Consider the following 72,089-nt stretch of genomic DNA (forward strand, 5'->3'; position numbering starts at 1 on the left):
GTTCAGATATCTATAGCTTGATATAAGGAAAAACCTACAACAACTATGTTTTAGGTTCAAAAATATTGTTTAAATTATTTTCATAGGTTCCGACCAATTTTAGTCTTTACAAGACTATATTGCTTATCTTTAGAAGATCAACTGTAACACCCCAAATTTCTTTGTTTTGAGTTCTAAAAGTGCTTATAAATATTTAGAAATACTTTAGAAATATTCTAGAGATTTTTAGAAATTTTTAGAGTATTTTTATAAAATTTTCAGAGGTCATTTAGCATTTTTACCAAAAGAAATAAAGTTGTGGTAAAAAGTTGTCAAGCTAAGTTTCGACCCTGGAACCACTTAGTAAGCAAATTCTTAAGAATATTTAGGATGACCAAGTGCCCCAACAGGGGTGTGCTGAAAGAAAAGAGAGCAGAATAATTTTATGTAGAAATAAATACGTCCCTAGGCATAAATAGAAGAACTTAAGTGAAATAATGGGATTATCTCGACCTAATCTTTCCTCTCCCTCCCGTGCGCCGACTCCTCCTTGGCCTGGGCGAAAAAAAAATAATAGAAGCTTAGGGCTTCCTATGGTGGCCGGCTAGGACGAGCTTCAAGGGAGCTTTTGATATTTTTCGACTCGTCTCTACGAGAGGAACGCGTGGACGTGAGCAAACCGCGAGGATCTCAAGTTTCATCGGAATCCTAGAGGGGTTTCGCGTTAGTAAGTTCAAGATAACACTGTAAGTACCGCTCACCTGCAATAAGAGGTGGTTTTCGTTGATTTCTCGTCGTAGAAACATTATATGTGCAGATTTCTTTTGTGTTCTATGCATGATTGTGTGTTACCTAGTTGATTCCACTCGTAGATGCATATGGAAGAATACCCAATCAGTATTGTGGGCTTAGGAGAAGTATAAGAAAGATAAAGAAAAGAAAGAAAAGGCCAAGGCCTTAAGTAGATCCCAAAGTCAAGACTTTAGGGATTCTAGCACACGAGGTGCTTGTTAAAATGCCAAGACATTTAAAGAAGAAGTAATTAAGATATTTTACTTTGAAAGGCCAGTACCCGACTTCCAAGGTTGTCGTAAATAAATCCAGGTGTCCAATTCCAAGGTCTTGGTCCTGGTAGACCAAGGTCTGCTCTTTTAGGATTGGTGACTCGCTACCCCAACCTATTAAGAAACGCGCATAAGATGGTACTTACGCCTTAGGGATCCCAAGTGAAGCTATTTATTTTCAAGTATATGCTTTAGCAAAGTTTTCAAGTTTAAAGAATTTCCAAGTTTCAAGTTAAGTTAAGAAAAAGCGAGTTTAAGGAAGTTAAATGCTTGTATATGTTTAATGAAGTTAAATGCTTGTATATGTTTAAGAAAGTTAAATGCTTGTATATGCATGTTTTCTTGAGTTAAACCTGTTTTAGTTCCTCTATTAGTACGAAAGTATTTATGCATGCTTACATGTACCATCAGTGTAAGTAGTAGTAAAGATTCTGGCATGAAAAGTATTTTAAAAAAAACATGCTTGAACATCTCGAGATTTTTGTGAGCTAGGTAGTACTTACTAAGCCTTATTGCTTACTAGTTGCATTTCCTCTTACTGTAGACAAAGGAAAAGGAAAACAACTTTGAAGGAAGGCGACAAGGGGATGCGTGATGGTGTGTGTGATGCTTGGACTATGGAAAGCCTTGGGAATTTGCTAAGAACATATTAAGATTTCTTTTTCTTTAAATTACTACAAATATTTAGGGAGTTTACTTTCTATTCATTGTTAAGAAGATTTTATAAATTGTTAACTTTGCATATGTTGGATATTGTTTAGTATTTCTGTTGTTGGTAATGAAATAGATTAGTTTTAGTTAATGTTTGTTAGATATGATGACTCCATGTCTTTTAAAGAATATGCATGAGATTCTAAAGTAATAAAATGAAGAAATGCTTAATTAGTTTTTGAGATTGATACTTTTAGCACGTGAGGTATGCTAATTGATGCATTGTATGTGGATTCATTTTAGAGAGTAAAAGAAATTCATTTAATTATTGACAAGTAAAGTAGTGCTTCAGTTAAAGAAGAAGTAAAAGTGTAAGAAAGTAACCCCACTCTTAGAAAGCATTAGGGTGGGCATTACAGGTTGGTATCAGAGCGGTTCCCATTCTCCAGCATCACACACGTCAGCATCAATCTTGCCGCCTTCAAGTAAGAATGTATTTATATTTCTTTCATGCTTTTCCTTTAGTGCTTGCAGAATAGAGAAATGTTTAGAAGTACCTGCTCATATGTGTTTAAAGTCAAGAATCATGCTTAAGTAAGATATATCTAGAAAGTATAGTGATGATTTCAAGTTTTCCCTCTGCATGACTAGATGGCAAGAAGAGGACGTCCCCGTACCACTCGTACTGAGAACCGAGCTCAGGAGAACGAGGAGCTTAGGAGAACGAGGAGCCCAGAACAACTGAGACCAATCTTTTTGAAGTTGTTGCTCAACTCCAGAGACAAGTAGCAGAGTAGCAACAAGTGATTGTCAATCTGATGACTAATCAGTAACCAGTCCCTACCACTCCCCCAACTGTAAACGTGGAGACTCCAGTGGTGACTGAGGTCCCACTAGCTTCCCCGGAAGTCATCACAATAGTTAAAAGACAAGAAGCATACCTTATCCAGTGGCAGAAGCTGAAATCGGAAAGCTTCTCGGGCACGACTGAGCCCTGGGATGCCCAGGCTTGGTTCAAGGCGCTAGAGAGCACAATGGAGCTTCTTGATTGTCCAGAAGTCGAGAAGGTCAAGTGTGCCTCATTCTTCCTGTCTGGAGATGCTGGGCTGACTTTGAGACAGAGTTCTACGAAGAATTCTTCCATCTATGGGTCACCAATAAACACTATGAAGAATTTATAGAATTCAGACAAGGTGACTTGCCAGTGGAAGAAGCAGTCAAAAGGTTCAATAGGCTAGCTCGTCTCTGCCCAGAGCTAGTAAGTACAGAGAGGGAATGAGTTAGACTTATGCTCTGAATGCTGAGACCAGAGATAGCACTTAATGTGAGTAGTGGAACTCATCGACCGCAGACTGGTGAAGAGCTGGTCAGTAGTACATTAATCGCTGAGCACTATCTGAACATCATCAAGGTACAACAAACGCAACTCAAGCTAGTTAAGATAGAAGACAAGACAGTAGGGGGTTAGAAACCCCAGTCAAGTAACCAGAACTGGAAGGGCAAGAGCAATAAGCAGAAGTAGTGGCCAGGCAGTCAGAGGGAGGTTCAGAGAGCAAGCAAGTCAAGTACCCTCCCTGTCCTAAATGTGGGAGAACACACCCAAGGACGTGTCTTTTGGGTGTCACAGGATGCTATACTTGTGGGAAAGAAGGACATAGGTCCAAGGACTGCCCTAACAAGTACAAAGCATCCCAGCAGCAGACGGTGCAGTACGATGGCAAGCCTCAGCTACACTACATGTCTGCAACTTTGGATGGACCCCAGCTCAATCAAGGAAGGTTGGAAGCCCCACCAGTTTTAGCCAGTGCCAGAGTATTCTCCCTCACTAAGGAGGAAGCTGCTAGTGCCTCCACGGTCGTAACAGGTCAAGTAGTTATTTTTCAGCATTTAGCTACTGCACTATTTGATACTGGGGTGACCTATTCTTTTATATCAGTACCCTTTACCAAAGAATTCCAGGGGTCTACAGAGAGCATGAACTCCAAGTTCTTGACGACCCTACCTTTTGGGGAAGTCATGGATTCCAACCAGTGGCTCCGGGCTGTACCAATCAGAATTTCAGACCGAGAGCTATATGTTGACCTAGTAGTACTTGCTATGCAAGACTATGATGTCATCCTGGGTATGGATTTTCTAAGCAAGTAAAATACTGTCGTAGAGTGTTGTAAGAGAAATGTAACATTCAGTCCAGAGGGTGAAGTCCCATTTGAGTTCATTGGAGCACCAAAGAGGAGGACCAAGAAGTTCCTATCTTCTTTAACAGCTCACCAGATGTTAGCTAAAGCGTGTGCTGGGTTCCTTGCATACATAGTGAATGCAGAAGAACAAAAAGAACTCAAGAAGGAGGAGGTTCGGGTGGTCTGTGAATATCCCGAAGTATTTCCAGAAGATCTACCTGGGCTACCTCCCCTACGAGAAGTTGAATTTGAAATTGAATTGGTACCTGGTACCGGTCCAATTTCCAAGGCGCCCTATAGAATGTCCCCGGCAGAGCTAAAAGAATTACAGGAACAACTCCAGGAGCTTCTAGACAAAGGCTTCATCCGCCCTAGTCATTCACCCTGGGGAGCTCTAGTGTTGTTCGTTAAGAAGAAGGATGGATCTATACGGATGTGCATAGATTATAGAGCGCTGAACAAAGTAACAATTAAGAACAAGTACCCTCTTCCCAGAATAAATGATCTCTTTGACCAGTTGAGAGGGGCCACAGTTTTCTCGAAGATAGACTTGCACTTTGGATACCATCAGTTGAAAGTGAAAGAAAGTGATATACCCAGAATAGCTTTCAGAACCAGATATGGTCACTATGAGTTCGTAGTCATGTCTTTTAGTGTGACTAATGCTCCTGCGGTCTTCATGGACCTAATGAACAGAGTGTTCAGAGAATATCTTGACAAATTTGTCATCATGTTTATCGACGACATTCTGATCTATTCAAGAACCCCAGAGGAGCATAACACTCACTTGAGAATAGTCCTGCAGACCCTACAACAAAAATAGCTTTATGTCAAATTCTCAAAGTGCAAGTTCTGGTTAGATCAAGTGGAATTTCTAGGTCACATCATTTCCAGAGAAGGTATCCAAGTGGACCCTGCCAAAATAGAGGCAGTCAACAACTGGTGTAGGCCCAAGAATGCCAGTGAGATCAGAAGCTTCCTTGGGTTAGCTGGGTATTATAGAAAATTCATGGAGGACTTTTCTAGGATAGCCTCTCCACTAACAGCCCTAACTAGGAAGAATATGAAGTTTGAATGGTCAGACATGTTAGAGTGTATACTAAAAGCCTAGCTTTTGTATAAACATTTATTTAGAAATAAAAGAATCACATTGGTCAAAAGTCTACATTTATGTTAAGTGTAGTTGTTCAATTAATTTATATCATAGATAACATGGTGTGTGGTATCACACACAGAAGATCATGTTATCGGTTCTTTATAAATTATAAACAGTTACTCACGACTAAGATGGAAAGGAAAAAACCGTTGGAATAGTCGTAGTGTAATTAGGTATTAGTTTATCTTGACTAATAAATTACACTAGTACACTCTAAGTCTATTGAGTAGGATCAATTAAGGCAAGTTCTTTTTATACTGACTTAATAAAAGAACGAGTCCTTAGTTATTATGGAAGTGTGTGCTCTTAATCCTAATATAATAACAAGCACATATATTTAATATTTATTTCTTTGACTTATCAAAGGGTGAGATTTAGCTCGATAAATCAATAAGCCCGATAAGTTGGGAAATGATATTACTTATAGTGTGTGTTGTTGATTATAGAAATAAAATTGTGTCCTAGTTATCTAGGTTGAGAATGTCCCCAAGAGGAACTCATAAGGATTGTCATGTTAAACCCTGTAGGTGGACTTAGTTCGACATGACGATGAGGTTGAGTGGTACTATTCTTGGACTAAGATATTAATTAAGTGAGTTGTCAATAACTCATTTAATTAGTGGACATTCAACATCTTAAACACAGGGAGACTAACATACTCATAATAAGAAGGAGCCCAAAACATAATTTGGGATTTGTGTGGTAGTTCAATAATAATTCTTTAGTGGTATAAATTATTATTGATGAAATTAAGTTGTGTGTTCGGGGTGAACACGGGAAGCTTAATTTCATCAGGAGACCAAAACCAATTTCTCTTCTCGGTCCTTATCGTAGCCTCTTGTATATAGATATTTATACCCACCACATACCCACTCCTTACCCAACCCAAGGGGGCCGGCCAAGCTAGCTTGGAACCCAAGCTAGGGCAGGCCAAGACCAAGTGGTTGAGCCAAGTTAGTGGTCGGCCAATGTTTGGAGTCCAAGCATGATGTGGCCGGCCACATCACATAAAAAAAGGATTTTTATTTTAAATTTTTTTCTTATGTGGATTCCATGATTTTAAAAGAGAGTTTAAAATTTAAATATTTCCTTTTATAGCTTTCCACAAAGGATTAAGAAAAGATTTGATATCTTTCCTTATTTATATATTGATAGGAAGATTTTAATTTTGATAAAACATTCCTTTTGTAACCATGTTCATGTTTTTAAAAGAGAGTTTAAAATTTAAATCTTTCCTTTTATAGCTTTCTACAAAGGATTAAGAAAAAATTTGATATCTTTCCTTATTTGTAGATTGATAGGAAGATTTTAATTTTGATAAAACTTTTCTTTTTTAACCATGTTCATGATTTTAAAAGAGAGTTTTAAAATTAAATATTTCCTTTTAAAAGTTTCTAAAAAAGATTAAGAAAAGATTTGATATCTTTCCTTATTTGTAGATTGAAAGGAGATTTTAATTTTAGAGAAAACTTTCCTTTTTGGAAATCATCCACATGTTTAAAAGAAAGATTTTAATTTATAAAATTTCCTTTTATAACCCACCATGAAGGGAAAAGTTATTAGAGAATTTTTTTTATAAATTTCCGGAAACAAATTAGGAAGTTTTAATTCTTGTGTGAATTAAACTTTCCTTGATTGGAGATTTATAGTGGCCGACCATATGGTTTGAGAAAAGGAAATTGATTTTAAATCAATTAAATTTTCTTTTTCATGGCAAAAGAATTAAGGAAGTTTTTATTTAAATTTCCTTATTTGCCAAGACCAAGGAATACAAAAGAGGGGGTAGAGATGCCTTCATGGACAACAACTCTATTCTATTTTTCCTCCCTCTCTTCCTTGATTGTGGCCGGCCCTAGAGGTTCTCCCTCTCCTCTTCCCTTCTTCTTTAGTGGCCGGTTTCATCCTTCTCTTGGAGCTTTTGATGGTGGCCAGTTCTAGCTGGGAGAAGAAGGAGAGAAATGAGGCTTTGTTTCTTGCATCCCTTGGAGCTTGGTGGTGGTGGCCGAAATTCTACATCCTTGGAGGATTCATGGTTTGGCCGAAACTTGCAAGGAAGAAGGAGAAGGGCTTGGGTGGTTCTCATCTCGGTAGATCGTTGCCCACATAATGTCCGAGATAAGAAGAGGAATATGGTAGAAGATCAAGAGGTCGTTGCATACAAAGGAAGGTATAACTAGTAATTATTTTCCGCATCATACTAGTTTTCTTTTGTATGAATTCCAAACACAAGAGACATTAGATTCTAGATTTCTGGATTAGATATTCAAAGTTGTGTTTCTTTTCTTTTATTTTTCAAATTTGTGATTCGATTGTTCTTTTTGGTTAAACCTAATTTTATTTTAGGAAATTAAATATTGAATTTCTATTAAAAGCTTTGTCGAGGCAGTGGTGGATGATCTTATACCCAAGAAGGCCAAGTGCCTCGCCATGTTTGACCTGGGAGCTGATTTTAGAAATAAATATTTAATTGAATTTATAACATAAGTTGATTTGGATAAATAGTGTTAAGTTCCGCTTGCGATCCAAATCTAAACCATTAAGAACAGATAAGTTAAATTTGGAATCAATAATGTTAAGTTCCGTTTGCGATTCCTAATTTAACTTTTAAAGAACACAATGGGTTGTTTAGGAAAGGTTCGACACTTGTACAAAATTTTTTTACAGTGGAATCGGTACGATCTTCCTATGACCAACCAACAATTGGTATCAGAGCTAGGGTTTGCCTCTGTGTGTTTGGTTTTCAAATTAATTATGCACATGTTATATATAAATTAGGCAGGATAATGGTAGGATATGCTAACTTTTTAGTTGTAGGTTCCAACTATTATGGCATATAGAATTGTGTGTGATTGGACCCTTGGACATGTCAAGGGCATTATTTTGTATGTGCATGATTGTATGTAACTAATATAGCAGGAGATGTATTAGCCCAAGGATTTTAGAATTTTATTTTCAATCTAGATTACATGTACATTCCCTCGTGGAATATAGGATCGATATGTGTAAAATTCTATTTTTGTCGCGGATCGGATGCTTGCAAGGCATGGTACTTTTGGAGTACCAAAAGCGCAGCGAATAAGAAGCAAGATGGATGCAACAACTAGACCCGATGGCGGTGGCTAAAGATGACAACAGCTAGGGTTGAAGCACACGAAGAACAGTGATGGAAGAAGCTATAATAGTTAGAAAATTAATTTCCATATTTATTGCTTTATTTACTGTGATATGTGTGTGCATGTGATATATGCTAGCATAGGTTAAAATTCCTCACCTTAAATAACTAAGTGGGAGAAGGATTTTTAAATAAATTCCACGGTCTCCATTACTAGTTTGTAAGTGATGCAACAAGCTTGTGTGTTGACTCTGAGTGCCTCCCTCCACAACGGATGAGTTTGTTGCGGATCACTAGCTCAAACTTCCTTTATGGATGGTTATAGGAAATTATTTAGGAGTGTGTGATCTTCTCCAACTGAAGGGGCACAATCCTATTTAATGGACTAAGTATCAAGTAATGATATACACTTAGACACATTCAATAGTATCCTCCCCAACGGAGTCACTGCTATTGTTTTGCGGGACCAAAGGAATACTAACTATTAATTTTATTTGTCATAAAGTTAGGATGACAAGATAATAAATTAATGGGTAAGACCCTCCTCTTATGAATGTTTGAATTTGTATACGTCCATACTAACGTGGCATGCATAATTTCCGATGTTTGAGGTGTTGGTGAATTTAAATAATATTATTTGAGGAATCAATATTATTTTAAATTCAAACGTTTTGACCAAATATTTGATCAAAGACAGATCAACTATTAATTTTATTCGTCATAAAGTAAGGTTGACGAGATAATAAAATTAATGGATAAAATCTCCTCTTTGATTTTGTATACGTCACTATCGTGGCATACAAAATTCACGGGGATTTTAAGGAGTTGGTCTTGACCAAATATTTTTTGTGATTCTTAGGATTTCAAATGTTAGTCAATCCCCTATCTGTTATACTATAGAATAGACTTAGTGGTCCCAATTATATTGATTCGAAATAAGACTTGGACATTAAGGTGGTCTGTCTTCTCAGAACTGAGAACAATAAAGGTGTTTTTTTTCCATTAGTTATTACATGTTTAGTGGTGTTATCTATCGGTACCTGGTGTGTAGATACGGAAACCACTGATCATGTCTGCAATTCATTGCAGGGGCTCTAGGAAACCCGATAACTATATGAAGGAAAAATCACTGTCTACATGGGCACTACTACAAAAGTAGTAGCTGTTGCAGTGGGAGATGTATATCCTAAGATAGGAATAAAATATGGATTTTCAGAAATTGTCTTTACGTACTAAGTTTAAGAAGAACCTGATTTCGGTTTCTAAACTATTAAAGAATAGATATTATGTCTATTTTGATAACAAAGTTGTTATCAAGAAAATAGGAAAGATATCTGTTCTGGTACATTGTTTAGAAATTTGTAAATCCAATAACTCCCACGATGCAACAAATGGAAATTAATAACACATCTTCTAACTATAAGAGAAAGCAACCTTCGGAAATAAACCAATTATATCTTTGACATCTAAGGCTAGGTTATATTAACTTGAGTAGGATTCATTGGTAGCTGATGAACTTTTGGGTTCATTAGTAGTGGAAATCTTTCCAACCTGCGAGTCTTACTTGGAAGAAAAAATAACCAAGAAGCTTTTAAATCTAAGGGGTATGGAGCCAAAGATATGTTGGAATTGGTTCATTCTAATTTGTGTGGACCTTTGACTATCCAGGTAAGAGGTTGTTTCGAATATTTTATCTCTTTTAGATGACTATTCAAGATATAGATACATTTACTTGATGCGCCACAAGTCTAAGTGCTTTGATTAGTTCAAATAGTACGAGGCTGATGCGGAGAAACGTCAAAGTAAAAGTATCAAGACACTACGGTGAGATCATAGTGACGAGTACCTCTTAGGAGAGTTTAGGAGTCGTTTATCAGAAGTCGGGATTCAATCCCAACTGACTGCACCTGGTACACCCCAATAGAATGGTGTAGAAGAAAGAAGGTATATGACTCTTATGGAAATGATTAGATCAATGATGAGTTATTTAGAAAATTACCAAATTCGTTTTAAGGATATACTCTGGAAATGGAAGTGAACGTAGTACCTTCTAAATCAGAACTCTCTACTCCCATAGAATTGCAGAATAGGCGTAAGCCTAATCTGAAGCATATTCAGATTTGGGGTAGGCCAGCACTTGTGCTTAACAGAGACACTGAGAAGTTGGACAGGAGTTCACTTGTTTGTGGGTTATCCTAGAGGAATTAAAGGAGGTTTATAGTCCTAAAAATAGAAGGTCATTATTAGCACCAATGCCCAGTTTTTAGAAGAGGATTATGAACCACAAGCCCATAAGTAAATTTATTCTTAAAGAAAGGACACGTCTATCTAGTGCCAACTGTACAAGATGAAATATCACAAGAAACTGCAACACATGTCACAAATGATGCACAATTGCAGACAATGTCTCATCGTAGTGGGAGGGTTGTTAGGCAACCTGAAAAGATTCATGTTTTGGGAGAGTCTTTTTGACTTGATCCCTAGTGAACATGAACCTGATCCCCGGACATATGACGAAGCGTTCCAAGATAAAGATGTAGCATCTTCGCAAAGAGCAATGAATAAAGAATTAGAATATATGTATTATAATAAAGTCTGGGAGCTTGAAAAATCACCAAATGGTGTAAAAGTCATTATGTCTACAATAGAAAATGAAGGACAGATGGGAAGGTGTAAACTTTCAAAGCAAGGCTTGTTGAAAAAGGGAAACCTTTTACCGGTAGCCATGCTTAAAGTTTATCCGGATTCCTTTATCTATTGTTGCTCATATGGATTATGAGATTTGGCAAGTGGATGTCAAGACAGTTTTCCTTAACGGAAGTCTTGAAGAAGACATCCATATAAAGCAACCAGAAAGGTTCATTGCAAAGAGCAAAGAGCATCTTGTGTGCAAGATCAATCAGTCTATGGACTGAAGCAAAGCTTCAAGGTCTTGGAACATCCAGTTTAATAAAGTAAACCAGTCATATGAATTTATTCAGCGTCCGGATGAGTCTTGTAAAGTGTGATGGAAGCGTGGTGGTATTTCTTGTACTATATGTAGATAATATTTTTGGTAGTTGGAAACAATATCAAAGTGTTGTCGGAAGTAGGGTATGGTTGTCCAAGTAATCCGATATGAAGGACTTGGGAGAATGCGCACATATTCTCGAGATCAAAGATTACAAGAAAAGAATGTTGTGCTTATCCTGAGCTTCATATACGATCCTAGCTCGTTTTAGCATGCAGAACTCCAAGAAAGGTTTCTTACCTTTTAGGCATGGAGTAGCTTTATCTAAAGAGATGTCTCCGAAGACATCAAAGGAGATAGAGGACATGAAGGCAGCCTAATGTATGCAATGCTGTGTACGAGACCGGATATCTGCTTTGCCATGAGCATAGTTAGCAGATATCAAAATAACCCTGGACAAGGACATTGGACTGTGGTAAAGCATATATAGAAGTACCTTAGAGGCACTAGAGATTATATGCTAGCTTACAAGGCAGATAATTTGCTCCCTGTGCGTTACACGGATTTTGACTTCCAATCGGAAAGGGACAATAGTAAGTCGACCTCGGGGTTTTGTGTTTACTTTAGGAGGTAAAGTCATAACTATGGAAGAGTGATAAGCATAGGTGCTTTTTCAGACTCCACTATAGAAGCTGAGTATATGGCAGCCTCTGAGGCAGCCATAGAAGCTGTATGGCTCAAATACTTCAAGATAGACTTAGATATGATTTCTGGTTTGCCCAAAATTATTTGGTGCAGTAGCAAACTCGAAGAAACCATATGTTCATAAGGCAAGTAAACACAATAGAGCACAAGTACCACCCAATACGAGAAATCGTATAAACAAGGAGAAATTGTTGCCACCTAGATTACATCAGATGATAACCTGAGAGATCCTTTCACTAAGGCCCTTAAGGCTAGAGCTTTTAATGGGCATGTTGAAGGTTTGGGGATCAGATGTATGACAACAGATATGACGTCTTAGTCTTTTAGTATAAGTGGGAGATTATTAGAGTGTATACTAAAAGCCTAGCTTTTGTATAAATATTTATTTAGAAATAAAAGAATCTCACATTGGTCAAAAGTCTACATTTATATTAAGTGTAGTTATTTGATTAATTTATATCGTAGATAACATGGTGTGTGGTGTCACACACAGAAGATCATGTTATCGGTTCTTTATAAATTATAAACAGTTACTCACGACTAAGATGGAAAGGAAAAAACCGTTGGAATAGTCGTAGTGTAATTAGGTATTAGTTTATCTTGACTAATAAATTACACTAGTACACTCTAAGTCTATTGAGTAGGATCAATTAAGGCAAGTTCTTTTTATACTGACTTAATAAAAGAACGAGTCCTTAGTTATTATGGAAGTGTGTGCTCTTAATCCTAATATAATAACAAGCACATATATTTAATATTTATTTCTTTGACTTATCAAAGGGTGAGATTTAGCTCGATAAATCAATAAGCCCGATAAGTTGGGAAATGATATTACTTATAGTGTGTGTTGTTGATTATAGAAATAAAATTGTGTCCTAGTTATCTAGGTTGAGAATGTCCCCAAGAGGAACTCATAAGGATTGTCATGTTAAACCCTGTAGGTGGACTTAGTTCGACATGACGATGAGGTTGAGTGGTACTATTCTTGGACTAAGATATTAATTAAGTGAGTTGTCAATAACTCATTTAATTAGTGGACATTCAACATCTTAAACACAGGGAGACTAACATACTCATAATAAGAAGGAGCCCAAAACATAATTTGGGATTTGTGTGGTAGTTCAATAATAATTCTTTAGTGGTATAAATTATTATTGATGAAATTAAGTTGTGTGTTCGGGGTGAACACGGGAAGCTTAATTTCATCAGGAGACCAAAACCAATTTCTCTTCTCGGTCCTTATCGTAGCCTCTTGTATATAGAGATTTATACCCACCACATACCCACTCCTTACCCAGCCCAAGGGGGCCGGCCAAGCTAGCTTGGAACCCAAGCTAGGGCCAACCAAGATCAAGTGGTTGAGCCAAGTTAGTGGTCGGCCAATGCTTGGAGTCCAAGCATGATGTGGCCGACCACATCACATAAAAAAAGGATTTTTATTTTAAAATTTTTTCTTATGTGGATTCCATGATTTTAAAAGAGAGTTTAAAATTTAAATATTTCCTTTTATAGCTTTATACAAAGGATTAAGAAAAGATTTGATATCTTTCCTTATTTATAGATTGATAGGAAGATTTTAATTTTGATAAAATTTTCCTTTTGTAACCATGTTCATGTTTTTAAAAGAGAGTTTAAAATTTAAATCTTTCCTTTTATAGCTTTCTACAAAGGATTAAGAAAAAATTTGATATCTTTCCTTATTTGTAGATTGATAGGAAGATTTTAATTTTGATAAAACTTTCCTTTTTTAACCATGTTCATGATTTTAAAAGAGAGTTTTAAAATTAAATATTTCCTTTTATAAGTTTCTACAAAAGATTAAGAAAAGATTTGATATCTTTCCTTATTTGTAGATTAAAAGGAGATTTTAATTTTAGAGAAAACTTTCCTTTTTGGAAATCATCCACATGTTTAAAAGAAAGATTTTAATTTATAAAATTTCCTTTTATAACCCACCATGAAGGGAAAAGTTATTAGAGAATTTTTTTTTATAAATTTCCAGAAACAAATTAGGAAGTTTTAATTCTTGTGTGAATTAAACTTTCCTTGATTGGAGATTTATAGTGACCGACCATATGGTTTGAGAAAAGGAAATTGATTTTAAATCAATTAAATTTTCTTTTTCGTGGCAAAGGAATTAAGGAAGTTTTTATTTAAATTTCCTTATTTGCCAAGACCAAGAAATATAAAAGAGGGGGTAGAGGTGCCTTCATGGACAACAACTCTATTCTATTTTTTCTCCCTCTCTTCCTTGGTTGTGGCCGGCCCTAGAGGTTCTCCCTCTCCTCTTCCCTTCTTCTTTAGTGGCCGGTTTCATCCTTCTCTTAGAGCTTTTGATGGTGGCTGGTTCTAGCTAGGAGAAGAAGGAGAGAAAGGAGGCTTTGTTTCTTGCATCCCTTGGAGCTTGGTGGTGGTGGCCGAAATTCTACATCCTTGGAGGATTCATGGTTTGGCCAAAACTTGCAAGGAAGAAGGAGAAGGGCTTGGGTGGTTCTCATCTCGGTAGATCGTTGCCCACACAACGTCCGAGATAAGAAGAGAAATACGGTAGAAGATCAAGAGGTCGTTGCATACAAAGGAAGGTATAACTAGTAATTATTTTCCGCATCATACTAGTTTTTTTTTGTATGAATTCCAAACACAAGAGGCATTAGATTCTAGATTTTCGGATTAGATATTCGAAGTTGTGTTTCTTTTCTTTTATTTTTCAAATTTGTGATTCGATTGTTCTTTTTGGTTAAACATAATGTTATTTTAGGAAATTAAATATTGAATTTCTATTAAAAGCTTTGTCGAGGCAGTGGTGGATGATCCTATACCCAAGAAGGCCAAGTGTCTCACCATGTTTGACCTGGGAGCCGATTTTATAAATAAATATTTAATTGAATTTGTAACATAGGTTGATTTGGATCAATAGTGTTAAGTTCCGCTTGCAATCCAAATCTAAACCATTAAGAACAGATAAGTTAAATTTGGAATCAATAATGTTAAGTTCCGTTTGCGATTCCTAATTTAACTTTTAAAGAACACAATAGGTTGTTTAGGAAAGGTTCGACACTTGTACAAAATTTTTATACAGTGGAACCAGTACAATCTTCTTAGGACCAACCAACAAGACAAATGTGAGCAAAGTTTTCTAGAGCTGAAGAAAAGACTGACCAGTGCCCCCATTCTGACTGTCCTGAGAGTGACAAGAGTTTTGATATATACAGTGATTCTTCCAAGATGGGCCTTGGGGCTGTACTCATGCAAGAGGGGAAGGTTATAGCTTATGCTTCCAGACAATTCAAGGACTATGAGAAGAACTACCCCACTCATGATCTTGAGCTGGCAGCTGTGGTCTTTGCACTAAAACTCTAGCGACATTATTTGTATGGAGTTCAGTGCAGAATCTTCACAGACCATCAGAGTTTGAAGTATTTACTTACCCAGAAAGATTTAAACATGAGACAGCGTAGGTGGCTGGAGTTGGTTAAAGATTATGAACCGGTACAATCTTCCTAGGACCAACCAACAAGACGAATGAGAGATATACAGTGATTCTTCCAAGATGGGCCTTGGGGCTGTACTCATGCAAGAGGGGAAGGTTATAGCTTATGCTTCCAGACAATTCAAGGACTATGAGAAGAACTACCCCACTCATGATCTTGAGCTGGCAGCTGTGGTCTTTGCACTAAAACTCTAGCGACATTATTTGTATGAAGTTCAGTACAGAATCTTCACAGACCATCAGAGTTTGAAGTATTTATTTACCCAGAAAGATTTAAACATGAGATAGCGTAGGTGGCTGGAGTTGGTTAAAGATTATGATTGTGAAATCATCTACCACCCAGGTAAAGCTAACAAAGTGGCGGATGCACTAAGACAAAAATCCAGTGCACCCCTGATGTCCTTGCCGTCATTAGCATTGCCACTGCAGAAGGCATTGTCAGACTTTAGAGTTGAAGTTATTTATGGGCAACTTTCTGCATTAGAGTCAACCCTGCTTGAGGATATACAGAGAAAGTAAAGTGAGGATCCAGATATCCAAAAGATCAAGCAAGGGATACAAAAAGAAGAAAATTCAGAGTTTCGAGTCTCAAACAGTGGAACCCTCTATCTGGGAAGCCGCCTTTGTGTCCCCAATGATGAGGAACTGAGAAATAAGATTCTAGACGAGCCTCATAGTAAACGTTACTCCAAGCATCCTGGTTCCACCAAGATGTATCAAGATTTGAAACAGAGATTCTGGTGGTCTGGACTCAAGAGAGATGTTGCTAAATATGTCAGTACCTACCTGACATGCCAGAGAGTCAAAGCGGAGCACCAGAAACCAGGAGGAGTCCTACAACCCCTTCCAATACCGGAGTGGAAGTGGGAAGAAATATCCATGGACTTTATAACGGGTCTTCCAAGAACCACTAATGGATATGATGCAATATGGGTGATAGTTGACAGATTGACCAAGTCTGCCCATTTTCTTGCCATCAAAATGTCCTACTCTATAGAGCAGTTGGCACAGCTATATGTTAAGGAAGTGATCAGACTTCATGGAGTTCCGAGATCTATCGTTTCTGATAGAGATGGGCGCTTCACCTCTCATTTTTGGGAGTGTGTTCAGAATGCACTAGGCACCAAACTCAAGTTCAGCATAGCCTTCCATCCTCAGACTGATGGACAGACAGAGTGAGTAAATTAGATTTTAGAAGATATGCTCAGGGCTCGTGCATTAGATTTCAAGGGCAGTTGGTGCAAATATTTGTACTTAGCTGAATTTGCCTACAACAATAGCTATCAAACCACTATTAAGATGGCACTGTATGAAGCATTGAATGGTAGGAAGTGCAGATCACCCATCTGCTGGCAAGAAGCAGGTGAAAGGAAAGAAATGGAAGTAGAGTTGGGCATTCAGACTGAGATGATAGATGAGACCACTCAGGATATCCAGAAGATCAAACAGAGAATTAAGACTGCCAAGAGTAGGCAGAAAAGCTATGCTGACACACGCCGTAGGCCACTTGAATTCCGAGTAGGGGATTCAGTCTTTCTCAAGGTCGCTCCAATGAAGGGAGTGATGAGATTTGGCAAAAAGGGCAAGTTAAGTCCTCGCTACGTAGGACCCTACCTGATTACAGAGAAGATTGGGAATGTAGCTTACAAACTGGACTTACCACAAGACATGTTAGCAATACAAAATGTATTTCATGTCTCCACGCTAAAGAAGTGCGTCCACGATCCCAGCCAAGTGATTCAGCCTCAGTTGGTACAGATCCAGGAGGATCTTAGCTATGAGAGCATATCTACACAAATAGTGGACAGAGAAGTTAAGAGACTAAGAAACAAAGAAGTACCACTAGTGAAGGTCATTTGGCAAAATCAGAAGCATGAAGAAGCTACTTGGGAGAGTGAGGACAGTATGAGACAAAAATATCCAGAATTATTCTAAATTCGAGGACGAACTTTTTATAAGGTATGGGGAATTGTAACACCCCAAATTTCTTTGTTTTGAGTTCTAAAAGTGCTTATAAATATTTAGAAATGCTTTAAAAATATTCTAGAGATTTTTAGAAAATTTTAGAGTATTTTTATAGAATTTTCGAAGGTCATTTGGTATTTTTACCAAAAAGAAAAAAAGTTGCGGCAAAAAGTTGTCAAGCCAAGGTTCGACCCCGGAACCCCTTAGTAAGCAAAGTCTTAAGAATGTTTAGGATGACCAGGTGCCCCAGTAGGGGTGTGCTGAAAGAAAAGAGAGCAGAGTAATTTTATGTAGAAATAAATACGTCCCTAGGCATAAATAGAAGAACTTAAGTGAAATAATGGGATTATCTCGACCTAATCTTTCCTCTCCCTCCCATGCGCCGACTCCTCCTTGGCCTGGGCGTAAAAAAACAATAGAAGCGTAGGGCTTCCTGTGGTGGCCGGCTAGGATGAGCTTCGAGGGAACTTTTGATATTTTTTGACTCATCTCGACGAGAGGAACGCGTGGACGTGAGCAAACCACGAGGATATCAAGTTTCACCAGAATCCTAGAGGGGTTTCACGTAAGTAAGTTCAAGATAACACTGTAAGTACCGCTCACCTGCAGTAAGAGGTGGTTTTCGTTGATTTCTCGTCATAGAAACATTATATGTGCAGATTTCTTTTGTGTTCTATGCATGATTGTGTGTTACCTAGTTGATTTCACTCGTAGATGCATATGGAAGAATACCCAATCAGTATTGTGGGCTTAGGAGAAGTATAAGAAAGATAAAGAAAAGAAGAAAAGGCCAAGGCCTTAAGTAGATCCCAAAGTCAAGACTTTAGGGATTCTGGCACACGAGGTACTTGTTAAAATGCCAAGACATTTAAAGAAGAAGTAATTAAGATATTTTACTTTGAAAGGCCAGTACCCGACTTCCAAGGTTATCGTAAATAAATCCAGGTGTCCAATTCCAAGGTCTTGGTCCTGGTAGACCAAGGTCTGCTCTTTTAGGATTGGTGACTCGCTACCCCAACCTATTATGAAACGCGCATATGATGGTACTTACGCCTTAGGGATCCCAAGTGAAGCTATTTATTTTCAAGTATATGCTTTAGCAAAGTTTTCAAGTTTGAAGAATTTCTAAGTTTCAAGTTAAGTTAAGAAAAAGCGAGTTTAAGGAAGTTAAATGCTTGTATATGTTTAAGGAAGTTAAATGCTTGTATATGTTTCAGAAAGTTAAATGCTTGTATATGCATGTTTTCTTGACTTAAACTTGTTTTAGTTCGTCTATTAGTACAAAAGTATTTATGCATGTTTACATGTACCATCAGTGTAAGTAGTAGTAAAGATTCTGGCATGAAAAGTATTTTTAAAAAAAACATGCTTGAACATCTCGAGATTTTTGTGAGCTAGGTAGTACTTACTAAGCCTTATTGCTTACTAGTTGCATTTCCTCTTACTGTAGACAAAGGAAAAGGAAAACAACTTTGAAGGAAGGCGACAAGGGGATGCGTGATGGTGTGTGTGATGCTTGGACTATGGAAAGCCTTGGGAATTTGCTAAGAACATATTAAGATTTCTTTTTCTTTAAATTACTACGAATATTTAGAGAGTTTACTTTCTATTCATTATCAAGAAAATTTTATAAATTGTTAACTTTGCATATGTTGGATATTGTTTAATATTTCTGTTGCTGGTAATGAAATAGATTAGTTTTAGTTAATGTTTGTTAGATATGATGATTCCATGTCTTTTAAAGAATATGCATGAGATTCTAAAGTAATAAAATGAAGAAATGCTTAATTAGTTTTTGAGATTGATACTTTTAACACGTGAGGTATGCTAAATGATGCATTAATGTATGTGGATTCATTTTAGAGAGTAAAAGAAATTCATTTAATTATTGTCAAGTAGAGTAGTGCTTCAGTTAAAGAAGAAGTAAAAGTGTAAGAAAGTAACCCCGCTCTTAGAAAGCATTTAGGATGGGCGTTACATCAACAACAATTTTATAGATTCAATACAATTTTACAAAAAAAGTTTACAATTATATTGACTAGGAAAAATCAATTTCTCCAGCATTTTCAAGTATCTTAGTTGATTCCTTATAGTAAGATAGCTGAAGTGTTCCTCCTTGGTATGCCTCTTTCTTCTTATCCTTTTTGTTGGGACACTTCAGAGCTGGGGGGGGGGAGGGGGGGGGGGGAATAACTCGTTGTGCTCGTTTGCTTGCTTTGCATATGTTGATTTGCAGCGGATATAATTAAAGCCAAGCTCTCCAATGCTAACAAGTAGATTTACTTGATATCCGTCTCAAGAAGAGGTAACTAATCCAAGGATCCACACACGACACACTCTCCACTATGAAAACAACTCCTTAGAACAACCGGAGGCTGAGAAGCCTCGTACAACACAAGAACAAGGATACAACTCTAAACAAGAAATGTAAAAATACAACTCGAAACCTCTTCTTACTTGATCTCTTGTTTCTTGTGGATGTCTCTGAACCAATTGGAAAGTGCTACAACACTTGTCTTCCAAAGCTCAAGATCCGGTAAAAATGTATGGAGAAGAATTGTGTAAGCGCTACTGATAAAAGTGCTCGAAAACCCTTTTCTAGGGTTACCGTTGGAGCCTTAATCGATTAAGAATCCCATTTATCGATTACCACGTCAGCAACCTGCATAAATGACTATATTTTCAACCTTAATCAACTACTCTAGTTGATTAGGCATTGCTGAATTAATTAGCCAGATCGATTCAGCAACCCTCAGTTTTATCGCGAGAAACCCCGTAAGTGATTAAGCCTTCCTGCTAAATTGCTTACCGAACCCTTTGTACCTTTCACGAAATCCAGCTTAACTGATCACCCTGATCACTTAAGCTTCGAACAGATCCTTTTGTTTGACGTAGAAGGCACCGTAAGTGATTGCCCTAATCGCTTATGGTATCCTAATCGATTACACCAATCGATTAGGAGGCTTTTCTCACGATTCCAAGCTTAAGCGATTACCTTAGTAACTTAAGCTATGGTAATTGACTAGGTTAGTCAATTACCAAACCCTAACTTCCCAATCGAAGTCTAGGATTCCTTTACCCAATATCCGGTCAAGCTTGACCTGTTAGAACTTCTTCATCAAGTGTCCGATCAATCCTTTGACCCACCTAGACTTGTCTCCGTGTTCTAAGTATCCGATCAATCCTTTAACCTACTTGGACTTCTAATTACTAAGTATCCGGTCAACCTTAACCCACTTGGACTTACAATCTTGTGCCAAGTGTACGATCAGTCTTGACCCACTTGGACTTACCAATCACAAGGTGTCTGATCAACCATTAACACACCTGGATTTCCACATGCATAGTTTCACTCACTAGGACTTTTTCAATACCTAGATTCACTCATTAGGACTTTCACCTGGCTTCACTCACCAGGATTTTCCTTCTACCTAGCTTTACTCATTAGGACTTTTTACCTGGCTTCACTTCCCAGGATTTTCCAACTGCCTAACTTCATTCACTAGGACTTCTCATCTACTTAGCTTCACTCACTAGGGCTTTTCACCTGGCTTCACTCATCAAGATTTTTCAACTGCCTAGTTTCAATCACTAAAACTTTTTATCTACCTACCTTCACTCACTAGGGCTTTTCACCTGTCTTCATTCACCAAAACTTTCCACACCAAATGTCCGATCAACACGGATCCACTTAGATTTCTTCTTCTGCCAACCTTTCCGTTGGACTTGCCCTTGTCTAACTTCTAATTAGGACTTCCCAATCAAGTATCTGGTCAACATTGACCTACTTGACTCTTCTTCATATCAAACTGGTCAAAACTTGACCAATCTTCTCATAACGGACAATTGTACCTGCAATCTCCATATATTGTCAAACATCAAAAGTCAAACATGAAGACTCAAGCTTGAGCCAACTCAAGCTTAGTCAAACTGGTCAACCTTGATCTAAGAAAATTGCACCAACAATCTCCCCCTTTTTGATGTTTGACAATATGTTTAAGTTAGGCTAATCTCATATCCTCAACTTCTTCTTCATTCCAAAGTATGAATGAGAGTTTCCTTTATTCTCCCCCTTTCCAAGAGGGTAGCCTCCCCCTTTGTGTAATGAAGGTTTCCTAACTTAAACCTTACATTCTTCCCCTTTGACACATATCAAAAACTCTCCCCCTAAAGAGTTACCTACATGTTTTTCATAACCTCACTTGTTGTTCACAACATCACATTGAAGGTTCTATACCCTTCATTGTGCCCAAATGCCCATCCAAGAGCATACATAACAATGAAGGTTTAAAAACCTTCCATTTGGTTGATAAAAAAAATCATATCTTTAAGGAGTAGCTCCCTCTCAAAATATGCTCCAAACTTCTGTCATTACACCAATAATGACTTGGAGTTTCTAACCTTTAGGAAACCCAAAATTTTAAAGTGTCAAGGTTCAATAATCAAATTGAATGCAAACTTCATCCTAAACTTCAACTGAATCTCTCTTAACCATTACAATCTTATTTCAATCATAAAAACTATCTTTAAATGTTCACAAATGAATTTCTTAGGGTTAAGGATAGTTAACACAACTAAACATGGATTATTTAAATTAAATAAACTTATTTAAGCTAAAATCAGGATCTTAAGTGCTTAAACAAAGCTCTTAATCGCTTAAGACCAGCCATAATTGATTGAAGTTGAGATTCAATCGATTCCTGAGTGTTAATCGATTGTTGTAATCAATTAAAACCTTTAATCGATTTTTGTAATCGATTCCGTAAGCTACTATGCTCATGAGAATTCACTTAATCAATTAGCCTAATTGATTAGAGTTGGTAATCGATTGCTGTAATTGATTAAGATTTCTAATTTCCAAAATTCAATCCTGTCCGAATTTCAGAAATGCTTCAAAAATTCTACAAAATTTTAAAGATCATGAAAATTCTTATAGATATTATTTATGGCATATACTATCATGGAAAAATAGTTTTATAAGAAAATATTTTTGGAGCAATCCCAATGGTACGTGCGCCAATGTGTTTTGGTGTTTAGGCAAAGAGTTTAAGTTAGCTTCACTCTTATTATTTGCTATGTGTATGTGAGTGTGCAGGTTTGCAGGATACACATATGACTCATCTTGATGGCTTCGGGTCCAGTGAAGGATGGAGCATCCGAGGGACCGTGGACAAGGCAGCGAGGACAAGGTCCGAGGGAAGTGACTTCTGTAGGACCGTTGGCCGGCTAGAAGGGTTGGTAAATAACCTGTCAATTAAAAACAGACAACCCTTCCTCGAACGATTAAGCTCAAAAACTCCTTCAGGCGGAGAAGCCTCTTACAGCGTTTAGGCACAGAAAACAGAAGCTTAACAACTAAAGCATACAAGTGTTTGGAAATAGAATGATCGTGATTGTTGAAAAGCTTCTGGACCAAGACTATATTTATAGCCTTGGTCGGGGCGCCTGGAAGGGTTCCGGGCGCCCTGGGGGGATAAAACTTTATCCCCCAACATCCAGAACGCGAAAGACGCGTTCTAGTCAAACTTCAGGTTCCGGGCGCCCCGGGCTGTTCCGGGCACCCCGGACAGTTCCGGACGCCCCGGAGCAAAAGTCAACTCTGGATGACTTTTGCGTCCAAGACCTCTACTCCGTTTCAGTCCCGCCTCGGTTCGGGTCTTCCGCTCCGGATCCGCTTACTTGGGTGATCTCTGCCATCCGGAATAGGGCTCACCCGAACCCATCTTCCGGTCTTCTCGAGCGTGATTCCCTCCCGGCCTCGCCCTCGACTGCCACGTGTTCCTTCTCGCCCACTGTGGTACTCATCCGCAGATTGCCCCTCGTCGCACCCCGGCCGACCTTCGCTTAGCTACGCCTCTTGCTCCCCGAGCAATCTCCGCTCCTTTCATACTGGAACCACTCACAGACTTCCTTCTCGTCCGGGTACTCTTCCCAGCTGTCCCTGGACGCACAACAGGCCGTCCTTCTCCCTAGTCAGTCTTCCGCCGAGTACCTGTGCTCCTAAGCTCCTGCACACTTAGACACAAGGTTAGAAACAACGCAGGACCTAACTTAACTTGTTGATCACACCAAAATAACCTTGGGGTTCCAACAATCTCCCCCTTTTTGGTGTGATCAACCCAAGTTAAGCTAGGGTCAACAATAGATATGAAATTAAACAGTTTATTGCAATAACATGCAACATGATAGAAGAAATTAAATTTCAAACATTCCAAATTTTAATTTTCAATTTTCTACCTCCCCCTAGACTTATACTTTCCTTCTCCCCCTTTGATCACAATAGAAATGGGGAACAACTAAAATCTAAGGGTTGACATTAAAAAAATTTGAAAATATATTTCAATAATTTTCAGGGAAATATTTCTAAGTCAAGACAAATTTCTAAGTCAAGAAATAACCTTTTTTTTTTAAAAAAAAAAAAATTTCAAGTATTCGTCATCAATAATTAAACACTTTCTAAGCCGAAAAATTTATGCAAGAAAATTTTAAGAGAATTGATAACATTAAAAGAAATTTTCTATGCATTTATTTATTTATATATTCTAATGCTTTTATCAGAAAATTTTAAATTTCCATTTTAATTTATCATAATTTCTTAACTTTGAAGAAAGAAATTTTGAGCATGTAGAAATTTGTGCAAATTGTAACATGTCATTTTGAATTCCTAATTTGCAAAGATATTTCGATAATATAAACTTGATAAAGTTTTTCGACAATACTTCTGATTTGCAAACTTCGTTCGACAAAATAGTTTGTAATTTACAAAAGTATTTTGACAACATAAATTTGCAACAATCTGTGGATAATAGATTTACTACTCCGAAAAACTCTTTCGATAATATCTCTAATTTGCAAACTTTGTTTAAAAAAATGTTTCGTATTCCGAACAAATTTTTAGATTCGGAAAAACTTTTCGATAATATTTGTAACTTGAAAAATTTTTTCGGAAAAAATTTTCGAAAAATTACTTTGTGATTTGCAAGAATCTTTCGTCAAAACACTTTGTAATTCGAACAAATTTTTAGATTCGGAAAAAGTTTTCGATAATATTTCTAAGTTGCATAATTCTTTCGTAAAAATATTTTGTAATTTGCAACAATTATTCGACCGAAGATTTTCTAATCCGAAAAGTTCTTTCGATAATTCAAATTTTGGTTCGCAAAAATCTTCAAGTAATTTGATTAATTGAACCAGTTGTTCAGAGGGTAGAGGTCATACCTTACTTACCTCGTCGACCGTTGGTTCTCCCCTTGTTAAATTAATTTCTTCCGAAGATTCTCCCCCTTCATCGATCTCGGGATGTACTTCAGCTGTTGGGGCTGTCTTGGTAATTTCTTCCGTCTCGGATTCTTCTGATGACGGCTCGATGTCTATTGAGGAGACGACTTCAACCGGTTCTTCGTAGAGCATTAAGAACTTTTCTCAAAGTTCTTTCGCGCTTTTGTACTCTCCGACTCTGTCGAAATCTTTAGTTGGTATTGCGCTTAGAATGTGAAACTCTGCCTGAGCATTTGCCATGGGCTCTTCACGTTGCTTCTCATTCCAGAGGCATATGCCGATTTTCTCTCCGTTCGTGTCTTTCGGTGCTTCATAACCTGTTTTCATTATTAGAGAAATACCAATATCAGAGTTAAGAAATACCATCATTTGTTGCTTCCAAGAAGCAAGCTCCCCCTCGAATGCTGGTGGGTAGTCGCTAGCTCCGGCCATTGTTTTGTAGCTTCAGACGGCGGTTAGTCCCTCTGAGGCGTACTCAGCTCTGATACCACTTGTAAAATAAATTAAGCAGATAAATAAAAGAATAAAAGAAAAGACGAGGCACCAGATGTTTACTTGGTTACAACCGATGTGGTTGTTAATCCAAGGAAGATTAAGCTCAAAAACTCCTTCAGGCGGAGAAGCCTCTTACAGCGTTTAAAACAGAAGCTTAACAACCAAAGCATACAAGTGTTTGGAAATAGAATGATCGTGATTGTTGAAAGCTTGGACCAAGGCTATATTTATAGTTTTGGTCGGGGCGCCTGGAAGGTTCCCTCGGGGATAAAACTTATCCCTCATCCGTAACGCGAAAGACGCGTCTAGTCAAACTGTGTTCCGCGCCCGGATAGCCCGGACGCTTCGAGCAAAAGTCAACTCGTTGACTTTGTGTCCGGACCTCGCCTGCTTCGGCCCCGCCTTTGCTCGGGTCTTCCGCCCGGATCCGCTTACTGGGTGATCTCGCCATCCGAATAGGGCTCACCCAACCCATCTTCCGGTCTTCTCGAGCGTGCTTCCTCCCGGCTTCATCCTCGGAATTGCCGCGTGTTCCTTCTCGCCCACCGGGTACTCTAGACTTTGTCCCTCGGTCGCACCCGTGCCGACCTTCGCGCTCTCTTGCCCCCCGAGCAATCTTCCGCTCCGGCCCTCGGAACCATCGCGCGCACTTCCTTCTCGTCTGCCGGTGTACTCTTCCGCAGTGCCTCGTCCCTCGGACGCACAGCGTGCCGTCCTTCTCGCTAGCTGCGTCTTCCGCTCGAGTACCTGTGCTCCTAAGCTCCTGCACACTTAGACACAAGGTTAGAAACAACGCAGGACCTAACTTAACTTGTTGATCACACCAAAACAACCTTGGGGTTCCAACAACTTCAAGGCATACGTAAAGTATGACATTGGGGACAAGCCGCGGGCTTGAATGCATCTGAGGGATGAGAGACAAAGGGAGTAGGCTTGAAGGAAAGAGGTCAAGGCTGCAAAGAAGCGTCAAGTGAGTCATAAGGGTGAGGGTATGAGTGCTGAGTGAAGTGTACTCGGGTACCAGTCGACTGGTGGTTTCATCAGTTAACTGGTGTAGTCGAATGGGCAGTCGACTGGGAGCGAACAGAATGTTTCTGTTCACTCAGCCAATGTAGAGCAGTCGACTGGTACTTTTACTAGTCGACTGGTATAGAGTCGTTGGGATGTAACGATCAAATCTCCACAAGAAGGCAGTCGACTGATGGTTTTGGCAGTCGACTGGTAGGAGGGGTTTTCCAACCTGTGGCCTATATAACCAAGGCTTGGGAGCTTGGTTATAGTTGACGAAATTGGACTTGGTTAAAGTCTAATTAGTAGTCTATCAATGCTCAAGGTTTCCCTTGTGTCCAAGAGGTCTTGGTGAGTTTGTGGCGAGGTTTCTCCACCCACAAGGAGGTTTGAGCTAGCTGAAGTTTCCAGGGAGTCATCCACCGACGGATCGGGATCGTCCATCTTACGGATAGCCGTGGAGTAGGAGTTTTATCTCCGAACCACGTTAAACAATGTGTGTTGGTTTGCTTGCTCTTTCTTGTTTTTGATATTTGTATTTAGCTTTCGTATTTGTGTTTGCATTGTTTGTATTCCGCTACACAACTAATAAATATGTAGGAAGCAATCGATTTAGGGGTGGCGTCTATCCAACCCCCCTTCTAGCCGGCCACCGATCCCCTATAAGTGGTATCAGAGCGAGGTTGCACTTCACCGGACTAATTACTAAGAAGAGCAAATACAAGAAGATGACCGGTGATCCTGTCCGACCGTTGAACCAACGGACGCTGGGCACGGGGCGCTCTCCGACTGCTGACGTGGATCTTCGACTGGAGGCACGAAGCTCCGGCGAACCTGCACAGAAGTCGGGCCCTGAAGGGGTTCCCGGCGGCGACCCTCCGACGCTCAAGTCAGGTAAGCAAGTGGTGGAAAAAGTAGCTCCAAAGGTGTTCAACGCGTACCTTCGGCGAAGTATGCGGCTCTTTATATAAAACGGCGAAAGAGCTCCTGCACGTCCACCGAGGCGCATGCGTGTCCGCAACCCATGCCTTGGTATGTGTCTATCAAAAAGCTTACCTAACGCCATACTGCTACAGTCCAAGTATGTCCTTGATGTGACAATAGAACACCTCGTTGTCAGACTTGGAGTATGGCCTAGCCATAGGACTTGACGGCTGTCAGAAGAGGTTCATGTCCTTCTTTACCCACCACCGGCCGGAACGTCCGTCCAGCCGGCTGGACGAAGAGCGTCGTCCGGACGGCCCTCATCCCCTGCGTCGTCCGGGCGGCACGCCCATCACGTCCCGCCTGTCGTTTGCATTGATATGCTGGGAAGACTTCCGGGCGGGTGCTACGTAAGGACTATTAGCAGTATCACCTTCTCTTAAGCCTTCCGCTCGGCTCTTAGCTATTGTTTCAACTGAGCGTCGGAACCCCGACCCTTGTCAGGGCACCTTTTACTGTTGGATGCTCCTCGGTTAGCCGATCGGTCTATCCTTTTCTTCCGAGTCCGGTCGGCTCATTCTCCTCCAGTGGACCCCCCGACCCTTTAATCTCCACGTGGCGCTGACCTCTTGCAATGGGGTCCCCTGCCTTGACCACCGGATCACTTGCCTTCCCCTCAAGTCTAGTTGAAGGAGGCGAAGTCCGACTGACTGGACTGCCGATCTGATCGAGTGGCGACCTATACCTTAGTCCGCTCGGACAAGCTGAGGTTTGCTCGGCCGTTCGGCGATATCTTGCCCGTGCCTTGGAAATTATGTCGAGGCGTCTGTCAACCACGTGCGTTAACCCGTAACTTGCTGACACGCGGCTACCTTTCTCTTGTCAGGGTATAGCGGTGGCGTCACTTCCGATGGGACAACCGCCGTTTAAAATGAATGGCTAGATGATGACCTCGTTATCGACGACCTGGATCGGACGGCTGAAATTGATGGCGGCCGCCCTTATAAAGTTCCGACTTCCGCTTTCCGCCGCATTTCGGCCTCATCTCCTCCCGACACCTCGCTGCTCCTTTCTTCTCCGGCGACCTTACGTTCCGGCTCTCCGGCGACCCTACAGCTTCTTCCGATCATCTCCCTTGCCCGTAAGGCTTCCTTTTCCTTGCTGCCTCTCCTTTCTTCTCTCTATTAGCTATTTCTTTTATCATCCCGCACTCTTTCCTAGTTTTATTTCTCCTTCCTTCCATCATGCGTCCATCCCTGGCCTTATACCATGACCAGTACCTCACAGCCGACCGGCGGTGCTCCTGGTCTTTGGTATTCGACCATGGAAAGTCGGTTCGACGAGGAGGACGCCTTGCGCCTCACTCGAACCTATGATCTGCCGACCGACCACCACATCATAGTAGCTGACACTACCAACCGGCCACATGAACCGCCGTCCGACACCGTTCTTTTCTTCCTAGACCAATTTTTGGCCGGGCTGCGTTTTCCACCCCACAAGTTCTTCTTACAAGTTTGCAATTATTTTCGCATTCCGCTTGGCCATGTAGTCCCCAACTCCATTAGGCTGTTGAACGGAGTGATAGTCCTTTTTAAACTGAACAACATCCCCCTTGACCCTAAGAATTTTCACTACTTTTTTTATCCCAAGCAAGCCGAGTGGGGTACCTTTATTTTCCAGTCTAGGATAGGTTTCGTCCTTTTTGATAATATGCCGAGCTCCAACAAACATTGGAAGGAGCACTTTTTCTATGTGCGTTTTCTCGAGCCGCCAACTTTCCGTACCAAGTGGCAGACAGCGATGCCGGCGCAACCGGAGCTCGGCAAATTTAGAGGCGATGCGGCATACCTTCATGCGGCCGAGCGGTTGGTGGGTCAGCGCTATCACATTGACAAGCTGCTCCTTCCGGGAGTAATGTATATATTCGGCCTGTCTTCTATCCCAGCCGATCTGCCCTACAGCATGAGTAAGCGATTCCCATCCCTCCTTTTTCTTTTGTTCTAATTGATTTAATCTTTATTTCTGCAGCTGAAGTTATGTGGCGTGCTAAGGTGACCGAGAAGCTCAAATTGAAGGCCGCTCAAATTGAGGCGGTGAAGAACAAGGAAGTCGCCGAGCGGGGCCTTCATCCAACTGATCCGACCGGCGAAGTAGGTGAGGGGACTCAGGATGCCCCTGAAGCCTTAGCAGCTACTACCTCTCACGACGAGGCAGCGGGCGGCACAGAACCTTCTACCCAAGCCGAGGTGGAGGGCCGTTCGGCCGATGACGTTCCCCTGCTCACTCGGAAGCGCAGACGGCCAGAGCCGGCATCTGCATCAACTGCCTTTGATGAGCCACAGCCCGAGCGGGGCGCGGATACTCCGATGTTATCGGGGACCATTTCTCTAGAGAGTACCTCGACCCCACATGGCTCTCCGAGGGCAAGCTATGAGGTGCCGCCGTCCAGCCCTTCAAGAACTCTGCGCCGTATCAGGCGTTTGGGCGAGCTTCCTTCCTCGTCCACCGGTGGGCCATCCGGTAAGGCCGATGCTTCTCAGAGCGAGCCGAGCGGCCCGAATTTAATTAAAACCGTCTTGCGCCTCCCCTCGGAAGAATACATGGCTGCTGCTGATCGGCCAGTGGTCTTCGAGCAGCAGATCACCTTGACGAGCCCTCTTGCAAAACTTGGGAGGATGCTCGGCGCCGAGTAGCCGCGTTGACTCTCGGGCAGCTAGGCGATAGCAACCTACAACAGGCCACCAGGGTATGCTCTTTTTCTTTGTTCGTGAATTTGAATTAAGTTTTTAACTTATTCACGTTTGCTCGCAGAACTGGGTGGAGCAGATTGCCATTAGCAATCGGTTGGCCGAGCTGGAAGATGAATTGAAAAAACTTAAAGCCGCAGGGGACAACCGACGGCGCTCTGGAGAAGGCCAAAAGATTACTGGAAGCCGAAAGGAAACGAGCTTCTGATCTGGCGAGCGAGGTCGCTCGGCTTGAAGCGATGGTCAAACAACGAGATAAGGAGATCAAGACGGCGACCACTCGGAAGCGCCAGGCCATCGATGACATGGACCGAATGAAGGTGGAGATCAGAGGGCTAGAGCAACGCATCAAGGATCTGGATGCCCTTCTGACCACCGAGAAGGAGAGCCGCTCGGCCGATTTGCTGAAATTTGATGAAGACTTAAAGGCTCTCCATGCTGCCAACGATGCCTCCCAGGCCGCGCTCAAAGAGTATCAGGAGGGGGAGTCGGCTCGTTCTGAGGAAGTGAGGAAGGCATTCGTCCGCTCGGATGCCTTTGGGGAGAAATTTACTGACAAGATCTCCCTTACCTTTGAAGAGGCGATCAAGGCGGCTGTGGATCACTTGAAGACCAAGGGCCACCTTCCCGCCGAGCTGACCATCCCCCCAAAGGATCTGGCTACTGTGATGGGCGCCATTCCTGATGCACTTTTTGATTTTGACGCGTGAGTGTTTTTCATCAACTTTTTTGTTCCCCTGTCGTTCGGCCAAACTTGTTTTTTGCTGTAACTTTTTTGGTTTGCCCAGTGCTCGGCATAAATAGATTATCTTTTCCGTTCCTTCAACTTTTGTTTTGGCAAGAAATTTTTCTTTCGTCACATTAAGTGTTCTTTAAAACTCCTCCGCTCGGCTTCACGCTCTAACGTAGACTCAAGCCGCTTGCCTTCAATAACGTCTTTCTCCATGCAATCGGGCAGCCGCTCGGCGCGCGAACGTCACCCGTTCACGTGCTCACATTTTTAATTCTAATTAACCATCTTTTGCTTTGCTCCTTACCTCAAAGGGGTTTTCGCTAGATTTTTGCAATGCGAGCCGCTCGGACGTTTATAGACGCCGGCTCGTCTCTGGATATTTAACATCGGAGCTCGACGGTCTTCCGCTCGAACGTTTATAGACGCCGGCTCGTCTCTCGATATTTAACGTCGGAGCTCGACGGTCTTCGCCGGGACGCTTATAGGACGCGTGCTCGTCTCGATATTTAACCTGAGCTCGACGGTCTTCCGCCGGACGTTTATAGACGCCGGCTCGCCTCTCGATATTTAACGTCGGAGCTCGGCGGTCTTTGCTCGGACGCTTATAGACGCCGGCTTGTCTCGATATTTAACATCCGAGCTCGACGGTCTTCCGCCGGAGCGTTTATCGGCTCGCCTCTCGATATTTAACGCCGGAGTCGACGGTCTTCCGCTCGACGTTTATAAACGCCGGCCCTCGATATTTAACGCCGGAGCTCGACGGTCTTCCGCCGGGGTTTATAGCGCCTCATCTCGATATTTAACGCCGGAGTCGACGGTCTTCCGCCGGACGCTTATAGACGCCGCTCGCCTCGATATTTAACGCCGGAGCTCGACGGTCTTCCGCCCGGACGTCGGCTCGTCTCTCGATATTTAACGCCGGAGCTCGACGGCCTTCAGCTCGGACGTTTATAGACGCTCGTCTCTCGATATTTAACGCCCGAGCTCGACGGTCTTCCGCCGGACGTTTATAGACGCCGCCTCCTCGATATTTAACGCCGAGATCGACGGTCTTCCGCCGGGGTTTATAGACGCCTGCCTCGATATTTAACGCCGGAGCTCGATGGTCTTCCGCCTGGGGGTTTAGCCGGCTCGTCTCTCGATATTTAACGCCGGAGCTCGATGGTCTTCCGCTCGGGGTTTATAGACGCGGCTCGCCTCTCGATATTTAACGCCGGAGCTCGACGGTCTTCCGCCGGGGTTTATAGACGCCGGCGTCTCTCGATATTTAACGCCGGAGCTCGACGGTCTTCCGCCGACGTTTATAGAAGCAGCTCATCTCTCGATATTTAACGCCGGAGCTCGACGGTCTTCCGCCGACGCTTATAGACGCCGCTCGCCTCGATATTTAAGGTCGGAGCTCGACGGTCTTCCGCCGGACGTTTATAGACGCCGCTCATCTCGATATTTAACGTCGAGCTCGATGGTCTTCCGCTCGACGTTTATAGACGCCGCCTCGTCTCTCGATATTTAACGCCGGGTCGACGGTCTTCCGCTCGGACGTTTATAGACGCCGGCTTGTCTCTCGATATTTAACGCCGGATCTCGACGGCCTTCCGCTCGGACGTTTATAGACGGCGCGTCTCTCTATATTTAACGGTCGAGCTCGACGGTCTTCCGCGGACGTTTATAGACGCCGGCTCGCCTCGATATTTAACGCCGGAGCTCGACGGTCTTCCGCCGGGGGTTTATAGCCGGCTCGTCCCTCGATATTTAACGCCGGAGCTCGACGGTCTTCCGCCGGAGCGTTTATAGGCTCGTCTCTCGATATTTAACGTCGGAGCTCGACGGTCTTCCGCTCGGGGGGTTTATAGACGCCGGCTCGTCTCTCGATATTTAACGTCGGAGCTCGACGGTCTTCCGCTCGGGGGGTTTATAGACGCCGGCTCGTCTCTCGATATTTAACGTCGGAGCTCGACGGTCTTCCGCTCGGACGTTTATAGACGCCGGCTCATCTCTCGATATTTAACGTCGGAGCTCGACAGTCTTCCGCTCGGACGTTTATAGACGCCGGCTCGTCTCTCGATATTTAACGTCGGAGCTCGACGGCCTTTTTTAAGGCTAACTTCAATACAGCCGATCGGCAAACCCATTGGCCATCCTTTGAATTAATTTTGCTTCCTGCTGTACAAGGGTATGGGCGACCAAAATATATGCAAAAATAAGTTACATTAGTGCATCTTTCACCCTGCTCGATACGGTTGGAGATGATTTGCGCTCCACGGCCGGTCCAGCTGACGCCCATCTTCATCCTCCAGATAATAAGCGCTCGAGCGGAGCTTATCAATAACCTTGAAGGGGCCCGCCCATGGTGCCTCCAGTTTGCCGACGTCGCCGACCGGCTTGACTTTTTCCCAGACAAGATCGCCAACCTGGAATGATCTGGGGATTACGCGGCGATTGTAGTTTTGCTTCATCCGCTGTCGATACGCCATAAGCCGAACGGACGCCTTGGCCCGCTCCTCATCAACCAAATCCAACTCCATGTTCCTCCGTTCGGCGTTGCCATCATCATAGCTCTGGATCCGAGCGGATTCGACGCCGACTTCAATAGGAATGACTGCCTCGCCGCCATACACCAGGTGGAAAGGCGTGACGCCCGTCCCTTCCTTTGGAGTCGTTCGGATGGCCCATAAGACGCCCGGCACTTCATCCACCCAACTTCCTCCCAAATGGTCGAGCCGAGCGCGCAGGATGCGAAGAATTTCCCGATTGGCTACTTCGGCTTGACCGTTGCTTTGGGGATAGGCCACGGACGTGAAGTGTTACTCGATGTCATAGCTTTTGCACCAGTCCTCGAGCAACTTCCCGGTGAATTGCCGCCCATTGTCGGAAACCAGTCGGCGAGGGATGCCGAACCGACAGATGATGTGTTGCCAGATGAATTTTTTGACCATCTGTTCGGTGATCCTGGCTAGCGGCTCGGCTTCCACCCACTTGGAAAAATAATCGACCGCCACTAGTAGAAATTTCCGCTGCCCGGTCGCCAACGGAAATGGACCAACAATATCCATTCCCCATTGATCGAATGGACACGAAACTGTTGATGCCTTCATTTCCTCTACCGGTCGGTGGTAGAAGTTATGGTACTTCTGGCACGAAAGGCACGTCGACACGGTCCGAGCGGCGTCTGCTTGTAAGGTTGGCCAGAAGTACCCGGCCAGCAGGATCTTCTTAGCTAGCAATCGTCCGCCCGGATGCCCTCCGCACGATCCTTGATGTACTTCTTGGAGGATATAAACCGAGTCCTCAGAGCTCACACATTTCAACAACGGGCGTGAGAAAGCCTTCTTGTAAAGCTGATCGCTGATGAGTGTAAACCGACCGGCTCTCCTCCTTAGCAACTGGGCTTCATTCTCATTGGATGGTGTGGTGCCCGAGCGGAGGAACTCTATGATGGGTGTCCGCCAGTCGCTTGGAAACGTGAGGCCTTCCATCCGGTCAACGTGCGCCACCAACAGTACTTTTTCAATTGACTGCTGAATAGTGACCGGCGTTATTGAGCTCGCGAGTTTGGCTAACTCATCGGCCGCTTGATTTTCTGCTCTGGGTATCTTCTGGACAGTAACTTCTCTAAAATCAGCTTTAAGCCTTTCAAAGGCTTCAGCGTAGAGCTTGAGCCGAGCACTGTTGATTTCGAAGGTACCAGAGAGCTGCTGAGCGGCCAATTGGGAATTCGAATGAAGTGTTACCCGACCGGCTCCCACATGCTGTGCTGCCTGCAAGCCGGCTATGAGGGCCTCATACTCTGCCTCATTGTTTGTAGCTTTGTAGTCCAGTCGGACGGATAGGTACATCTTCTCTTCTTGGGGGGAGAGCAGTAGTATTTCAATCCCGCTTCCGAGCCGAGTGGACGACCCATCCACATATATTCTCCACATAGCTTCCGGCTCCGGCCTTTGCACCTCAGTCACAAAATCAGCCAAGGATTGCGCTTTGATCGCCGAGCGGGGCTGGTATTGGATGTCAAATTCACTTAACTCCGTCGTCCATTTGATGAGCCGCCCGGATGCTTCTGGATTCAATAACACACGCCCAAGCGGGCTATTGGTCTTGACAATGATGGTATGCGCCAGGAAGTATGGCCGAAGTCACCGAGCGGCGAGGACCAAGGCAAAAGCCAGCTTTTCGAGCCCAGTGTAGCGAGATTCGGCATCTTTTAAAATATGACTAAGGAAATACACCGGCTCTTCTCCGCTCGCCCTCACTAGTGCCGAGCCGATTGTCTGCTCAGTCGAGGATAGGTAGATACAAAGCGGCTCACCCGCAACCGGCTTGGCCAATACCGGGAGAGAGTTCAGATATGCCTTTAAGTCTTCGAACGCCCGATCGCATTCTTCATCCCAGTGAAACTTAGTGGCCTTGCGTAAAATTTTGAAGAAAGGGAGGCTCCGGTCGGCAGTTTTGGAGATGAATCGGGACAGAGCAGTTATCCGACCGGTCAAACGTTGCACTCCCCTTGTATTTTTTGGAGGCGGCATGTCTTGTAGAGCTTTCACCTTGCTGGGATTTGCTTCGATTCCCCGCTCGGTCACTATGTATCCCAGAAAACGTCCTCCCTTTGCTCCGAACAGGCACTTCTGGGGATTTAGCTTGACTCCATATTTGCGCATCGTTTGGAAGGTTTCCTCCATGTCTTTGAAGAGATCGGCCGCTCGGACGGTCTTGATGAGAATGTCGTCCACATACACTTCCAGATTTCACCCGATCTGCTCTCTGAATACTTTATTCATCAAGCGCTGATAGGTGGCTCCCGCATTCTTCAATCCGAACGGCATCACATTATAGCAATATGTGCCATCGGCCGTCACGAAGCTGACTTTTTCTTAATCGAGTGGCACTTGATGATAGCCTTGGTAAGCGCCGAGCATACAAATTAATTCGCAGTAGAGTCCACTAGCTGATCTATCCGGGGCAGATAAAAGTCTTTGGGCAGCTTTGTTGAGATCCCAAAATCTATGCATACTCTCCACTTGTTGCCCGGCTTGGAGACTAATACTACGTCACCCACGGAACCGCACTCGATATGACCGCTCGAGCTTCTCCACCTCCGCCTGATGATGGCATTCTCGCTGAAATCTCTTTTCTCTCGCTGATCGCCGAGCGTCCGGTCGGACGTGGAGCTCATGTCTGGCAATACTTGGTGAAATTCGGCAGCTTATGTGTCGACTGCATGAAGACATCATGGTTTCTTCTGAGGCATTGGATCAGCTCCTCTTTCTGCTTCACCTCTAGATCGGACGCAATGAATGTCGTAGCCTCCGATCGGGTGGGGTGTATCTGCACTTCCTCTTTTTCTTCATAAACTAAAGAGGAAGGCTTTTCAGTTATAGCATTCACCTCAATTCGTGGCGATTTCCTAGCAGAACTTGCTTCTGCTCGGACCATTTCAATGTAGCATCGCCGAGCTGCCATCTGGTCTCCCCGTACCTCTCCTACTTTGTCTTCGACGGGGAATTTGATCTTCTGGTGGAAGGTGGAGACGGCTGCTCGGAACTCGCTGAGCGCCGGTCGTCCCAAAATGACGTTGTAGGACGAGGGCGCGTTGACCACCACGAAGTTTGCAGTCCGCATCCTTCTGAGCGGCTCCTCTCCCAGCAAGATAGCTAGCCGGATTTGCCCGACCGGCAGGAATTCATTGCCCGTAAACCCGTAGAGCGGGGTTGTCATGGGCAGCAATTCGGCTCGGTCGATTTGTAGTTGATCGAACGCCCTCTTGAATATGATGTTGACTGAGCTCCCTGTGTCAACAAATACGCGGTGAATAGTGTAATTGGCTATTACCGCTTTGATGAGCAGAGCGTCGTCGTGGGGCACTTCAACTCCTTCCAAGTCCCCGGGCCCGAAACTGATTTCCGGTCCGCTCGCCCGTTCTCGAATCGACTGCATGAATTTGGAGCTGCCGGACACTCGCCTTTCTGGCTCGATTAGAGTCTCCTCCGGTCGGCCTCCAGCAATAATGTTGATCTCGCCTCGGGAAGTATTGCTTCTATTCTCTTCTTCCCGTGCGGACGGCCGAGACCGTTCTCGTGACTTTCGGCGATCCTCTTGCCTTGGAGAGCGGTGCCGATCGGGCGTCTGTTGCTGTTGCCTACCAGTTCGAGTCTGATCTGCTTCACGAGTTCTATGTCTCCTGTCGACTGAGGGAGACCGTCGTCCGGCATTCCAAGGCACGGGATGAGCCACGAAGGGAAGACTTCAACAATCCCTTGTGTTGTGCGTATCCGTCCGGTGGAAGGAACAGAACATCGGGGTCCATTTCTTCTTTGGCTTGGGCTGAGCGGCAGCTACCTCTTGCACGGGATCCGCATGGGGATCGATTGCTTGACCCGGTCCTCGGGCGGGATGAGCGGCGTCGCTTCCGCCGGCAGAGGAGCCCGCTCGGTTGGAGTTTCTTTTTTCCTTGCCGCTTGCGCTTCTTCCACGTTGATGTATTCGTTAGCTCGGTGTAGCATATGATCATAATCTCGGGGCGGCTTTCGGATGAGCGATCGGAAAAAATCTCCATCCACTAGGCCTTGTGTGAAGGCATTCATCATGGTCTCCGAGGTGGCCGTTGGAATATCCATGGCCACTTTGTTGAACCGCTGGATGTAAGCTCGGAGCGATTCACAGGCTTCTTGTTTGATGGCGAACAGACTAACGCTAGTTTTTTGATAGCGCCGACTACTTGCAAAATGATGGAGGAAGGCCGTTCGGAAGTCCTTGAAGCTTGTGATGGATCCGTCCGGCAGCCTCCGAAACCACCGTTGAGCCGATCCCGAGAGAGTGGTAAGAAAAACTCGGCACTTTACTCCATCTGTGTATTGATGGAGAGTAGCTGTGTTATCGAACTTACCCAGATGATCATCTGGGTCGGTTGTCCCATTATACTCGCCAATCATCGGAGGCACATAGTGCTTGGGCAAAGGATCTCGTAGAATAGCCTCTGAAAATTGGCGATTGATCCGCTCGGGAGATGCGTCCGCTCGAGGGGCTTTCCCTTTTCTATCGTCTCGTCTAGGCATTTCGTCCGAAGAAGATCCCCGATCTCTATGAGCTGCTGCGGCTTCAGGGGTGCGGAATAGGGCTCGATGAAATGCAACGGTGGCCGGCGGTGCTTCCGCTCGACCACCAGACACTGACGTTGCTTGCTGCTACGGCCGCTCGGTTGTTGCTTTCTGTTTTTGCTCCACGAGCTTGGCAGCCCTTATCTCGATCAGAGCGTCGAGTTCCTCATTCGAAAGCGTTACCGCGTGTTGTCGTCCAGCCTCGTCCATTGTTTCCGTTCGGATGCAGGAGCATTCCCACAGACGGCGCCAAATTGATCCTGTTCGACCGCTGAACCAACGGACGCTGGGCACGGGGCGCTCTCCGACTGCTGACGTGGATCTTCGACTAGAGGCACGAAGCTCCGGCGAACCTGCACAGAAGTCAGGCCGGGAAGGGGTTCCCGGCGACGACCCTCCGACGCTCAAGTCAGGTAAGCAAGTGGTGGAAAAAGTAGCTCCAAAGGTGTTCAACGCGTACCTCCGGCGAAGTATGCGGCTCTTTATATAGAATAGCGAAAGAGCTCCTACACGTCCACCGAGGTGCATGCGTGTCCGCAGCCCATGCCTTGGTATGTGTCTGTCAGAAAGCTTACCTGACGCCATACTGCTACAGTCCAAGTATGTCGTTGATGTGACAATAGAACACCTCGTTGTCAGACTTGGAGTATGGCCTAGCCATAGGACTTGACGGCTGTCAGAAGAGGTTCCTGTCCTTCTTTACCCACCACCGGCCAGAACGTCTGACCGGCCGGCTGGACGAAGAGCGTCGTCCGGACGGCCCTCATCCCCTGCGCCGTCCGGGCGGCACGCCCATCACGTCCCGCCTGTCGTTTGCATTGATATGCTGGGAAGACTTCCGGGCGGGTACTACGTAAGGACTGTTAGCAGTATCACCTTCTCTTAAGCCTTCCGCTCAGCTCTTAGCTATTGTTTCAACTGAGCGTCGGAACCCCGACCCTTGTCAGGGCACCTTTTACTGTTGGATGCTCCTCAGTTAGCCGATCGGTCTATCCTTTTCTTCCGAGTCTGGTCGGCTCATTCTCCTCCAGTGGACCCCCCCCCCCCCCCCCGGCCCTTTGATCTCCACATGGCGCTGACCTCTTGCAATGGGGTCCCCTACCTTGACCACCGGATCAACCGGCTTGATTGAACCATCGAAGTTTGAAGGCAGAGGCTTATGGGACATCACCTATTGGATGATGAAGATGGAGGTCTTCTTCAACACGGATTGGGATACCATGATGGTGATCAAGGAACCGTTCGAAGTCCCGAAGGACAAGAAAGGGATGAAGCTCTGGACCACGACATTGGACGGAAGAGCAAACCACACAATCGGAGGCAAATTCAAAGGTAATATCAATGTTGATTGAAACTTTACCTTCTAACATAATAAGTTGTGTAGGTAAATACAAGAATGCCCACGAGTTGTGGAGCAAGGTAAAAAAAGTTCTAGGAGAAGAACTTTTGCCTACACATGAAGAGGTAGAGCCCAAGGAGATGGGTTCAATTTCTCAAGGAGAGGAGGTGGAGCAACCGGAAGTTGAGCCATGCTCAACATCCAAGGAGGAGAAGGAAGATAAGGCATCATCTACATCCTCAAGAATTGAAGAAAATTCCAAGACAAGTGAAGAAGAAGAGATCTTGGAAGTGGTCAACCTAGAAAGCACCTCCATCGAAGTGAAGTCAAAGGACCACATAATTTACTTCGGGTGCAATGAGAAAGGACACTACAAGAGTAGGTGTCTAATGGGAAAGAAGAAGGTAACTCCTCAACCCATTCACTTTAATTTGAATGCTAACAAGGGTTGTAGGAATGAAGAGACCCAAGGAAAAAAGAATGCGTCTCAGATGCTTCACATGTGAGGAAGAAGGGACACTACCACACAAAATGCCCCAAGAAGAGGGAGATCAAGAAGCATGCGCATTTAAAGAAGTGGGAGAAGAAGAAGAGGATCTCAAATCAAGGGGGAGCTTCAAGGGTAAGGGAGGTATATCCTAATTTGAAGTTTAATTCAAATTTAAACTCTTCCATGCATGCTAGAAATAACTGTTATTATTTATCCATGCAAAATTTAGGTTTCAAATATCATGATAGAAATATGGGCGTTGTAGATTATAACCCTAAGGCACCTATGCATGATAAACCTAGATAAGCTAGATTCTCATTACCTAAGGAGAAGAAGGTAATGGAGAACCAAGGCATTAATCCCAAGAAGGGGAGACATATGCCTAGGAAGAGTAAATCTAGGAATGTCCAATGTGGACAAGTCAATTCTAGGGTTAGGAACCTAGAAAGGGAAAATCAAGCTTTGAAGGCAAAGCTAGATCATTTGGAGAAAATCCTAGATAGATTCAATGTTGGATCTAAGGGTTTAGATATAGTGTTGGGTAGTCAAAGACCCAACAATGATAGATCGGATCTAGGATACTGATCTAGTGTCTCCAATGCTAAGAAAAAGTCTTATGCTAGGGTTGCATATGACTATAGCAAGGAGATGTCAATAAATGGCAAGGGAAAGCCATTTAAAGGTAAGAAGAAGTTAACCAAGGATAAGGTGTCTAAGGTTAAGAAGGTTAGGTTTGTAGGCCAAGTGTCACCGGAGGTGCATCGATGTGGCCTAGCTATTGTAGATGAGTCACCTACAGAGGTGACTAAGGTTAAGAGCTCTAGGGGGAGCTCTAAGAGTCAAGTTGGGACCCATGACAAATGGATCTCTAGTGGGCACTACTTGGGAGTCTAGGTTGGGTCATGGAATGTGTCAAGTGATTTGGAGATAAACTTGAGTCTCAAACCTAGGGATTTGGCACAATTGAGTTATATTTCATGCAAGGAAATATGACATTGGGGTCATATAACATGATAATTGGTTTTAGATGTATAGATATCATATAAACTAATGCTAGGGATGCATTGTGGGTTAGTATGGGCAAATACGACAAGAACAGTATTTCGGAGCTTCGGGACGTCGGGATCTTGTAGCAGCACTTCCGGGTGTCTTTTGGAGCAGCACGTTGAAGAAAGAAGACTTGGAAATCGTTGTTTCAAGCTGCTGCTCGGAACACCCTTTTAAACAGTGCTCAAGGCGCCTTGAAATCCCTCCGAGGCGCCTCAAACTCAGCGAGTCAGCTGCACGGATCAGCGCAGACTCCTTCTGCGCATATCCTCCTCAAGGCGCCTTCAGGTCAGTCCAAGGCACCTTGAAACCCAGCTCCAAGGTGCCTTCAAGCCATTCTGAGGCACCGCCAACATTTCTGGACAGCTGTCTTCGGCTAGCACCCGAGGCGCCTCCAAGCTCCATGGAGGCGCCTCAGACACTGTTCATCCGAGGTTGAGTTCTGAATTTTGGCCCTGCAAAACATGTTAGTCCACAAATACAAAACACATCCTGTAAAACCAAGTTAGCACAGAAATAATATAATAAATGAAATTGTCGACAGTCATCGGACTGCCCGGGTCTGACTTCAGATTTCCGACCGGAAACCCTAGGTCGACCCGACGCCTACTGTTCCCTCTACGGGGACGCTTCCTCACCTACTCCACTCAGGAGATTTACCTGTTGCTAGTGTGATCCTCCAGATCGACTGGACCTTTGCTCGGTGCTCGATGCTTCCGGACTTTCTGCTGGACTTCCGCTTCCCGGCTGGTCTAGTCTTTCACCTAGTTCGCGACACCAGGACTTTCCACCTAGGGTTACCCCCCTAGGACTTTTTCCTGAAGCACTAGACCCACCAAGACTTTTCGCATAGGGTTACCACCCCCTAGGATTTTCACTTGCCTAACCACAGCTAGGACTTTTCCTGAAACACTTAAACAGACTTGTTAGATCACAACATAACCTTAACTTTGATTCCTTTACCATTATCAAAACTCAGGTTCGATCGTCGGATGCTTCCTGCACCAACAATCTCCCCCTTTTTTATTATGGAAATTGAAATTCAAAGTTAAGTAAAACAAATGCATAAAAAGGTTTAAGTGAGGAAGCTTAAGTATTTAAATTCAAATACAAGCATAACTTAAGCTAACACTTAAACTTTGTGAAGCTCCCCCTTAATACAGGGCTTTCTTTTTGAATCAGACTTTCTTTTACTTTTGAATTTCCCTACTCTCCCCCTTTGCCATTTATCAAAAAGTAAGCCAGTTTAAAACAAGTTTTAACTTTTTAGAAAAATAGATTAGGCTTTGCAAGAAGGTAAAAATGCTTGTGTAACACTTAGCTTATAATTAAATTTTACTGAAAAAACTGTTAGCTAAGTGAGATAGAGGACTTAAGAGGAATATTTTACACCTAAGTTTAAAAGGCTAATATATGGTTGACTTCGAAGGATGACTTTAGCCACTTTTGAAACTTAGTTGTTTTTAAAAAAATACTTAGCTAAATTTTGAAAATCTGTTAGAAGAAAAACTTAGCTAGATTTTAAAGAATTTTTGGAGCCAAATAATTTTTGAAAAGAAATTTGAAGTCTCTTTTTACTTAGCAGAAATCTTTTGAAAGTAATGAGTTAAATTTTGCAAAAATATGCTTTTTAATACTCTTAACTAAGTAAAGAATGAATCTGAGAGGTAACTTAGAAAAATAATTTGGCAAAAATTTATGAAGTTAGATTTCAAGGTTGGCTAAGTTTGAAAAAGTTTGAAAGTTGCTATATGAATCACTTAGCTAAGCCTTTTGCAAACATTGAATTTTGAAAATATAGCTTAAGTTTAAAAAGGTACTTAGCTTAATTTTAAAAAAAAACTTAATTTTTGAAAAAATAGGAGTAAGAACTTGTTAAATTTTAGGACGAAGAGGGAGTAACTAAATATTTAATTTAGGTTATTTATTCAAATTTAGTTGGTCCTTAAGTCCAAGCATGAGTCAAGTTAAATAGATTTTAAGTTATCAAAATTGTTTTGATTAGGTATCAGAGCCCTAAAGTACAAGCATGCTCAATCTTTAAAATCTCTATTTCCTTCACCAACTGTCTAACCTTTAGCTACTTGCTTATTGCCTAGAGGACAACAGCTTTCACTCGGTTAGTCAAGTTAAGTCATTTGGTCTAGTTAGATTTGACTGAGGCTGGATGACTTAAACTGATTATTGTTAATAAAGTATTTAACGTCCAGACTCATAATGATGTACAGATATATAAGCATACTGGAGTCCAGACTGTACCCTATGCATCTCACGCCGTTATATGTTTTTCAAACACAAGCAAGGTATACCTAGGTGTTTGTGAGATGCTCTGGCTTAAATCTAGGGGAACATGATTTATAGGGTAGAGCCTAAACTAAGTCCAACTTTTGAAAATTCTAAGAAAATGGGATCTTGAAATCATTATTTTTCCTAGAATTTTTTAAAAGGAACAGGATGATTAAATAAGAGTTTTGAAGTAAGACAATGAGTTTGAAAATTAACATCTATTCTACCCAATATATTCCTATTTTAATGATGTCAAAAGGCTGATAATCATAATAGATGGAGTAATAGTACAGTCAGACTAGAAAAACAGGAAGGCGTCCAAGATACATGATAATGTCAGACATCAAGATCCTCAGCTGGAGGGTCGTCAGCTAGAGGTGGTGCATGGGGCTGCTCGGGTGCCGGCTGTCCCTGTCGTCGTATCTCGTCCCGGAGGGAGGCGAATCCGGCAACCATCTCGGACCGTAGGGACCGGATGGATCGATGGCTATCCAGTACAACTCGTCGTGTCTGAATGGACTGGAGCTCGAGTCGAGCGAGTTTGTCCTCGACTGTGGATGGAGCTGAAGTCGAGGGTCCGGCTGATGTAGAAGGCCCGGCGGAGGTGGAAGGTGGAGGGTCTCTGAAAAAGTCCTCTGCTAAGAAGTCGGGCCACTCCTCACCCTCGCCAGGTACGTCCTCGGCCTCTGGATCAACAGGAGCAGCGACTGGTGGTGGCCGACCCTTCCAGGCCAGAATCCCCTCGGCAGTGACCTCTGCATTCGCTAACCTAAGACTACGCTGACCTAACTCATCATATATGGTAAGTGGGATGAGTGTCCCTCTAGTAGTATCTATCCTAGAGGCGGAGAAAATCTGGGTCAGAATTTGATAGTAGGGCATGTGGATCACCCCAGACGTGACTGTGCTGGATGCATGAATGATGTTATGAAACATATGCAGGGCGATATCTATATCAAGGCGTTGGCTAAGATCGTACAAAAAGAAGGAGTGTGACGGTCGCATCTTCGAGACATCTCGGGATGCGATGGGCAAAATGCAGGCTGTCAGGACTCTGTACATCACATAGTCCTGAACTCGAAGAAGAGTGGACCTGAACTCAGTCAGTCCAACAGGTCTCTCTTCCCCAAAAAAATGCATGTAGATGTCATCTAAGGTAATGTGAGAATAGGGATCACCGAACGGTAGTTCCCTACTCGGGTAACATAGAAATGTACACTGAGATTCCCTAAGCTCTAAGCTAGTGCGAAGCAGGGAGGGAGTAAATTGAAGATCAGTGCCAGCAACTCTAGTGGAATAGGTGTTATCATCAACCTTTTCAAGGTTGTGATAGAACTGGGCATACAGGTCTTGATTCACTGTAGTGGTGCAGTCAACCACTTTAGCTAGATGATAGTAGTCTATCATCTGGACTGCGGGGAGACAAAATTGGGCAAAGTATTCCCTACCAATATACCTAGGTTTAATGGATTCAAAGGTGAACCTAGCAAAATTTATCCTATGTTGCTCCGAGGGGAATCTAGGATCCGTGGAAGGGGCCCTAGCCGGTGTAGGATCCACAATGCGACGCTTCCTATTTTTGACAATATATATAAAGAATGCATAGTGACTACAAATAAGGACAATAGGAAGGTTTGAGATGTACCTCGGAGGCATTGCTAGGAGTAGAGAGTGAGAAAGGTGGGTTGAAGGCGCCTTTGAGGATGAAATCGCACGAGAATCCCGTGTTTGGCGTCGGCAGGAAAACGAACAGAAATGCTTTTGTTCGTGGCGATAAGTCGGATTGAAGGCGCCTTAGATCGCGATAAGGGCGCCTTGAAGCATCAGATGGAGGCACCTCGGAGGTGATCCAAGGCGCCCTAGGTAAGTCGACGGGAGTTTTCCCGCCGCTTTTTAGGGCACCTCCCTTGTGTGGGAGGCGCCTCTGTTGAGCGCCACTTGTCTTTTTTTTTTGTTATCAGATTAATTTCTGAGGTAATATCACCTTAATTGCATGAGGTTCATTAAATTTTGAAGAATATTAATTAAGTTTTGAAGAATTTAAGTTAATTAAGTTTTAGAAAATATTTTAAGTTAATTTATTTGAAAAAAATAATTTAATTTAATTAATTTGAAAAAATAATTTAAGTTAATTAATTTTGAAAAATAATTTAACTTAATTAATTTGAAAAAATAATTTAACTTAATTAATTTGAAAAAATAATTTAAGTTAATTAATTTGAAAAAATAATTTAAGGTAATTAATTTTGAAAAAATAATTAAAGTTAATTAATTTGAAAAAATAATTTAAGTTAATTAATTTTAAAAAATAATTTAAGTTAAGTAATTTGAAAAAATAATTTAAGTTAATTAATTTGAAAAAAAAATTTAAGTTAATTAATTTTGAAATATAATTTAAGTTAATTACTTTGAAAAAAATAATTTAAGTTAATTAATTTGAAAAAATAATTTAAGTTAATTAATTTTGAAAAATAATTAAAGTTAATTAATTTGAAAAAATAATTTAAGTTAATTAATTTTGAAAAATAATTTAAGTTAATTAGTTTGAAAAAAAATAATTAAAGTTAATTAATAAGAAAAAATAATTTAAGTTAATTAGTTTTAAAAAAATAATTTAAGTTAATTAGTTTGAAAAAATAATTAAAGTTAATTAATTTGAAAAAATAATTAAAGTTAATTAATTTTGAAAAAATAATTTAAGTTAATTAGTTTTAAAAAAATAATTTCAGTTAATTAGTTTTAAAAAAATAATTTAAGTTAATTAGTTTGAAAAAATAATTAAAGTTAATTAATTTGAAAAAATAATTAAAGTTAATTAATTTTGTAAAAATAATTTAAGTTAATTAGTTTGAAAAATAATTAAAGTTAATTAATTTTGAAAGATAATAATTTAATTTAACATCGAATTTCAAATTTAGTTTTGATTTTGGATTTGAGTTTAAAATAGTTACAAATTTAATTTTGAATTTGAATTAATTATGAGTTTAATTTTGAATTAATTTTAATTATGAGTTTAATTTTGAATTAATTTTAATTACGAGTTTAATTTAATTTTAATTACGAATTTAATGTAATTTTAATTATGAATTTAGTTTTGAATTAATTTTAATTGCTTAGTCATCTCACCTTATTTAAATTTTCAATCAGGGAATCCTATAATTTTGTGAGATGAATTAGTTTCAATTCAAGGGTTTTGTTTAACTTTGTGTTAGATTTAAGTTTAGTTTTCGGTTCAACAAGCAGGCGTTCTTTGAATAAACTTCTAGGCTATGGTGAGTCACAAAGACATCATTAAAGTAACCATGCCTTCGAGGTTTTTCAAATAGTCCTACCCATTGATCTTAGTACAAAACCTTGGTCTAACTGGTTAGGATCCATAAAGGGTAACTTCGGTCAGTTTCACTTAGCCAAATGCACCAGGTCGAAGTCATATCTTCCTAGACATGCGATGACTAAGTTTCCCCAACGTACTATCATCCAATACTTCACGAGTACCGTGTGTTAAGTTAAACCTAGCCCATTTTAATCTAACTTTATTTACCCTGCCGGGTAGGTAAAGTTCGGTTACCCTGTCGGGTAGATTTTTAATTTTGAATTAATTTCGAATTGAATTTTGAATTTTGAGTTTTAAATTTAATTTTGAATTTTTAATTGAATTTTTAATTTTTAATTTTTAATTTAATTTCGAATTTTTAATTGAATTTTAATTTTTTTATTTTGAATTTTTAATTTAATTTTGAATCTTTAATCTTTAATTTTTAATTTTTAATTTAATTTTGAATTTTGAATTATGTTTGTTTTATTAATATCGTCTTTCTTTTTGCTCCCCCTGGATCATAGCCTCGATATGGTCTATCGAGGTAGTATATTTAATCCTTCGGAATCCAATATTGACCAAGTCCAACTTGATTAATCAATTTAGACTTGGGGACCCATGCTTAGACTGTTTTTCTATTTGCTCTTTGTACAAGAGATAAATAAGATTTATATTTTTTCTTTGGTTTAAATCCTAGACCAGTTCTATTGTAAACGGTTCTTTGTGTCCCAAGAATTAGGTCAAAATTCTTGGAACCTAAAGAAAACCGTTCTAGTGTTTTCTCCATATCCTTGACTTGAATTTTCAGGCTGGAATTCTCTTCTACAAGTTTTTGGACTTGAGTTGAATTTCCAGTCTGAACTGGTTCAGTCAAAGATTCGGAGTTAGTAACTTCTTTAAGGACTTCTACTTCTTTTAGAAGTGACTTGACTCTAAGGTTTGATTTAGCTAATTTTCGTAACAAATAATTAACTAAATTATTGAGTTGAGAGATACTTACAGAGGGATCGGGCCCTTCGGAAACGGATACGGATCCGTGGCTTCGTTCGGACTCGGCCTCCGACTCGCTCTCACTCTCGGACAGGTTGATTTGGTCCCGAGCCATCAGCGCAAGTAAACTCGTCTGATCGAGTTCGTCGTTGTCGTCTTCTGAGGAAGATTCATCCCATGTCGCCTTTAGGGCCTTCTTCCTTCTCTGCTTCTTTGCTTCCTTTTGGTTAGGGCAGTTGGCCTTGATGTGCCCCTTCTGGTTGCATCCGTAGCAGATCACCTCAAATTTTACCTTAGAATTCGGTTGGGCATCCTTGGATTGGACTGCCTTCTTTAGGTCCCTCTTGTTGAAGCCTTTCTTCTTCTTGTAGAGTCTTTTCACAAGGTTCATGAGTTCAATGGTTAGTTCATTGTCTTCTTCATCTGAGTCGGTTTCTGCTTCCGGCTCCTGTTCGATTCTTCGTCGTGATCTTGATTCGCGAGCTCCACCGGTACCTGCAAGCAAAGCAATTCCTTTCTCAGAAGGTTGTGTATTAGTCTCCTCATGAAGTTTGAATTCTGAAAATAGCTCGTCTAATCTAATTGAAGATAAATCTTTGGAGACTTTGTAGGCGTCTACCATTAATGCCCACAATGTACTCCTAGGAAAAGAGTTGAGTGCATACCTTATGATGTCCCTATTCTCGACCTTTTGACCGATTGCGTGGAGGGAGTTGAGGATGTCTTGTATACGTGCGTGGAGTTGACAAGCCGTCTCATCTTCCTGCATTTTTAGGTTATACAATTTATTAAGCAACAAGTCACGTTTACTTACTTTTGTGTCGGAGGTTCCCTCGTGGAGTTCGATCAGCTTCTCCCAAAGCTCTTTTGCGCTGGATAATGGTCCAACTCTATTGAGTTCCTCCTTGGTCAGTCCGCATTGGAGGGTGCAAGTTGCTCTGGCATCAGCTTCCACCTTCTTGATTAGGGTCGGTTCCCATTTTTCGCAGGGTGTTGGCTTGCCGTCTTCGTCGGATGGCAGTTGTAGTCCGGTCTTGATTATCATCCACGTGTCGAACTATGTCTTGAGGAAGGTTTCCATTCGCCCCTTCCAATATCCGAAGTCTTCTTCGGAGAAAAGTGGGTGGCGAACGGTGCTGAAACCTTCTTGTTGGGCCATTTAAAATCCTGAACGACAAAAACAATAAAACCAGTTCCAAGACTGGGTCTTGGATTAGTAGTGCAGGAGAAAGAAAGGAAAACGAGCTCGAGTGGTATTGTACCAACCTTGAGCAAAACCGATTCGATAAAACAATTAGAATGTAGCTATTAAGCTAATTCTAATTTGACTCCGAAAAATCTGAAAATACCACGAAAAAAAATTACTTTGAATAGTGGTTGCACTGATTCAAAACGACCTCACTCTGATACCAATTGTTGGATTGAGAAGCGCTAGGGGGGCGAATAGCGCTCGTGGCTTTCACACTTTTCGAATTCATAAAACTATCGAGTTATAAAGCAATGAAAATAGTAAAATGCACAAACACACAGAAGACACGAGAAGTTACTTCGTTCGGAGCCTATCTCGACTCCTACTCGAAGGCCCGCGGTCATTGACCGCTTTCCGTGGGCAACAACTATAGTATCGCAAGAAGAATTACAGCTTCGAAGTACAATTAAAGTGAAAGCAACAATAAGACTAGTTATACCGACGACAAGAACAGTATTTCGGAGCTTCGGGTCGTCGGGATCTTGTAGCAGCACTTCCGGGTGTCTTTTGGAGCAACACGTTGAAGAAAGAAGGCTTGGAAATCGTTGTTTCAAGCTACTGCTCGGAACACCCTTTTAAACAGTGCTCAAGGCGCCTTGAAATCCCTCCGAGGTGCCTCAAACTCAGCGAGTCAGCCGCACGGATCAGCGCAGACTCCTTCTGCGCTTATCCTCCTCAAGGCTCCTTCAGGCCAGTCCAAGGCACCTTGAACCCCATCTCCAAGGCGCCTTCAAGCCCTTTTGAGGCGCCTCCAGCATTTCTAGACAGCTATCTTCGGCTAGCACCCGAGGCGCCTCCAAGCTCCATGGAGGCGCCTCGGACACTGTTCATCCGAGGCTAAGTTCTGAATTTTGGCCCTGCAAAACATGTTAGTCCACAAATACAAAACACATCCTGCAAAACCAAGTTAGCACAGAAATAATATAATAAATGAAATTGTCGGCAGTCATCGGACTGCTCGGGTCTGACTTCGGATTTTCGATCGGAAATCCTAGGTCGACCCGATGCCTACTGTTCCCTCTACGGGGAACGCGTCCTCACCTACTCTACTCAGGAGATTTACCTGTTTCCAGTGTGATCCTCTAGATCGACTGGACTTTTACTCGGTGCTCGATGCTTCCGAACTTTCTGCTGGACTTCCGCTTCCCGGCTGGTCCAGTCTTTTACCTGGTTCGCGACACCAGGAATTTCCACCTAGGGTTACCCCCCTAGGACTTTTGCCTGAAGCACTCGACCCACCAAGACTTTCCGCATAGGGTTACCACCCCCTAGGGTCTTCACTTGCCTAATCACAGCTAGGACTTTTCCTGAAACACTTAAACAGACTTGTTACATCACAACATAACCTTAACTTTGATTCCTTTGCCATTATCAAAACTCAGGTTTGATCGTCGGATGCTTCCCACACCAACACTTACTAGGGATAACTTCCCTAATTACCTTTCTAATGACTTTCCTAGGCTTCTTAGAAGCTTTGGTCATACTTGACTCCTCTAGGTCAACTATAGGGATAACTTCCCTTGTGACCTTCCTAGTGACTTTCTTAGGTTTTTTTGAAGCCTTAGTCCATTGGTCTTTAGAAGGTTAATTTTAGGGATGGTATCCCTTGTAACCTTAGTTTGACCCCTAGACCTAGAGTTAGTTTCATAGCTATATAGAACCCTATGGTATGAGCCCACATCCTTCTTGCCTTTGGTTTATTCCCCAAACCTTTATGGCTATTGAATGACTCTTGTCTATCTATCCCTAAATTTTTGTTCTTAGACCCTTTTTCTTCATTTGCCAATTTTTTAAGAGTCCTCTCTAATTTATGAAGTCTTGACCTCAAGACTTGATTTTCTCTCCTTAAGTTCTCAAATTTAGATTTTTCCTTAAATCCTTGGATATTTTTCTTTTTAGGAAAATATTTGAGATCCTTAGAATTTTTACCTATATGATTATCTACCTTCCTTATCTCAGGTAAGGTAGTCTTAGCATGATATGCTACATATTTTTTCTTAATCTTATCATGCTTCTTATTTTCATGATAAATTACATTATAGTGATATAAATTTGAACTAGCAAGCATTTTATCATGATTTAAAGGAATAACTTCAATAAATAATACATTGGGTTTGCTCTTAAGAGTTCCCCCTCGAGTTGAGCTTCCTCCTTTGCTTTTGGCCTGATTCTTCCCCTTGGGATATTGGTTTCGATAATATCCTCTTTGATTGCAAGAGAAATACATAATGTGCTCCTTGCCTTTGCGTACCACGGGACCGACCTTCATAGGCTTCTCCTTAGCCTTTGGTGTCATTTGACCCTTCTTCTTGGTCAATGTGGGATTGATTTTTATTTTTAATAATTGAAATTATTATACCTTCATTGTTTATAGGGTTGATACTTTCTTCTCTATTTGATCCAAATGTAGAGGCTTCTTCTTGATTCGGCATTGATGTTCCACACTCCCCCTCAATCCTAGAGGTGGAGGTCTCTTCATCTTCATCCTCGAAGGTTGAGCATCTCTCAACTTCCGAATCCTCATGCACTTCAAATAAGGAGTACACTCCTTTGCCTTTATCTTAGTGATCTCTTGAGGATGGACCTTCTTCCCTTTCTTCTTCTTCGTATGTTGAGCATCTCTCAACTTCCGGATCCTCTTCTTCTTCCTCTTGATCTCATGAGTTGCCCTCTTTAGATTCTTCTTGATTTGGTGTAGTGGATCTTCATGGATTCTTGCCAATTTGCTCCAAATATCCTTAGCATCTTCATAGTCTCCAATTTGCCTCAAAATGTTGCTTAGCAATATGTTGACCAATAATTTGATCACCTTGTCATTGGTCTTGCCTTTTGGATTTGCTCCTTGCTCCATTTACTTTTCTTGAGAATCTTGCCTTTGCTATTTGTTAGAGTTTGAAAGTCTTCCATTAGAGCAAATATTGCTCTATTTCCATCATCATGAAGAAATTTTTTATCCTTGATTTCCAAGAATCGAAGCTTGTCATTGTGAATGGTGGAGGCACCCATGTGTCGAATCCGAGTCCATCTCGGAATTCCATCTTAAAGTTGACCCTTTGATGAAGTATTTGACTTGATAAATTTGGGCTTCAACTTCTTCTTCCCTTAGCTCGTTTCCCTTCCAGCGATGAGTCCAGTGAAGAGTGGCCTCGCTCTGATATCACTTGTTAGGGCACTTCGGAGCTAGAGGGGAGGTGAATAGCTTGTTGCACTTGTTCGCTTGCTTTGTAGATGTTGATTTGCAGCGGATATAATCAAAGTCAAACTCTCCAATGCTAACAAGTAGATTTACTTAGTATCCACCTCAAGAAGAAGTGACTAATCCAAGGATCCACACATGACACACTCTCTACTATAAAAACAACTCCTTCTTGAAACAACCAGAGGCAAAGAAGCCTCGTACAACGTAAGAACAAGGATACAACTCTAAACAAGAAGTAAATGTAAAAATATAACTCAAAACCTCTTCTTGCTTGATCTCTTGTTGCTTGTGGATGCCTCTGAACCAGTTGGAAAGTGCTACAATACTTGTCTTCCAAATTTCAAGATTCAGCAAAAATGTGTGGAGAAGAATCGTGTAAGCGCTACTGAGAACAATGCTAAAAAAATCCTTTTCTAGGGTTATCGTTGGCGCCTTAATCGATTAAGAATCCCCTTAATTGACTACCACATCAGCAACCTGCATAAACGACTATATGTTCAACCTTAATCGACTACTCTAGTTGATTAGGCATTGCTGAATAGATTAGGCAAATTGATTCAGCAACCCTCTGTTCAATCACAAGAAACCCCGTAAGTGATTAAGCCTTTCTACTTAATCGCTTACCGAACTCTCTGTGCCTTTCATGAAATCTAGCTTAAGCGATCACCCTAATCGCTTAAGCTTTGAACAGATCCTTCTATTTGACGTAGAAGGCACCGTAAGTAATTACCCTAATCGCTTATGATATCCTAATCGAATACACCAATCGATTAGAAGGTCTTTCTCGCGATTCCAAGCTTAAGTGATTACCTTAGTCACTTAAGCTATGGTAATCGACTAGGTTAGTCAATTACCAAACCCTAACTTCCCAACCAAAGTCTAGGATTCCTTTACCCAATATCCAGTCGACCTTGACCTGTTGGAACTTTTTCACCAAGTGTCCGATCAATTCTTTGGCCCACCTAGACTTGTCTCCTTGTGTTAAGTATCTGGTCAATCCTTTGACCTACTTGGACTTCCAATCACTAAGTATCCGGTCAACCTTGACCCACTTGGACTTACAATCTTGCGCCAAGTGTACGATCAATCTTGACCCACTTGGACTTACCAATCACAAGGTGTCCGATTAACCATTAACCCACCTGGATTTCCACATACCTGGCTTCACTGATCAGGACTTTCTCACTGCCTAGCTTTACTCACTAGGACTTTCACCTGGCTACACACACTAGGATTTTCCTTTTGCCTAGTTTCACTCACTAGGAATTTTCACCTAACTTCACTTACCAGGATTTTTCAACTGCCTGACTTCACTCACTAGGATTTCTCATTTACCTAGCTTCACTTACTAGGGCTTTTCACCTGGCTTCACTCATCAAGATTTTTCAACTGCCTAACTTCACTCACTAAAACTTTTCATCTGCCTAGCTTCACTCATTAGGGATTTTCACCCGGCTTCACTCACCAGGACTTTTCACACCAAATGTTCGGTCAACACTGATCCACTTAGATTTTCTTCTTCTGCCAACCTTCCCGTTGGACTTTCCCTTATCTAACTTCCAATTAGGACTTCCCAATCAAGTATCTGATCAACCTTAACCTACTTGACTCTTCTTCATATCAATTGTTCAAACCTTGACCAATCTTCCCATAACGGATAATTGCACATGCAATCTCCATATATTGTCAAACATCAAGACTCAAGCTTAGTCAAACTGGTCAACCTTGACCTAGGGAAATTACACCAACACTTTCATTATCCTTAGTCTTTTGCAAGAAGAGATAAATATTTTACAAATAATAATTAAAGTTCTTGCTAATTCATAAAAAAAGGGAATAGAGTAGGTTTAATGTTATTATAACTATATAAAAAATAATCTCATAGTATTATTGTTTAAATCTTGTACAAGATTATGACGTTTCATAATACAATTTATTCCACAGCTATACCATTCTCCATATTATTTTCTGAACACTACAAGAAAATCCTCATTCAATAACACTTAAACGATAACGATTTTACGCCAAATCATTATTTTTTTGCCTTTTAACAATGGTTTTAACAAAAATCATTGTCTTTTAGCAGTTTTTTTGCTTACGACAACGGTTTTTAAAAATCGTTGTCTATTTATGCTTTTTTAGGGCTACAACAATGATTTTTAAAGGCTACAACAATAATTTTTGAAAACTGTTGTCTATGTGCACTTTATTTAGGATTACGATAACGGTTTTTGAAAACTGTTGTCTATTAAGTGTTATTGAATACCATTATTTTTTTCCTTCGTCGTTTTTTCCCCTTCGCCATTTTTAACCGTAGTATTTTTTCTTTCTCTCTCCTTGAAATTTTTTGTCGCCGCATTCCCCCCCTTTACCTTCTCAATCCCTAAGCATCTCTGTCCAACCTATGATCTCTTCACCTACTTCACATTTTTCTTTCTCCTTTCCTCTCCAAGCCCTAAACCTGCCACCCCTTCTCCTTTCCTCTCCAAGCCCTAGACCCATCGCCCCTTCTTCGTTCCTTTCCAGGTCGCGTCGCCGTCATCCTAGACCACTAGAAACAGGTCGAGAGGGTGAAATAAGTTCATGAAGTTGGGTTAGCGCTCGTGGAGTAGCACAAGTAGCAGAGATGAACAACACTGACCCGTCGCCTGATCCCGAGACTTTCGTCTGTAGGTTCTCGTTTCTCCTTTTGCCTACATCTTCCTCTAATTTGTTGTGTCCCGAAGTCATCCATCTACTCCTTTGATCACCGTAGCTATCAACTGGGGGCGCAGGAGAAAGCAAAGAAGAGGAACACAATCATCTTCCTAGAGACGAGTTCCGGAAAGACGCTTATCGCCGTCATGTTACTTCGTTCCTACGCCTTTGCGATTCCGAAGCCCTCACGGCACATTGCCGTCTTCCTCGTCTCGACTGTCATTTTGGTAACCCAAGTATGTGCTCCTCATATGCTTTCCTTGGCTATTTTTCATTTGGTCCTATCCATCGCAAATGGTATGGCTCTTCAGTGGTCTTGTTTGGGAAGCATTATTATTATTATATCTGATCAACTTACTCTGAATGTTTCCTACCAGACTTTCAATTTCTTCAAGGTATACTTGATGTTTTGCCCCTTGTTTCTAATGATTCTACAGCTCGAAGTGCATTATGGTCTATCCTGCAAAGGGTGTTTTGCCTAGCTGAGGAAAATGACGATGGTTCACTGGACCTGCATAGGTTAACACTGCTTCTATTGGACAAACATTTTCTCATCGATGCAATGATTAGAGAAAACAAGGATCTTCCTATAGTAAGATTTTTTTTATTGATATATGTTTCTAATTGGCATATGAAGGAGGACTCACCCTGCTATAAGTTAGGTGATTTGTAAATACAGGAAGACATCTTATCAAGTGCCAATTGCAGTGCTGGTTAGTGAGTTTCCCCATGTTTGGACATATAATGTTTTGATAAATATCAAGCAAAGTTCTATACATCAATTATAACCTCTGGGATTTAATCTATGATTTCTATACTTTAATTTCTCTATATGTAATATTTTATCTTTTAGAAGTTTATTGTTTATGGTAAATTTAGTGAATTAATGGATGCTAGTTTAATTTCAACAGACATTTGAAATATTGTATTATGAGATATTGGATATTTCCTCTTCCTAAATTACAAGGTTTGAAAACTCTAAAAGTAGCATTCCACCATGCCACAAAAGAGGAGGTTGGGTTGATCTTTCTATTCTTTATATATTCTTGTTTTGTGAAATTTTCTTATAACTTAGATGTTTTATTTTTAGGTGGCAATTCACAGCATTCGACTTCCAAAAAATAGCATTGTGACATGAAGCTAATATTTTCTACATACACTTAGAATTCCTCTCTTATTTAGTTGTTTGACATTTTAACCTTCATCTTACTTTTTATCCATGTAGATTTTTCTTCCTGGTGAGAAGATTGAGAACATTAATGATTAGTACTGTACTTTACGTGCAGAGGAGGTGAGTTTATATTAGGGATATTTTTACATTTATATTAGAATTTACTATTTTTTTAAAAAAAAAAAACCCCGCCCAATTAAACATCAATTATATTTCATTTCTTTTAAGTTCGAAGTTTTTTCTTCTCTTCAGTTTACATACACTAGGTCTGACATTTTATTTTCATTTTCACCGAGTTTGTTAAGGATCCAAAGAATACATTTGATGGTTACTCTACTTATATTTTGTTGTTGTAACATATTAGAAGTGAGTATTTATTCATGTAAATAGATAAGTTACAATCTCTTTCGTCTTCTTTGTGTCAGCATTCTGATATGATTACTCATGTAATAAGTATCCTAAATAATACTTAATATTATCTCCCAAAATATTTTATGATTTTCTGTATCTTTATATCAAATTCATCACACAAGTGTTGCTTCTTAAAAGAGAGCTAAAACAAATAATATATCTTTGTTTTTCATTTCATGAAACTGTATCTAATGGTTGGTCTTTAACAGAAAAAACTGAAATGAAATTAGAAAAAACTATGTATTTTGGGTAATATGGCAAACTAATTAAGTAGCAGTTTGGTAAATCAATAGAAAAAGTATTATTGAAATTAAATACCAACTAACACCGTATTTGACAATTTCAAAACTTTAACGGTGCCCTATGAGAAATTGCCTTGATGATAATACGAGGGACAAGCCGTGTGGTTTGTTGGTCTTTGGCGCGGAAAGCAAAGATTTGTAGGCCATGAAAAGCCATGATTCGACATAAAAAAGATAAAAACATGCTTTCAATAATTATTTAGGCCATTAAAAACAATGGTCTCAAAGGAGTTTTCATTTGACCTTTGCCATCAAAATCATTTAGGCAACAAAACTCCAAACTACCTTTCAATAATGCTCTAAAGGTGATGGATGCAGCCACACTGCATGCCCTCCTGTCAATGCTCATATGCTCGTCCCCTCCCCTTGCTTTTCTCTAATTCTGTGAGATCATTTTAAGCAATCATTGTGCACATGCTCTGCATGAGACGACATTCAATACCCATGTGCTCGACAAATGTCGTCTGTGAGACATTTATTTTTTAATATTATTTTTTATTAAATCATATAGTTAAAATTTTAAAATTATTAAATTAGCATAAGGTAATTTATAAATGATCAAATTATATATCTATTTTAATTTTATTTTTACTTTTATTATTGTTCCTAGTCGATTGATTTTTTTAACAGCAGAATTGCTTTTATTTTTTTAGTCGATTTTAATTGATTCATATTAAAAAATTATTATTTTTAATATATTAAGTTAAATTGATATTTAATAATATTTTTATAATTAGGAGAACTAGACGAACACATAGAAATTAATTTCATGTGATTTCGAGATCTCTAGGTCTATAGTCAATTTTAGCCGAAACCGATTGATGGACCTAGAAACCTTAGAATGATACAAAATCAGTTCATATGCGTTCTTCTAATTCTCTTGATTATAAAAATGCTATCAAATACCAATTTGATCAAATATATTGAGAGTGGTAATTTTTTAAACACGAATGTATCTGAAAAATTAATTCGTGTTCAAAAAATCACTGCTTTTAATATATTTGATCAAATTGATGTTTGATGGTATTTTACAATCAGAAAAATTAGACGAACACATCAAAACTAGTTTCACGTCATTCTGAGGTTTCTAGGTCTATCAACTGATTTTTATCAAAACTCTTTAGTTTTATTAGGCAAAAATCTGTTGATGGACCGAGAGTGCTTAGAATGATGTGAAATTAGATTTTATCAGTTTGTCTAGTTCATATGATTGTATTCATGTTTTTAAACATCAATTTGACTCAATATATTGAGAATAATAATTTTTTTTAACACAAATTAGTTTTTTTTTTGACATATTCATATTTAAAAAATCATTGTTCTCAATATATTTGATCAAATTGATGTTTTATACTATTTTTATAATTAGGAGAACTAGACGAACACATAAAAACTGACTTCGTATCATTTTGAGGTCTCTAGGTCCATCAATTGGTTTTGATCGAAACTAGCTGATGGACCTAAACACCTTGGAATGACATAAAACTAATTCTTACATGTTCATCTAATTCTACTGATTGTAAAAATACTACAAATATAAATTTGACTAAATATATTGAGAGCAGTGATTTTTTAAACATGACTGTGTGCGTAAAACTAATTCTTGTTAAAAAAAATCACTGCTCTTAATATATTTAGTCAAATTGATATTTGAAGGCATAGATATAATCATAAAAACTTAATAAACTCATTGGACATGGTTTTACATCATTTCGATCTCTCTAGGTCCATCAACTTATTTTGCCCGAAACTCTTTAGGTTTATTCGGCTAAAATCGATTGGACCTAGAGTACTCAGAATGACGTGAAACTAGGTCTAGTTCTTATTATATTCATGCTTTCAATCATCAATTTGACTTAATATATTGAGAGCAGTGATTTTTTGAACATAAATATGTCTGAAAATCACTGCTCTCAATATATTGAGTTAAATTGATGTTTGAGGGTATTTGTACAATCAGAAGAACTAGGCGAACATATAGAAACTCGTTTTGTATCATTCTGAGATATCTAGGTCAATTAATCAGTTTTGGCCGAAATCGATCGATGGACTAGAGACCTCGGAGGCTGAAACTTGTTGATAGATCTAAAGGTCTTGGAATGATATGAAATTAGTTCCTATATGTTTGTATAGTTCTTTTGATTGTAAAAATGTTATCAAATATTAATTTGACTAAATATATTAAGAACAGTAATTTTTTAAACACGAGTATGTCCGAAAAACTAATTTTTTGTTCAAAAAATCACTGCTCTTAATATATTAGGTCAAATTAATATTTGAGGGTATCAATATAATCATAATAATTAGCTAAACTCATAGACATAGTTTTACGTCATTTTGAACACTTTAGGTTCATCAATCAATTTTAACCGAATAAACCTAAAGAATTTGTCCAAAATCGGTTGATGGACCTAGAGACCTTGGAATCATGCAAAATCAGTTCTTATATGTTCGTTTAGTTCTCCTAATTATAAAAATACTATTAAAGATTAATTTGACCAAATATATTGAGAGCAGTTATTTTTTAACATGAATTAGTTTTTTAGATATATTCATGTTAAAAGAATCATTACTCTCAATATATTTGGTCAAATTAATATTTAATAATATTTTTAAAATTAGAAGAACTAGATGAACATATAGAAATTGATTTTGTATCATTCCAAGGTCTTTCAATCTATCAGTAGGTTTTGGTCAAAATCGTCTGATGGACCAGAGACATCGGAATGATACAAAATCAGTTCTCATATGTTTGTCTAATTCTCTTAATTATAAAATGCTATCAAATATTAGTTTGACTAAAAATAAAAATGGATACATAATTTAATCATTTATAAACTATCCTACCTAATTTAATGATTTTAAAATTTACTATACATATTTAGTCATTTATAAATTATCCTACTACTTTAATAATTTCGAAATTTTACGTATTCGGTTCGATTAAAAAATGTTCATTTTTCACATGCTAATCATCGTAGATAAAGACAAGGGGAAAAAAATAATTAAAAGGAATCTAATCTCATTCACCAACCAAAGGGCTACATTTATCGTCACAATTAAGTTTATAGTGAAATGTAAACGTGGACAAATCTTGATTGATATTCCTTAGTGCATGCAATTAATATATTCATGAATGTCTAAGTGATGTGACCAGATATATTGTTTTTATATGGTTTTTCAGTCTAAAACTATGTGGTATATTTTATTTATTTAGAATATAATTGAATTCAAATGTTATATAGATTTTTATTTTATCTATTAAAGATAATTTAATATATTAAAAAAGAAGTAAAAAAATAAGAATCTAGAAATTAATAATCAAATATATTATAAAAAAAAAAAAAAGAACACCCTCCAATATTAATTGAGTTATTTTATATTTATTTTACTCATGTCAATGAAAGTCTTCAAGTAATATGGTAGTAGAAAAACTTGAGAAGCCATTTTATACTCTTCTACTATATTAATTTAAACTGATTTATTTTAATTATCAAGATGCATTCAATAAATATTAATATATCATATTTTGGAAATGACTACAATAAATGAATTAACAAATTAATTTCTTGGGGATTTTAACGATCCAGTAACTCAAAATAATATATTCATTTAAATCATGAGACTAGATAAGCCTAACCGAGTACGTATACTTGATGATGATAATGATCCATCTAATTTATGGAGAGAAGTTACTAGTCGTGGCACATGCAATTGACTAATGATGGAACATAAGACAAAATTTTTAAAAAAAATGGATGAGAAAATTAAAAAGCAAGATCAATATATTACAATGTTAAAAATAAAAATTTCTAATCGACTAAATCAGAATCTATTGGATCGATTCGCACGTGAGAGGAGGGTAAATCACGTGGTTTTGAAAAATAATTTTTTTTCGATTTTTAAAATAAAGTGTGCAGTAGAAAATCATAGAAATTAAAAAGAACAAATAAGAAGATAGAAACATGCACGATCGATTTTACTTAGTTCGAAGCTTTCAACGACTCTTACTACAAGACTCAGGTCCTGTAGACCTATCGATGGGTAATCCACTAAAATACCTCTTTCGGTACCTCCGGAAGAGAGAATCGAGTACAAAGAAATTTGAAACACGTGTCACACACTGTACTTGTCCTTTTGCAATTATTAAGTTTACAAATGAAAGCTTACCAAATGCTCTTTCGAAGATGGTTGACTTGAGCTTGGTGTTTGGGCGGCTTCTTAGCGGTAGACGAGCGAAGCAACGTCACAGCAGAGTTATAGCAGGAAGCTAGAGGTTCGAAAGTCCAATTAGAAGTGCAGATGTTTGTATGAGTGAGTTGTTTCATGGCTTGGGCGAGCACTCCCTTTATTGAGTATGGAAGGTGCCTTCAAAGGCCTTGAAGGCGACTCCAATGTAGCAAGTCTGATCTTGAACAACCTGGTCCTTATCTTTTGACGAAATCTAAACTTTATCATGTGGAAGGCTCCTTCTATGTACTGAAGGCGCCTTCTATAAATAGACCCAAAGCACCTTCCAATGCTTGAAGGCGCCTTCCATGAAAGTGCCTTCCATCTCCCGGAAGGCGCCTTGGGTATTGTTCACCCGAGGCTTTTCGTGCTCTTCTTGCCCTGCAAAGAATGTTAGTCTGATAAACCAAATAATAACCTACAAGACAAGTATTAGTACAATAATATTGAGCATTAATTAGATCATGTATTACTGAGACTAGGATCTAGTCAAGGTCTCAGTTTAGGGATCCGAAATAGACCTAAATTGGACTGACGCCTACTGTTCCTTAACCAAGATGCGTCCTCATCGAGTCACTCTCTTTCAGTGACTTACCTTCACTTACCAACTTGTCATCGGTTGACTAGCCTCTTGACCCACCACGTCTTTAAGGCAGTTGTCAGGTCCGCAGACCCAACTGAACTTCTATCGACTGTTAGGTTCCACGGACTCAACTGGACTTTCTGCCAAATATCAGGTCGGCCCGTTGACCTATATGGACTTCACACTAGCTATCTGGTCCCATGGACCTAGCTAGGTTTCAGCCTGGTGTCAGGTCCCCTAGATCTGTCAACTCTTGCACACTTAGTAAAGTACTTCAATCACAACAATACCTAACTTAACTCACTTATCATTCATCAAAACTTGAATTATACCGTTAATGCAAACTGCACCAACAAAATCCTCTTTCAAATTGCAATACTAGTAAGCACATATTATAAGTACTAATCCATAACATTTTATTCCTCCTCGTCCATCTTTATAGGTATGGCTTATTTAATTTTGTATTATCTATTACATACATTTTTAAATTTTTATTCTCTTTTACACTTTTATATAGATGGGATGTTCTGTCTTGATTAAAAATTTATTTGATTCAATAAAAATTATGACAAAAAAAGTGTTCCATAGCATAAATCAAAATATTATAGTAGAGAGACAAACACTAGGATTAAATTGGTGTGGAGTATAAGTACAAATTGTCTTAGAACCAAAAGAGAGTTTAATTATATCTATGATCTTTTACAAAGGTTTGAGAATACACTTAGAGGAATAATAGCTTAGTTTTATCATCTAATGTGATTTTAACCTTTCAGTGAAATATTATTAATTTTTTATATTTATCATGTTATTATAATTTTTTAAAAAATATGAAATATGTTTGCAATTGATAATAAACGAAGACTACTATTGGATGTTTATGGAATGATACTTTATATATTTCGGTAAGATATTCAATCTCTTAAATTATTTTTTATTAAATTTGTATTTTTATTATTTTATTTCACTTATACAAATATATGCACGATATTTGTAAGTGATAAGCACCTAGATTTTGCTTACAATATGATAGTTGAAGATGATTCATAGTAAATAACTTGAGTTTTTATTTTACAAGACTTTGTCAATTCTAAAACTTAATATTTTGAGTGTAATATATAGTTAGTTTTGGATGTAAAAAATTTATCATTTGTATTGTATTTATTAATTTGACTTAAATGATTGTTAGATGAATAAAAAAATATCTATTAATTATATTTTGAAAAAAAAATATTTTAAATGGTTGATGAATTCAATGATAATTTTTAATATCTTTATAAATTATTATAAATGATATTTTTTTTAGTGTTTACATATTAGTTAAGGTGACATTTTAAAATATCTTATAAATTATTATTACTATCAACTTTTATTATCCTTATAAATAAGATACTTATAAATGTTAATATAAATGAGTTTATGTAATATTTAAATTTGTTCTTATTATGGTATTAAAAAGGCATATATAAATATCCTTAAAATATATTTTTTTTATATTTTGGACTATCTTTATTTCCATAAATAAAAATACATTTGAAGTTAGTATTTATATTTTATAATGATATTATAAAATGTTAAGAATGCGAGGAGAATTTATAACAATATGAGTTTATAGGATGTTTTTTTATGATGTCAATAAAACTTTAGTGTCGCTAAAAGTATATTATAAGAGTATTTATGTGTGCCCATCAAGAGTATTATTTATTGATAATCCAGGTATCCAAGCCTTATGACCCGACTTATCTTAGAGATGAATAGTTCTAACTCCATGAAAATTTTTCATGAGCCACTAAGATAAATCTAGAAGCAATCCAATGATCCTAGTGGTTCAAATGTCAAATGTGGGAAGCGATTTTTTTAAGCGATTTTTTTTTTTTTTTTGGCGTTCATTAGATTTTGAACCCTGAGTGCATGGGGTGCCCTAAGATTTACTTACCACTACACCATAGCCCAAAGACTCAAGAGTATTATCTTATAGTAGGAGAAGAATCTAATCTTAGGGCAATAAGTGAATACTTGGAAGAGAACGAATCATTTTCAGGTGTTTTGTGCACCAAAACAAAACCCAATCAAGAAGCTTCATTCTTGCAATATCATTCACTTGTCTTCTATATTTTTTTCACTCCATTACAAAATAATAATTCAATATTGCTGATCTCATCTATGTCTCATAATGTAATGGAATAGTATAGTATTGACAAGAGAGATTTAGCATTTGTGACGGCTCTTGAAATAATGTCTTCATCACCAAAGATGCTTAAATAAAACTAGGGTTATTATTTTGATTCCTTGACTTGATTCTGTTGATATTTATAGGTAGTTTTGATGTAATCAAACAAGTTAAGTTAGGTCATACTGTGTTTAATCTTGTGTCTAAGTGTGCAGGAGCTTAGGAGCATAGGAAGTCGAGCAAAAGATGCAGCTAGCGAAAAGGATGACACGAGAGAGAGCCGACGGGCTTGGTGCGTCTGAGAGACAAGGTGCTGTGGAAGAGTACGCGGACAGATGAGAAGGAGGCGTGCGGCGTTTCCGAGGGACGAGAATCCAGAGCGGAAGGTTGCTCGAGAAGGCCGGAAGTTTGGTTCGGATGAGCCCTATACCAGATGGCCGAAATTACCCAGGCGAGCTGAGTCAGAGCGAAAGTCCTAGACCGAGGTGAGCAAAACCGGAGAAGAGGGATGAAACTAAAAAAATCAACCATGTTGACTTTGTGAGTCCGGGCGCCCGGACCCATTCCGAGCACCCGGAGTCCGGGTGCTCGGAATCCAAATGTTATCATATTCGACGTGGGTTTTGACCGACGTGTCGGGGATAGAATTCTATCCCACTCCAGGTGTCTGGAACCTTTCCAGGCGCTCCGATCAAGGCTATAAATACAGCTTTAATCCAAAAGCTAAGATAGAACAAGCAATTACTGAAACAACACTTGTGTGTTTTCCTTTCTAGTTTAGCTTCTCATTTTCTATACTTATACTGTTGTAAAGAGTCTTTTCCTCCTGAAGGAGAATTTAGTGCTACTATATTCCTTGGATTAATAACCTCCCCGGTTGTAACCAAGTAAATCCTCCGAGCCTCTGCTTTTTCAGTTTATTTAATTGTTTTATGCAAGTATTCTTTAAAGTCTGAGAAAGGATTGTTTTGATTTTGTATAGAGCTATTCAAACCCCTTCTAGCTAGCCAACAGTCCTAATAGATTCCTCTTTGATTTCACATTGTCTCACTTCCTCTTGTACCCAGATAGCATTGACACGGCCTAAAAACTCTAAGGATGCAAAGAAAATAAAACTAACCCTAATATAAAAAAAAATGTCATTTGGTGACTTGGTCAGCTGAATCTGTAGTGTTTTCATATGGTCGTGCCACTTGACACGGCTTAACCATGCTCAGAACGTGCTATGTCAAGAAACATGGGTTGGCCAAGCTTCCTACTGGAAACTCCCTCATCAAGGTACTAAATGAATCATGGCTGTGTCAGGGGACATAGGCTGGTCGTGTTCCATGTTGGAAGTCTTGGCGGTTCCTAGTAAAATATAGAATGGAACATGGTTGTGCCAAGTAACACGAGTTGGTCTTGTTCCTAGATCTCTCCTACATCAGTGATGCTGAGTTGGAAAGAACTTGTCCTTGAATTCAAAGCAAGTGCAACTGGTTTTGAGGACTTTAGTAGACACTGATGTTGCATTTGCTGTAGCAGCAATAGAATTGGATGATGTAACCTGTTCGTTTTTTGGAGAAATTTACGAGGATCTAGGAGAAGCAAATACCTTTGGCTTACCATTAGCAGAGAACTCATCAGTAGGGGTGAGCAAAAATTTATAAAAACCGAATTAACCAAATTGAACCAACCGAATTTAGAAATTCGGTTCGGTTAATTCAGTTTTCGGTTTTTTTTTTTAAAATTTGGTTCGGTTTTCGATTAATTCGGTTCGGTTTCGATTGTGAATTTTATAATTTGGTTAAACCGAATAAGAATATTATTTTAATGAATTTTTATTTTAAAATATAATTAATTAAATAAAATCTTTTTTTTTAAAGGTAAAATCGAATAGGATTTTAAAATTCGGTCAATTTGATCGAAAACCGAATTAACCGATATCTTATCGGTTCGATTTCATAGGAAAATTCGGTCGGTTCGATTGGTTGAAAAGAAATTCGGTTTATTCGGTTTTTGATCTATTCGATTTGATCGGTTCAGTTTTGATCGAATGCTCACCCCTGCTCATCAGCAGATAACTGTTAGATTATTTATTAATAATCTATTATTATGACCCATTTAACTTATAGATTTAATTTTAATTTAAAAAATAATAATAAATCTAATTAGTCTCATTAATTATTTTTGAGATGATCGATCGGGTTTCATAGAAATTTCTCATCAACCATCAGGATAAATTAGAAAACGTCTGCAGCGACCAGCTCAGAAGACCAACATCTTTTAGTTATATGCACCATTTAGAAAAAAAAAAATTTCTATAAATACATCATACATAGGGATCGAACTATATGTACATGAATAATAATCTGAATATTCTACCGTGATATTATAGTCCCGGGGACAATTTCAATATAAAAGAAAAAAATGATTAACCAGGTTGGGTAACGTCGAGCCTGAGGTGACCGTTCCGGTCTCACAAAAATTTTCCACCGACCGTCAGGATAAATCGGGAAGCGCTCCTAGCGGGCAGCCCAGGAGCCCAACATCCTTTAGTTGCGTGCCCTATTTGGAGAAAAAATTCTTATACATTTATTATAGCTGGAGCTCGAATTATAAATACTTGGATGATAACTTGGATGCTCTAATATTGTACCATAGTCCCGGGAGTCCATTTTAATATAAAAGAGTCTAATACGGTGGTTGTTGGGCCACAAGATAATTAAAGGTCGAGGATTCCTTTTGTAAAAATAGTGGTTATTAAGAGTTACCATATAATAATTAGGTAATTTCCATATGTAATAGGTAACTTCCATGTATAATGGAATAATTTCCAAATGTGGGTTAACTTTCATGGAAAATTATATGTACGGTATCTGTCATCATCAACGGATACCAGAAAGAAAAAGGCAGAGAGTAGAGAAAGATTGAAGAACGTTTTACAGCCACAAGAATTTATTTGTTTGTATTATTGATCCGGGTATGTCTTCCTCACGGTTTCTTAATGTAGACATTTATATATTGTGAGAATCGTGATATCCAACATCCTTGTACATATGATGTAATTTCTTCCATTTGTAATTAATAAATTGCATGAAAAACTCCATACTTTATTAACATTTAGTATCAGAGTTAGATGGTGGATATTATGATTTTCTATGAATTAATTTTCTAAATAAATTATTGTTGTTTGGAAATTCCATAATAGTCAAGGTTTCTAACATTTGATTTATTAACATGGATTTGATTAATTCAAGGCATTTTAGGAAATTATGAATTAAAATCTCATTATCTTTAATTTTAACTGATTAGTATTTTAATATTGAAGAGTTTTGTTGAAATGTATGATTTGAATTTGTAATTATATATTATCAAAGTGATTAATTCTGTGAAATTTTTTATTCCAACATTAAATAAATAAATGTACATGAAGGAATATGAACAACAAATTTTGGGTTAATTAAATTTAATTGTTATAAAACACATAAAGATCACCCAAAGGTGTACGGGGTACCATTGCTTATAATTAATGATATTAAAGGATTTATTAACATACTTAGTAAATGTTTGTATATCCAAATATGACATGCTTGATATTTTAAGTATGGATGTTAGCTCATTACAATGTGTTCATTTAGCATCATTGTCATTGTAGTTATGCATTTAAGTATCACCCAGAGGTGAACTTAAATACATTATTAAAGTTGATTTTGATTTTGATTTTATCCATTAAATCTATTCAAAATATTAATGTATAAGTTTGTGTAAATGTTTGTAGCTTTCAATAATATGTTTACCTTGGGAAATGGAATGATTAAGTTCAATGGATGTATTATATTGATTGATATATGAACAAATTAAATTTAAACTAAGTGTTATGAGCCTTGATATGATATTGGTAATGAAACAGAAGCCCACAACCATTACTAAGACTAGTACAGAAACTTACAAGACTCTTTATGAGGCTTGGGTGCAGTTTAATAAGTCAAGTTTGAACTCAATGAAGATGACTTAAAATGTCAAGTCATTTATATGTCCAAGACGTACAATAAAGGGAATTCATAAAATTGATTAAGGAATGCTTACAAATGGAAATTACTGATAAGTCTATTATGGGAGCCTTAATAAATGAGTTGATGACTAAGAAATATGATTGGTCTCAGGTCATTCAAGATCATGTCACAAGTATGGCAAATCTAGCAGCAAAGTTAAAGTTGATGGGAATGAATGTGAGTGAGTCATTCCTAGTATAGTTTATCATCAACTCAATTCCTTTTGAGTTTAGACAGTTTCAGGTGAATTATAATATTATTAAAGAGAAATGGAACTTTCAAGAAATTAAGACTATGTTGATTCAAGAGAAAGGAATGTTGAAGAAAATAAGGGATCCCTCCATTCATTTGTCAACTTATGATAGAGTCGATAGTGGCAAAGTTAAACCAGGCAAGAAGGGTAAAAATAAAGGTAAGGCCCTCATGAAAGTTATAAAAAGTGGAATCCATAAAGAAAAAATGTATTATTTTTATGATAAAAGTGGTCATTTCAAAAAGGACGGTCCAAAAAGAAAGAGTTGGCTCAAAAAGAAAGGTAAATACTATGTTTCAATAAATTTCAAATCATATCTAATTGAGGTGCTTGATAATCCCTGGTGGGTGGATTTTGGTGCACCTACTCACATGCCACATATTATGCAGGATTCCTATCGATCTAAACCATGAACGAAACTGACAACTTTTTTGTACATGGGGAATAGAATGAAAGCATAAATAGAAGAAATTGGGACGTACATATTGATCTTGGACACTAGCTGTTCTTTAGATCTAGAAAATCGTCTCTATGTTCCTATATATGCTAGGAATTTAATTTATGTTGAAAAGTTGGATGATATAGGATTTAACTTTAAGATTGAAGATGATGTATTTTCTTTATATAGACATGAGTCCTATTATAGTTTTGGACTTTTAATAGATGGTTTATATCATTTCAATCTTGATATTAATTTTGTTGAATCTCTATTTTATGTTGAACATATAACTGGTAGTAAACATAGTTCACATAATGAGAATTTTGGTTATTTGTGACATCAAAGATTAGGTTACATATTCAAAGGATAATAAGGTTAACAAAAAGTGAAATATTACCTCAATTGGATTTTGACGATTGAGACATATGTTTGGATTGTATTAAAGGAAAGCAAACCTAACATATATTAAGAAAAGTAGCCACAAGAAGCAGTCAACCACTTGAAATGATATACACTAATATTTGTGGTTCCTTTGGAGCAATGAAAAATATTTTATCTCCTTTATTGATGATTTTTTACATTATAGTTATTTATATTTACTGTATGAAAAATCTCAAGCAGTGAACATCCTTTAGGTGTTCGTTAATGAGGTTAAAAGGCAGTTGGATAGCAAAGTGAAAGTCATGAAGTCTGATAGAGATGGTGAGTATTATGGAAAATTTAATGAGAATGGATAATGTCCAATCCATTTGCAAAATTTCTTCAAAGCTGGAGGAGTCACCGTCTAGCAAATGAACATCTCCCTCCTTATGACAATATATGAAACCTGGATACATAGTCACATGATTGAATAATAATAATGACCTCAACCCACACGACTGGAATTATACACAACCACAGAGTATACAACCTACACGGTTGGAATTATACACAACCACGCAGTATATAGCCCATACAACTGGAAACAATTAAAATACAACAAAAGGCATAAAGATAACCTATAAACAAAAAATGAAAAATTGTTAGCCGGCTAGGCTTTACACACCATTTACAAAATCAAATAAAAAGACACCATAAGTTCAAAAATCCACATAGAAGATACATATTACATGCACTAATCTAAAACTAATAAACTGAATGAAAGTAATAACAGAAGAAGACGCTCAATGTGACATGAGATTGACAGACATGATCTCCAGGCGACTCCATAATCATCTACCTGCTACTTGAGGAAAAAGAAAGAATACAAATGGGGTGGTGAGTCTGGGTGACTCAGCGGGTATCAGACATGATAGTGTATGGTCAATATAAAACATGAAGATCAAATCATACAGTCTCAGAAGAGAAATAAGAACATGATCATATATGACATAATAGATGCACATAATGATAACTGGCATAATGAATGCACATACCCAATTTAGATCTAACACACCCGGTATAGTGATCAGTAAACTCACTAGAGATTAGTAATATATCTGCTCGTAACACCTGAGCAATATATATGATAGTATATACATGTATGATAAATGAACATGAATGAAGCATAACAACCAAATACAATAATCATATCTCAAACAAATATAACAATCACAAGCAAATACATATATATCTCTAAAAGATACACCGCGCATCATATGCATTTTCACATGTGAGCGTCACTCCTATACTCCACTCCAAGATACCACTACATCAATGTGGTCGAGTGGGCATGATTGTGACAATTGCTCACATCTCTAAGCTACTACTACATCAATGTGGCTAAGATGGGTAGAATGCAGAGTAGCTATTTAGCTATATAACAAGGAGAGTCACTATCTGCACGACTCCATCTACCACTACTCAGAGTGGCCAAGCTGGCACAACCACGATAAGTTGAAACTAACTCCAAGCTACCACTCTCCCTGAGTGACCGAATGAGCAGTAAAATAAATGACAACTCTCAATCATAGAGGGAGACTTAATTGTCAGCATGCAGTGTAATGATGGACATGATGTAAATAATCATGATACAGACACAGTCATCATCAATGCGACAACAAAATCAACATAAGTACCTCTAGTACATGATCCATCTAACACCTAATTCTATAGGTATGAGTAGATCCAGCAGGTGTCCACTAAACAATAAATACAGTCAGTAGCAACACCAATAGTATACACCAGACATGTATGTACCCTACAACATAGGTATAATCATCATGATACCTCCAATAATCACATCAAACATGTGTACTCATCCAACATAAGTATAATCGACATGATTCCTCTAATAATACATACCAGTCACGTGTGCACACACAACATAGGTATAATCAACATGACTCATCAAATACTACACACCTGACATGTGTGCACACACAATATGCAAATCTACAATCAACATAGTAACTCCTATAGTGCATACCAAATATGTGTACATTCAATATCATATGCATAATCGGTATGTTAAATCAGTCAACATGATATCTCCTACAGTACATACTCTACATGTGTATACTCTACAGAGTATAAATATTCAAAGCCAAGACTATATACGAAATAACTAAATCATCTCTAATATCAAGCACGCAAGTATCAAGTATGGATAAATACGAGTAGATTTAAGATAAAACAACCTAATTCATCAATTAAAAGTCACGCACTAAGTTCAATGAACTATAGAGGTCAAGAAAGAAGTACCTGTTGAAACCCCAAGATTATTTTGGTATGATCAACAAGTTAAGTTAGGTCCTGTGTTGTTTTAACCTTGTGTCTAAGTGTGCAAGAGCTTAGGAGCACAGGTACTCGAGCGGAAGACGCAGCTAGCGAGAAGGACGGCACGCAGTGCGTCCGAGGGACGAGGTGCTACGGAAGAGTACCCCGGTGGACAAGAAGGAAGCGTGCGGTGGTTCCGAGGGACGAAAGTCGGAGTGGAAGATTGCTCGGGGAGCAAGAGACGCAGCTAGCGAGAAGGTCGGCACGGGGTGCGACCGAGGGACGAAGACTGCGGATGAGTACACTGGTGGATGATAAGGAAACACGCAGCGATTCCGAGGGATGAGAAGCCGGAGCGGAAGACTACTCGAGAAGACCGGAAGTTGGGTTCAGGTGAGCCCTTTTCCGGATGGCAGAGATCACCCAAGCGATCGGATCTGGAGGAGAAGAACCGGACCGAGGCGGGACTTAACTAGAGAAGAGGTCCCGGACGAAAAAGTCAACATCTGTTGACTTTGGGCTCCGGGGCGCCCGGAGCAGCCCGGGGCGCCCGGAATGGCTTCGGGCGCCCGGACCAGGATAGTTGACCAGATCGCGTAAAACACGATCTGAACGTTGGGGATAAAGTTTTATCCCTCCAGGGCACCCAGAACCCCTTCGAGGCGTCCCGACCAAGACTATAAATATAACCTTGGTCCAGAAGCTTTTCAACGAACTCCTGTAATTCATTTCCAACGCTTATGCACTTTAGTTTAGAGTTAAGCTTCTGTTTTTTGTGCTTCATTGCTGTACGAGACTTCTCCGCCTGAAGGAGATTGATAGTGGGTTTTATCTTCCTTGGATTAACAACCACATCGGTTGTAACCAAGTAAATACTGGTGCCTCATTCTTTATGCCTTTTATTTATCTGCTTTGTTTATTTTACAAGTGTTAGCTTAAAGAGTTCGAGAAGGGTTGTTTGTTTTATTTTTTTACAGGATATCCAACAACCCCCCTTCCAGCTGGCCCAACGATCCTACAAGTGGTATCAGAGCCAAGATGCCTCAGAAGGACTAACCGCCGTGTGAAGCAACAAAATGATGGCTGGAGCAAGTGACTACCCACCAGCATTCGAGGGGGAGTTTGCCGTTTGGAAACAAAAAATGGAGGTATATCTTAATTCTAATTTTGGTATTTCTTTAATATTAAAATTTGGCTATGAAGCACCAAAGACAACGAATGGAGAAGAACTCGATCTACGCCTCTGGAACAAGAAGCAACGTGATGAGTCAATGGCAAACGGTCGGGCATAATTTCACATTCTAACCGTAATACCAAATGAAGATCTCAATAGAGTTGGCGAGTACAAAAGCGCAAAAGAACTTTGGAAAAAGTTCTTGAAGATTCATGAAAAATCAGAAGAAGCCAAATCTGAGACTAAAGAAATTGCCAAAACAACAATCATAATAGAAGACCCACCTAAAGATGAAGAAAGCTCAACCGAGATGAGTATCAAGAAAGGGGGAGAGTCTTCAGAAGAAAGTAATTCAACAGGGAGAGAACCAACGACCGATGAGGTAAGTAAGGTATGACCTCTACCCTCAGAACAACTGGTTAATTCAATAGAAAAGTTTCCTGAAGATTTTTGTGATTTAAAAAATGAATTATCGAAAGAGTGTTTTGGTTTA

Source organism: Zingiber officinale, chromosome 11B (assembly GCF_018446385.1).
Source record: "Zingiber officinale cultivar Zhangliang chromosome 11B, Zo_v1.1, whole genome shotgun sequence".
In the NCBI taxonomy this organism is placed as follows: domain Eukaryota; kingdom Viridiplantae; phylum Streptophyta; class Magnoliopsida; order Zingiberales; family Zingiberaceae; genus Zingiber; species Zingiber officinale.